Here is a 72,089-nt window from a genome sequence, read left to right as displayed (position 1 = left end):
CGGCGTCATATCCCAGAAGACAGTAATCTTCATGACCTCACATTTCAGAGACTTCTTCCCTTTAAGATCTGAGTTTCAGCGCTGTGTAGTTCGAGTGTGAAACTTGGCCTCTGACATTAAGGGAGGAGCATAGACTGAGGGTGTTTGAGAACAGGGTGTTGAGAAGAATATTTGGACCGAAGAGAGATGAAGTGACAGGAGGTTGGAGAAAACTCCATAATGAGGAGCTTCATAACTTGTACTCTTCTCCAAGTATAATTAGAATGATCAAGTCAAGGAGGATGAGGTTGGCGGGGCATGTAGTGCGAATGGGGGAGAATGCATATAAGGATATTGGTGGGAAAGCCAGAAGAGACCACTAGGAAGACCAAAGCGTAGGTGGGTGGACAATATTAAAATGGATCTTAGAGAGATAGGATGGGATGGTATGGATTGGATAAATCTGGCTCAGGATAGGGGCCAGTGGAGGTCTCTTGTGAACACGGTGATGAAACTTTGGGTTCCATAAAATGCTGGGAAATTCTTGAGTAGCTGCAGAATTGGCGGCTCAAGAAGGGCTCAGCTCCATGAGTAAGTAAGTAAGTAGTTCGGCGGTAGTTCACTGAAGTTTCGGAGGAATGTATCACCTCCATCTTCAGGGTAGAAAATCAAACAGAGAAATAAAAGAGGAAGAAGAGGGCGGTTTCCTCTGTAGGTTCTATAGACTTCTACATAATTGTACGTTTCAAACCTGAAGACTATAGTGTTCATATTCACCGCTGCTAGAACCTCAAGCACAACGCATAAGTTGATGCCTGAGAAGCGTACGCATCAAGTGATGGGACTTGAGATGATGCGAGCAATTTCAAGCGATATATCTCGTGCGTGAGCGGCAGCAAGTGACATGTCTCATCCCTCCCAAGGAGCGGACAGTGTCTCGCTGTGTGTGGACTCGAACTGGCAAGGTCGCCGAAGAGACCCAGCGAGCGCGAGAGCAACGTGCGCGGCCAGACCAATACGAGCTTCATCTGTTTAATTCAATTGTCGCGAGACAAAAGCGAAGCGACATAGCGAAGTTGCGTCTGTTCCCACGTTTCGCTTTCACGTGGAAAACTGGAAAATATAATGACACGAAGCCGTGGGATCCTTCGTGATATGGGCGTGTGAACTCGCGCGTCAAGTGAGAATCTGGGTGGTGATATATATCGATACCAACAATCGATTACTCTATCAAATTCTTTGGCTCTACAATTAATGTAAGCTCCATGTTCTTTTATACTATTTTTAGAGGTGTTGTCAACGTGTGAATTCACGATTGATCCACTGGAACAGACAGTATGGGCAAATGTGCAAATCTAGTGGATTTCCAAACAACAGTGCTGAATTCATAGCTCTGAAGGGAATGTCACTGGAAATTAAAATGGGCTGCATATCTGTAGACACTGTAAATACTGAAATAAGAGTACAGATAGTGATAGAAAGTATAGGCATAAGATGGAGAGATGCATATACAGTTGGATAGACGAAGATAGAAAGGTAAGAGGTTACAGTGGCAGATGAATGCCTAGACACATATAGAGAGATAAAGAGAGAGATAGAAGATAGGTAGGTAGAAAAGACAGACAGATAGATAGACAGACAGGCAGGCAGGCAGACAGACAGGCAGACAGACAGACAGACAGACAGATAGATAGATAGATAGATAGATAGATAGATAGATAGATAGATAGATAGATAGATAGATAGATAGATAGATAGATAGATAGATAGATAGATAGATAGATAGATAGATAGATAGATAGATAGATAGATAGATAGATAAATAGATAGATAGATAGATAGATTAGATAGACAGGCACACGGATGGATTGTAAGACAACTGAGATGGACAGTGATAGAGCGATAGATAAATAGGTATAGAGATGGAAGGAAAGAAATACATAAAATGGAGGTAGGTCGTTCTTACATTTTGCCGTAGTTGCCAATTCGCAATTCAGCCTGCCATTTAGACAACACACCTCACGTATCGAGGAGAACTGTAGAGCGACAGAAGCAGACACAGAATCTGATGAAATCGTCCAAGCAAGTGACTTGGCGTTTATTTGCAGTATGCTTCCTACACAGCGCAACTTTCTTGTCAGTTGGGTTGCCTGTCACTAAGGCGATCAAGGGAATTCACAAAACCTTCCTTAAGACATAAGATTTGAGGCTTTCACGGCGGTGGCTATGAAGAAAGCAGTCTTCTGGGATTTGGCACCGTGTATATGTGGTGTTAACCGACGTTTCGGAGGAACGTATCGCCTCCATCTTCAGGGTAGAAGGAAATATATAAGAAATCCGCAAGCGAAGAGACCGTAAGAACCGGTAAAAGCAGACTGGTGTCTGCTTTTACCGGTTCTCATTACAACACCATTACAACTCATTATGTCTGTGAGCCAACAAGAATGTATCATTCCAAGAATAAACAACGATTATTACTGTAAACGGCATTAACAGTTGATGCTTGAAATAGAGACGTATTTTTTTGAGGTAGGAACTAAATTTGTAAATATTATTTAGATAAGCTTCATGCATAAAAGGATTAAGATGATACTATGGCTTGAACTGAGCAATATAACCTCATAACCACGTAAGTATGGCATTATTTTGACACATATTTATATGTAATCCTTGCGCCGCTGTTGCTCTCAGGCGCTCTTATGTATTACAGCGCAATTGTACGATCAGTAAAGTTCGAATCAAATCCATCCGTGCGTGTCTGCCATCTGGTGAGAGGTGACTGAAACGCTAAAGCACTACAAATCGTATCTCTTGAGAACTGTTTCTCATGGGAAGAGTGGCCGGAGCCTGAAGCTAATAACTTACTTACGAGCTCCTATATTCCTTCATATAGTTGTGTTTATGAGAGATGCTTTAAATTTATTCACCTACACTCTCTCAACTGCACACGTTATTTGAGCAACAAAGAAATGATGGAGTATTTCATGAACCTGCATTTAACGACACATGCCAGTCACTATTAGCCTTAATAATCTTCTTGTTTAAAATTTAAAGAAAATTAAATTTATCAGTGTGTTGAAGCAAACACCACGCCATGATAACCTATGGGAGAGTAGAGGTATAGCTCCATGCATTCTCAAAGTCAGCACTAGAATAAGGTAAATGTCCAGTTTCACGCCTCGGTTGCTTCAACAACGGCAGCGGTACCTACAAAAATACCTCAGACCCCACTAGGAATAGAACCCCAGTTCTCCGGTAGCCCAGCTCGTAGCTACACCCCCACTAGAAAAATGTGGCTGAGGTAGTAACGCTGTAGGTTTGCATTCCGCAGGAGTCTGGTTCGAATACCAGTCAGGACACCGTTTATCCTGATTGAGGTTATTCGTGGTTTTCCTCAATCTCTCCAAGTGGTTGATGGAATATAACCCTGACATCTCCTTGTACATTCTTTTCAATTCATCATTCACTACTTACCTTCATTGGACTGAAAGCGTCAATAAGTAAAAAGTAAATAACCAAAAAATAAAATAATGGGCCAATCAGGACGTAACATTTGTTAGAAGTAAGGTTAAAAAAAATAAACTCCGTGGCTCGAGTCCGCAAGTGAATATATCGACAGAGCGACCGCCGCTTGTCGGCGAAGTTGGTGCCAAAGTTGGCAAGTAAGGTACGAAACAAGGCAAATTTGTCCTTGTATTTATTAAATCAAGCACTTCGCCAAGAAGACGTATGGGGGAGTGGATGTACAGATCCACGTATTCCTGACCTCGGCACTAGTTGGACGTGAGTGGTTAGATTCATTCCTCGGCCGCTTTATTCCCGGAGAAAGAAGCCCCGTAACCCATTGGATGAAAGGCTGGGTGGGCCCCAGAACCGGTCTAGACGCTGTGAAGAAGAGAAAAATCTTGCTCGTACCGGGACTCGAAATCCGATCCCTAGGCCGTCCAGCCCGTAGCCAGTCGCTACACTGACTCTGCTCTGATTACAACATCGCATTAAAAAGAAATAAAAGTAGCTTATTGCAGTACTGTACCGACATACATTCCGTGAATTAATCTGTAAAAAGTCTTACGTTGTGGTTGGGCTCTTGTTAGGAGATGCTATGTTGTCGGCGAGCGCTACGATCGGGCGGTTGCGGAACTAACGGCCATACTGCAGAGCCACTGCGTGTTCCCTCCCCAAATACAAGTCTGTGTTACACAAGCGACGCAGAATGGAAAACTGTTTGGTGTCCCACGGTACATTGCGGCTGCTTCTGCTGTCAAAATTCCTTGGAATTTTGCCAAACAGGATTCGTCAATGTGTCAGTGACGTGCTCCCCCCACCCTTAATACCCGCAATCGTGTACAGCACTAGACATAAATAAACGTATCTGCAACCTTGACCTCATCGACAGAGGTAGCATGACAGGAATGTCCTTCAAGCTTCTACACTGTGGCGCCGTGCAGTTCGGTATCACCGACTCTTCGGAGGACTGTACTGTCTCCATCATCAAGGTCGAAAATAAGATATGAATAAGAGGCCTCTGCAGGCCGCGCCATAGCTCAAGCGGTTAGTCGCTGGTTTCCCACCGCGGTGGCCAGGGTTCGATCCCGGCTCTGGTCAAGTGGGATTTGTGGTGGACAAAGTGGCGCTGGGGCAGGTTTTCTCCGAGTACTTCGGTTTCCCCCGCCAATCTTCATTCCACCAATTGCTCCACAATCACCCTCACATATCATCTGGGGCTGGTACATTAGGCCAGAAGTGGCCGCAGTACAAGGGACTTAGTCCCACCCAACTAGCAATAAAAAAAAGAAATCTGTGTGGTCTAATGGTCAGAGTTCCGGCTACAGATCCAGAGGTCCCGGGTTCGATTCCCTGCGCTACCAGATTTTCTGAGAAGTAGTGGGTCTGAAACGGGGTCCACTCATCCTCGTGAGGATAACTGAGGAGCTATTTCAAGGAAATAGCGGCTCCGTTCTAGAAAACCGAGATTAACGGCCGTGGGGATTCGTTGCGCTGACCACGCGACACACTCTATCCGCTAAAGTTAGCACTAACTTCGCCGACAAGCGGCAGTAGCTCGGTAGATATAGTTCGCTTGCGGACTAAAACCTCAGAGGTATTTTTTTTTGTAAGAAGCAAATTCAGCTCACATTATATTGCTCTGAAAATTTTGTGAAATTCTTCGGGAACTTTCTCCGACATACCGCGATATGTTTTGTTTATAAGGAACCGACAACACTGCATATGATAAGCGTGTTCAATGACAACCCTTTGTACTACTGACACTTGGCCCTGCGGCTGTACTACCAGAAATATGCAAAAGGTAGATTTCATTAATCACTATGCCATTAAGACATAAGAGGAAGTATAGCTCTACTTATTCCTGACTTCAACACTAGACGAAAGTGAGTGGCCAGTTTCACGCACCGGCCCCTTTACCCCTGGAAGAAGGGCTCACATTACCCGATGGATATGATGAAGAGAAAAATCTTACGAGAGATATTTGTACAAGATGAAGTTGCCTCTCTGTTTAATTCGGCACCACGCCGTGAAGGCGTAAATGGGGGAATAGAGGCAGAACTCCATGAATTCATACCCTCCCCACTAGATGCAGGCGAATAACCATGTGCTGGGCGCTTTAACATCTCGGATAAAGCGCCGGTACTTGACTGCCCCAAAAATCTATAGAGATTTCGAGGCTTTCACGTACTTCTGGGTTCTGCAGCCCTCTAAGAAGAGCCGGGATAACTTAATCGATAAAGAGATTACGCTAAGTGTTCAACGAGAGGGATTCGAGTCCCGGTAGGGGCAAGAATTTGCTTCCTATCCACCTACTCCAGACCGACTCTGCGGCCCACAGAGACTCATAACAAATAGGTTCCGATGGCTCTATTCCCGGGGAGTAAAGCGTCAGGGGGCTGAAACTAACCACTCACTTCCATCAGGTGCCGAGTTTAAGAATGTTAGAACTCTACCTCCACCCCCCATACATCTTCATGATGTAGTGCTTAATTGTATAATTAAGTACAAGAGTAACTTTACATTCGCATTACCCATTTCATAGGCTTCAGTGATTCTGCAATCAGTCTGGACTCTCTGACGAAGACAAACGGTGCCCCAGATGAGAATATTACTCTGCAGGACCCGTGGCCCGTCACAGATAGACAATTAGGCAGATGTAACTATGCCCTGCCACCGGAAGCGTGTGGCCATTCCGTTCCAACTCTCGAGTACGAAATAATGACACATTGCCATAACCTGCTGCTATGACTTCTTCACACGGATGTCGTGTCCCCTAACGCGACAACAAATCTTCTAATTACTGGTTCATGCGTCGCAGTGAGTGTCCGTGACCCTGGATAGACAGTGGCGCAGGAACTAAGGGCCCGTGAGAGAGTGACACATCGCCACACGTGTGATCTCATGAAAGATGATACTAAAAAGTGATACGAAAAGTAAATAAAAATTATTTACTTCTTATGACTGGCAAGAAACCTACATAAATTAATTCCTGTTGAACTCAATATTGACGGCTTGTGACAAATTCACTTAGATTGCAGACAAATCCTGGTGTTGAGCTTGCAGAATGTCGAGGTACGCCACTGTGTCCTTCTGATGGAGATCTTAAAGCTTATATAAAACAACATGTTTAAGGAATCCACCACATCAGAGGAAGGGCTATAATCTACACAGGAAAAGATGAAACTGATACTGTGATGCGTAGAATCTTTTGAAACTTGTGACTTGGAAAATTCGAGATAAGGACTCCAAAAGCAGAAATTTGTCGCCATGTAATTTTGAGAAGTGGTTCGTTCCCAAGACTAGGCGCATGAGATCGTGTGAGAGAGAGAAGGCCCTAAGTCCAATTTAGGATAATTCTAGTTATTTCGCATATTCATATAAAATCTTCCATATGTATTGTGTCATAACACGTATTCTCAATGCGAGAACCAGTCCGAGCCGTCAAAGTCACTCACTGCATTACCACGCGTAAAAGATAATGTGACATGTCAACGCATTGTCAGGCAAAGGCTCGACAGACACCCCGCGATACGCGCACGCAAAAATAGGACTAATATTTATAGCTCGTCGCTAGGCAACAGTCAGCCCGTCAATGAACTGGCAAGATAATTATCATGTAGCTGGTTTCCTATGGGATCTGCGCCGCTCGGTAAACAAACCTGAACAATAGAGAGAATGTTTTCTGTGTGATCCGTGCCGAGGCTGTATAAGGAGATTCCCAAGAATACCCAAGGCAGAGAGCGACAGAGTTCTGAGTTCTGAGGAATAAGAAGACGGACTGTGATGGGTGATTGAAAGGCTTCATGTGATTAAGCGAGACTTATATTTCCTGCGTCTTAGTGTGGTACCATGAGAGGATGGTGGCGGTAGCGCTGTATTTAAATCCGATAAAGAGAGATTGTAACCAGCCATCCGAAATAGAATCCGTCATTTTCGTCTCGCGTACCCCCCTACACGTGACAATAATTTTGTCCATATGCTTAATCAATTAAGCACCACACCATGAACACGTATGGGGGAGCAAATGTATAGCTCTACGTATTCTTCACGTCGGCACTAAGTGGACGTGGGTGGTTTGCTTCACAATCCGGCGGCTTTACCCCGGGGAAAGAGCCCTCGTTACCCAATGGAATGGAGGTGGGATGGGCTCCAGAGCCGGTAAGGACGCTGTGGGATAGCGAAAAATATATGCTTCTGTCGGGGATCGAACCCTGGCAGTCCAGCAATTAACCCGTCGCTGTACCGACTGAGGTATTAGCATACTAAATTTTTAATTGAAATATATGACAAAGGTAAAGTTATGGCTGTAACAGGAAGTGGAGGCCCATAGGGTTGTGAGACGTCGAGGATCCCACATTTTTCTAGACAATCGGCTCACAGATGGCAGTGAAGTTGTCAGCCTTACGCGCCGGCAGCCCTCCGTTTACTCTCACGAAGATATCTGGTACTCAATTCTGTTAGAGGTTGAGTCGACCTTAGGGCCATAGTGCGGTTAGGAGGATTAGGTCAATTAAAAAATCTAATGACCTCATTCGAAATGGAACCCGCGATGATTTTCAGAATCTAGGTCCGAGGCTTTGAGTTCATTTTCATAATACGATTATTTTTTAGAGTAAGGAGTTTTTAGCCCCACGCCCAACCCCCAATCTGGAGGACGACCCCTTGTCGGCTGTCCGCGACTGCTTATTCAATATATTCGTAGCTTCCCTCCATATCTGGATGGAGTCTCCTCCAGGAGGAAATTAAGAGGAGATTGAACTCGGGTAGTGCTTGTTACCATTCAGTCCAGAGCCTTTTGTCTTCTCGTCTGCTGTCCAAAAAACATGAAAATTAGAATATACAAAACTATAATTTTGCCTGTGGTTCTGTATGGGTGTGAAACTTCGTCTTTGACATTAAAGGAGCAACACAGACTGGGGGTCTTTGAGAACAGTACGCTGAAGAGAATATTTGGACCGAAGAGAGATGAAGCGACAGGAGGTTGGAGAAAACTGCATAATGAGGAGCTTCATAACTTGTACTCTTCTCCAAGTATAATTAGAATGGTCAAGTCAAGGAGGATGAGGTGGGCAGGACATGTAGCACGAATGTGTGAGAAGAAGAAGAATGCATATAGGATATTGTTGGGAAAGCCAGAAGGAAAGAGACCGCTAGGAAGACCAAGGCGTAGGTGGGTGTACAATATTAAAATTGATCTTAGAGAGATAGGGTGGGATGGTATGGATTGGATTGATCTGGCTTAGGATAGGGACCAGTAGAGGGCTCTTATGAACACGGTAATGAACTTTCGGTTTCCATAAAATGCTGGGAAATTCTTGAGTAGCTGCAGAATTGGTGGCTTCTCAAGAAGGGCTCAGCACCATTAGTAAGTAAGTGAGATTCTCAGAATAAACAGCGATCATTTCCTACTGAGCATTGTAATGGAAAAGAAATGTAAGAGTTCTCTCTTCTCGGGTGTGATGTCATGCAGTCCTGTAGAAACAAGATACTACTTCCATCTTCAGGGTCTACAAGTAAGTAATCTGTGTTCTGTTTGCTACATATGTCTTACTGATTACTTAATTGATTTACTCTTCAACCCTGAAGAAGGAGACAGTGCCGTCCTTCCAGACGTCGACGAATTAGTACCAAACTAAACAGCGTCACATCCCACAAAATGGTGGCTGCTGTAATAAACCCAAATCCGAAGAGACACATTGTGCTTCCTGTGAGGTAGGAACTGAATTTTTTAAGTGTATTATATAATTTAGAAGAACTTTAAACTTCAGAGGGTCAACTGCTTTATCTGTTCTCAGCGGAGCGTGACATAAGCCACTTCAGCGTTCAGGCGGTGAGATATACTAATATTGTGCATCCCAATATGGGGTCACGTGATCAGACTGACGGCACTGACCTCTGTGATGAGAAGGTTACAAGCGGGTCACGGTGAGACCCACAGTGGATATAGGTCTCCAGTACCGTCTCCATCACGAATCGAAGCTTCCAGCTTTGCGTGTAACAACGGCACATCTCCGCATATTCAATTTTAGCAAAGCAGGAAAGCTTAAAGCACATATATCGTAGCCAGCGTTAACCCTACAAGTGACAATAATTTATTCTTACTATTCCAAGGTACCAGCATACATTCGTGAGCGAATTATATATATAAATATATAGTGTCAAACGCCTCCGTGGTCTAGTGGTCAGAGTACCTGGCAGAGAACCCGGGTTCGATTTCCGGCGCTACCAGATTTTCTGAGANTTATTATTATTATTATTATTATTATTATTATTAAATATAGTGTCACGTGTATGGGGGACGCGTGACGAAAATAACGGGTTCTACTTTGGATGACCGGATTTATTAGAACCTCGGTTTGAATCTCTCTTAATTACAGCGATATCGCCGATTTACACAATTAACGTTCACCGTTGCACATACACTAGGATTCTCAATTTCCATTATTCGTTTCCTGGCAACGGACTTATAACACAGGAACTATAAAAGTCTCACTAAATTACACACTCCCAATATCGCTGTACTACAGCGCATGTAACGTCACACACTAAGTCTTCTAATTCTTCTTCCGGCCACGCTGCTGTGCCCTTGGAACTTCGGAATTCAAGTCCCGCCAATTCCTATTCCACATTCTCCCATATCTTCTCGGCACGAACAACGCACAAAAAACACAGCCCCTCTATTGTTGCAGAGCGCAGACTACACAGTAAACACGTGTAACCTGTCAGACTGCGAGTACATTGGTCCGTTATCAGCATTGGGCGTGGCGTGGACGACACAGAAAACACAACCTCATCTATTGTTGCGTCCTGGACTGTGAAGCTGTTGTCTAGAAACGGGTTGTATAATCCCACTGTTCTATTGTTGCGTGTGTGTAATGCAGCGTATTTATGGAACCGTTGCCTGGAAACGCTTTGACATGTACAATATATATATACACGTATATACAGAGTGTACCAGATGGAAAGGTCCAATTTCTAGGCCATAATATCGGTCAGTCTAAGGAAATATATATATGTATGTGTCCTATTCCGAACGGTTTCAGAGCCATTTCACTGTACAATTCCAAAGTTGTTGATAAGAAACAGATATTACGTACTCTTTCTAATACCGATATTCATTGTTCAAGTGGCAAAGTTGGTACAGTTTACCTAGCATAATGCATTTTCGAAAATTTCTCCGTCAACATCAATGCCCTTTGCAACTCGTTTGAGGACATGGCGTGTTGCTCGTCTGTACAGTGAACAGTGTACTGTACAGTGAAATAGCTCTATGTCGGAAACCGTTCGGAATAGGACACATGTACATATGTACTTTTCTGCTTAGAATGACCGACACTAAGACATCCCAGAATAGTGACCTTTCCTCCGGGGACACTCTGTATATAAAAGGGGGGAAATTGCACCTCAAATGTTCCTGGACTGTAAAGTTAAGATAAAATATCAACAGATGTCACATTCTCTCAGATATACCAATCTATGTGAAGTCGACATTTTCGACACTTAGCTCTTGTGGGGTTAAAAAAGTACTGAGTTCTTTCGGGACCTACTTCGGTCAGTCTGGATGTGCAGGATTAACATGGAATGCATAGAATGCATGTAGGGAGAAAACAAAATTTGTATATAAATTTTATTGAATTCCTCATGCAAACGAAATCACTTATGAGACTTATGAATGGAGATAAAGATAATATTAAAATGTATCTTAAAGGAATAAGCTGCGTAGTTTCTAATGAAAAATATATGTGTAGCACTCCTGACCCGTTTTCAAATCTCATTCCAGAAACCCATTATCGTGACTGAGATGTATCATGGTATTCCTCAGGCCCTGCAGGAAAACGATGTGATCTCCTCCTTCCACGTTCCATTCAATTCATTTCCATTCATCACACCATTGTCTGACACTATACAGAGTCATTCTAAATTATTGTCGGGGTGTCAGTTTACAGGCCACGGAAAACCCGACAAAAGTTTAGAATCACTCTGTATAATCTGAACTACTGAAAGTGTGGTTAAATAACTAAAAAATACGAATTCATGTTCTGTCGCTAGCTCGGACTAGGCTTGTATATAACATAGGAGGATGAATAATGAAAGAAGGCGAAGAAATTCGATCCGTGGTAAAATTGCAGGTTTCCACGGTCTCACTGTGCAAGAGAAGCCGATCCTCTCTCGTGGGGAACAGTGGCAACCTGCGGGTACCTCCACCTGTGCCAGAGAAGCCGATCCTCTCTCATGGGGAACAGTGGCAACCTGCGGGTACCTCCAACTGTGCCAGAGAAGCCGATCCTCTCGCATGGGGAAGAGTGGCAACCTGCGGGTACCTCCACCTGTGCCAGAGAAGCCGATCCTCTCTCATGGGGAACAGTGGCAACCTGCGGGTACCTCCAACTGTGCCAGAGAAGCCGATCCTCTCGCATGGGGAAGAGTGGCAACCTGCGGGTACCTCCACCTGTGCCGGAGAAGCCGATCCTCTCTCATGGGGAACAGTGGCAACCTGCGAGTACTTCCAACTGTGCCGGAGAAGCCGATCGTCTCTCATGGGGAACAGTGGCAACCTGCGGGTACCTCCAACTGTGCCACAACCGATATAGTAAGGCAACTATATTCTGTTGTGACTTTATAAAACCACGAAAGAACTCAAGTTTAGATAATGGGTTTCCTGGGCGATAGTGGAGCAGGAGTTTCCTGTATACAACTCCCAAGCGTTACCCCTTGAAGCCACCAGTTCGGTCCTAAAGTCCTGATTTTTTTTTTTCCATTTCTGGATGTGAAATATACAGACATAAAGCAGCACGGATATAGGCCCCTCTTTCATGCATATATTACGTACACTCCGACCCGTCACAGTGGGTCACGTTTGGGTGATTTTTTTTTCGTGTCACATAAGAAGCTCTGAACCAAGTAAGTGACCTTTCGAAGTCCCTGAGGTAAAATTTTGAAAACTAGTTCACATGTGGCACCTCCTCCCCCGCACTTACAAGCACCAAATCGCACGAGATTGAAATACATTATTATAACTGTAATTCGAAGCGAGAGGCAACGTCACACACACAGAACATCAAATCACGGAACAGAGGAACAGCAAGTGCTCCGTATTTGCGACCTTTCACAGCCACAGGGGTACTCGTGTATTAAAAGTTTAATGGCTTACTTTATGATGCACGACAGCGGGGATAGCTCAGTCGGTAAAACGATTGGCTAGACTATCTGGGTTCGATTTCCGACAGGGGTAAGAAATTAATCTTCTTCACAGCATCCAGACTGGTTCTAAGGCCTAACCGGCATCCTATCAGGTATGGGGGCTATTTCCCCGGGGTCAAAGCAGCCGGGGCATAAAGCTCACCACTCACCTACATCTAGTGATCAGGTCAAGTATGGTGGAGCTATACCTCCATTCCCCTACGTGTCTTCATTGCGTGACTTTATAGTTTTCAAGCCTACTTTTCTGGAGTAGGCATATGAGGTCTCCATGCTGTCTGTGTGTGTTAATCTACCGCTATCAACTTTCGAAAGTCTGAACCAATCTTTATGAAACTTTGTATGTATATCATGACACCTGAGCCCACCTCAGCGGCGTACTTCATAAATCCTACCCATCAGTCTCTCTGCATGTGTATCCTTCCTATCGTTGCTAGGCAACGGCTAGGTAGAAACTTTACCGCTGCAACCTATACACACGCAACAATAGAAGAATTGTTGGACGCGTCGCTTTCTATGCGGTTCGTATCGTACCAAAGAAAATATCACACTTGTTCTCCCCATAAATTCTTGTTTTTTACTTTGCAATGCTCTCAGTGGCTACACTATATAGCGTCGGTCGGAAGAATGATGGATGAAGTGGAACGGATCTGAAAAGAAACGGTTGTAGCATACATCAAGGCACTATCTTAGCCTTTGTCCGGAGGGACTGAGGAAAGTCACTAAAATCCTCAGACAAGACAGCCGGTGTCCTGGTCGATATTCTAACCGAAGCCCTCCTGAATAACAGTATAGAACACTACCGCTATACCACCTTCCTCGATTCTAAGTATGAAAGACTGTAAAGGTAAGGTAAAGCTATCCCTGTAACAGGCCGTGGAGGCCCATTGGATTGTGAGACGTCGAGGCTCCCACATTTTCTAGACCAGTGTTTCTCAACGGCCGGGCCGCGGCCCAGTTCAGGGCCCTGACATCAATTATACCGGGTCCTCATCTTATAGAAAAAAGAATTTACTGGGTTGCGGTCTGACAAAGTTGAAAACCACTGTTCTAGACAATCGGCTCACAGATGGCGGTGATGTCGTGAGCCTTACGCGCCGGCCGGCCGCTCTTAACCCCCAGGAAGATACCTGGTACTATGAATAACAATAATTTAGATAGGAATGATGGAATATATTCAGGAAGAATTAAATAAAGTATGGAAAGAGAGACGAAGGAGTAATTGGGGGGGGGGGAAGAAAACGACCCCTTTCATTAGGCATAAGGATCAAAAGAAATTGATGTTGCGTCTGTGGATTTTGATAACCATGAATACACAGCAGCTGGGTCCCCTAATTACAGTTATGAGGATGTCTCCCCATGGCACCGCATGGCAGAAGGCATTCTCGCAACAAATGATGCTTGAGGTAAGTATTATATAAACGATGTGGTCTAGTGGTCAGAGTTCCTGCTTACAGATCCAGAGGTCCGGGTTCGATTCCCAGTGCTACCAGATTTTCTGAGATGTAGTGGGTCTGCAACGGGGTCCAGTCAGCCTCTTGAGGATAACTGAGGAGCTATTTCAAGGAAATAGCGGCTCCGGTCTAGAAAACCGAAATTAACAGCCGTGGAGATTCATTGCGCTGACCACGCGACATCCTCTATCCGCTAAAGTTGGCACTAACTTCGCCGACAAGCGGCGGTCGCTCGGTCTGTATAGTTCGCTTGCGGACTCAAGCCACGGAGTTATTTTGTTTATTATATATACGATCACGTTGTGCTGATGTATAACCTTGTTTCTGCACGATATATATTTTCTTGTAGTTTATTTACTGGTACCGTCACACACACACACACACCATACAGGGCCGAGTTATTGGATGAGTAGTGAACGAATAAAAAACATATGGAAGGAAGAGGTCGTGGCTGAGTTTAAAGTTACTGTCCCGGCGTTTGTCTGGATGAAATGAGGAAACCAAAAAAAAATCCGTATTCTGCTTCCTTCCTGTCCGTCGTTTAACATATCTTTAACCATGATCATGGAGGCAGTACCTTCTCCCGAAACATCACTGAACCTACACTGGACTATACGGTGTTACATCGCAGAAGATGATATTCTACAAACTAAAGTAATCTTAAGTAAAAACTAAATTCATGGAGTTGAGCCGTTCTTGAGAAGCCGCCAGTCGCTCAGCTACTCAAGAATTTCCCGATATTTTATGTTCCCAAGAACCCTCTGTCCCTATCCCGAGTCAGAATAATCCAGTCCATATCAGCCCATTCTATTTCTCTAAGAGCCATTTTAATATGATCCACCCACCTACGTCTTCGTCTTCCTAGTAGTCTCTTTCCTTGTGGCTTTCCCACCAAAACCCTATATGCATATATACTCTCCTAGGTGCTACATGTCCTGTCCACCTCATCCTCCTTGACTTAATCATTCTAAATATAATTGGCGAAGACTAAAAGTTATGAAGCTCCTCATTATGCAGTTTTATCCAACCTCCTGTCACTTCATCCCTCTTCGGTCCAAATATTCTCCTCAGCACCCTGTTCTCAAACACCCTCAGTCTATGTTCCTCCCTTAATATCAGAAACCAAGTTTCACACCCATAAAAAACTACAGGCAAAATTTAGTTTCGTACATGCTTCGAAATTCTTTTCGATAAATGGTATTTATAAATCTTACAATCCGACTCTATGCAGTGTGAGCTACTAAGAACGTTGTTAAATAAGCAACAAATAGCTTGCTCGTAATATCTCTCCAGTTCAGGAAGGGAGGGTCCTGTCCCACTGCAATGCAGGACACATTGTAACAAGGCGAATCGTTCAACATCTGGTGTAGGCATAGTAGCTCGGTGCCATACCGACAGAGCGTGCAGGGATTCTACATTTACAGGGGTAGAGAAATCGTAACCCATGTTAAGTTGGTCCCTTGTCACCACGGCTTGGCGCGTCCTCAAGTTACGGATGGAGGAGATGGCCTCCAGGTGTGGAGGGAAACTGCGCATACGTGTATATTGAATAAGCAATCTGATTCAGGAGGAAATTAAGAGGCGATTGAACTCGGGTAATGCTTGCTACCATTCAGTCCAGAAGCTTTTGTCTTCTCGTTGTCTATAAACACAAAATTTAGAATTACAAAACTATAATTTTGCTTGTGGTTCTGTATGAGTATGAAACTTGGTTTCTCATATTAAGAGAGAGAAATAGACTGAGGGTGTTTGAGAACAGGGTGTTGAGGGGAATATTTGGACCGAAGAGAGATGAAGTGACAGGAGGTTGGAGAAAACTGCGTAATGAGGAGCTTCATAACTTGTACTCTTCTCCAAGTATAATTAGAATGAACAAGTCAAGGAGGATGAGGTGGGCAGGATATGTAGCACGAATGAGGAGAAGAGGAATGCATATAGGATATTTGTGGGAAACCAGATGGAAAGAGACCACTGGGAAGAGCAATTCATATGCGGATGAACAATATTAAAATGGATCTTAAAGATATAGGATGAGATGGTATGGATTGGATTATTCGAGCTCAGAATAGAGACCAGTGGAAGAATCCTGTGAACACGGTAATGAACCTTAGGGTTCCATAAATTTTAACTGCAGATGTGTCGGCTTCTCAAGAAGGGCTCAGCTCCGTGAGTGGGCGAGAGAAACCCTACCATTCGCAGGGTGACATTTTAGGTTCTGTGGTCGGTAACTATAAAGCTTACTGTCCTTCTGGCATATTACGACCTGTACTTTGGAAATTATATATCGAAGTTTAGGAGCACCTACTGTCTCTATCTTCAGGTTGGTAGGGCAGCAGGTTTGATTAAACGTTTCTGCATATCTACTGAACTACACGGCAACACCGAACAGGTTAATGCAGAGGTAGCGCTCTACACTCACATTCGGGAAGTGCCGGAACCACGGTTATAATGAGTTTTTCGCGATTTTCTTCAGTCACTCCAGATAAATTTCTGGATCCTCTATAAGGCTACTACCGTTTCCTCCCGTATATTCTCCATCTTCCTCTATTAGCCATATATTTCACACTATACGGCCCAGCATATCCTTAATTGTCCTAGTAAACTTATATATTCCCAAATAAATAATTTCACGAATATTTATAGATCCTAAAGAGTTCTATCTTATATAACGCCATATAGTATGCTGGAAGTCAACCGACGTTTCGGAGGAACATGTGACCTCCATCTTAAGGATCGAAGAATAAGCGAAACAAAAAACCAGGGTGAAAGCAGGCGTCCAGCAGAAACATTACATAACCTACAGAGCTTGACACATCCTATCAAGCTGGTTTCTTGCTTGGTTTACTCTTCTAACCTGAAGATGGAGGCAACATGTTCCTCCGAAATTCTTTTGTTTATTTCAGCGGACTACTGCTGTGAGAACCTGATGTCCTTTCATAGAAATTGACTACCAATCAAACAAGAGTAAAATAAGATAAGTTTCGCTCGGGATTCATGGCGCTCTCGCTACTCTCCTGTACTTTCATACTTCATAAATCGTTAATTCAAATTGACTGTCCTCACTGATGGGTTTCAGTCACTCCGTACATAGGCGGGGACAATACTTAGACATTGTGAAGTAGGTTTTCTACCCCTGACCATTAAGAAAGGCCAAATGTAAGACTGAGCATCTATGTTCGGTTTCGAGGGGTGTGGAGGGCGGATCTTCTTTTGTAAAGACAACCCCCAGAGCTGTTTCTTCCCACAATTCACCGCCCGTCTGTCACCCACCTGTTGAGGTGGCAGACAGGTGCGCGCCATGTGGCCAATATTGGAAACATTGAGTGGGTGCTGCACTTGTCTGGCGCCCCTAGACTGCCCCTGTTGTGTCTAATCTCACACCAGTGCCCCATCCTTCTGCTCTGAGGCACAGACGCAATTACACTAAAGTTGCATAAAATATCTTTGAGAGAGCAAACTTGACTAACTATTCCACGGAACTGAACCATTCTTGAGAAGCCAACAGTCAAGCAGTTACTCAAGAAATTTCCAAAATGTATGAAACCCACAAATTCATTACTGTGTTCGCAAGGGCCTTCCACTAGTCCCTATCCTTAGCCAGATCAGTCCAGTCCACATCACCCAATGCTATCTCTCCGAGATTCACTTTAATATTATCCTCACACCTACGAAAAGTTCCCGCTAGTGGTTTCTTTCCTTCTGCTTTCCCACCATTATCCTAAATGCATTCCTCGTCTCCCTTCATTCGTGCTATATGCCCTGCCCATTTCATCTTCCTTGACTTCATCATTGAATGGGGGAGAAGAGGAATGCATATAGAATATTGGCGGGAAATCCAGAAGGAAAGAGACAACTGGGAAGACCAAGGCGTAAGTGGGTGGACATTAAAATGGATCTTGGAGAGATAGGATGGGATGGTATGGATTGGATTGATCTGGATCAGAATAGGGACCAGTGGAGGGCTCCTGTGAACAAGGCAATGAACTTTCGGGTCCCATAAAATGCTGGGAAATTCTTGAGTAGCTGCACAATTGGCGTCATCTCAAGAAGGGCTCAGCTCCATAAGTAAGTAAGTAAGTCATAATATAAAAAGGTAACTGAACCTGATATATTGTCACGTGATTGAACGACTATAGACTGGTTTTGGATTGGTAACTAGATTTATTGAACACCTACAGAACGCAACTACAAATAACTACGACAATCTCACTGTTGTACACACTCCAAAGATCACTGTAACCACAGCATACATAAAGTCTTCTCAGTTTCCTATATCTTCATATGTCTTCATCAGTCGTTGCCTGGTGACGGATTCCAACAATGCCCTCTGCTTCCGTGCTCACGTTCTCACCGGCTGGCGACTGTCTCACAACTAACTCATCGCTCCAACTGTCGACTCTCGACTAACATCTCCTGCTTGTAACAACTCAACACGGACTGCACAGAAAACACCATTCCTCTCTTGCTGTCTCCAACTGTTGCCGTGAAAACATGCTTGTTGGCGAAGCTGTTGCTCATTAATGGCCGTTGTACATTTGTTTATTTCGCGGTCCTTGTCCAGCAACGGGTCTATCTGCCACTATACGTGTATACGTGTATGTTCGGGGATGTAACAAGGCCTAATTTGGGATGAATGTGTTGTCTCCGTGTGTTGAGGATACAAGATTAGTTGGTAAGTTGATATCTCTTTACCGAACCATATGACGTCAGGATCGCGTAAGCTGATTCAGGCGGTGACGTTTCTAATTTGAATTTGGGAGGTGTCCGATTCGAATCTCAGCCGATAAACAGACAACCTGACTTATATCCTGCATGGTTTTCCGCCAGGCAAAAAACTGCTTCTTTGCGCATTATGTTGAACTCATAATTCGCTATAATTCAATCATTCAATGCTCTGCAGCACGAGTCGATGAGAGCTGTAACATAAATTACGGATACATATACACAATGTCACGTAATTGAAGGGGAAAGTAAAGGTGAAATTATCCCTGTATCAATTAAGCACCAAGTCATGGAGACGTATGGGGTAGAGGAGGTATAACTCCATCGATCTTGATCTCAGCACTGGCTGGACATGAGTGGTCAGCTACACGCACCGGCAAATTAACCCCGAGTAATGTGTCCCTCATTCTTGAAGAACATAAACTTAATAATCACAGCCGTGGGAAGTTAAAATGCAGAAAGTCTATGGCAATTTGTATCTGTACCACAAGCTTCAATAATATTGTCACTTGTATGAGTGACTATAGACGGGGTTTGGATTGGTGACTCCATTTATTAACCACTTTTATACTCAACCTGTAAGTACAAGTAATTACAGGACCACAGCTAATTTCTACAATTCACAAATTACAGTACTGTTTAAGTTTTCCAGCCTGTTTTGTCTTCATTAGCCGTTTCCTGGTAATGGCTTCTAACATTGGAGGTTCTCCAGCTTCAGTGCTTACGCCATTCCCGGCTGGCCACCGTCTCACAACTGAACCAAGCTCCAAACTTTTCTCATTGATAACTCTTCGGTATGCATCACGTAGAAAAAAAAAACAATTATTTTCTTGTTGTAGAAGTGTGTTTACCTCACCGTTGCCTAGCAACTGTTGCGGCGAAGACTACAGAAAACACAGCTCTTATATCGATGCATGCGTATATGTTGCGGGCTATACCTAGCAACGGCCAATGTTTACAGAGACACCGCTTGGCAACGGGTCCATAAGCCACAATATTATTTGGAAGTAAGAAATTATCCTGAAAAAAGTATCCAGGTTATCATCGTCAAAACAACCCCTTCTTGAGCCACAGCCTTCCTTACAAGATTCTATGAAACTGAGTCAGTTTTCAGTTCTTTGAATTTCGCAACGACCGCCTCTGTGGTCTAGTGGACAGAGTTCCTGGCTACAGATCCAGAGGTCCGAGTTCGATCCCGGCGCTACCAGATTTTCTGAAAAGAAATGGATCTGGAACGGAGTCCACTCAGCCTCATAAGGATAACTAAGGAGCTATTTGAAGGAAATAGCGGCCCCGGTCTAGAAACCCGAGATTAACGGCCGTGGGGATCCGTTGCGCTGACCACGTGACACCTTCTATCCTCTAAAGTTGGCACTAACTTCGCCGAGAAGTGGCGGTCGTTCTGTCGGTATAGTTCGCTTGCGGACTACAGACCACGGAGTTTGTTTGGATTTCGCAACAATACTTTATTTCGCAGAGCATGGTCGTCAGCCTTGCGTCAAACCCCGAACCTGGAGGACAAAGTATTTATATTTATGTCCCCCAGTGGCAGGGTGACCCAGTTATACCCCCAGGGACCGGGTTACCTCTTCGTCGCCTTCTACGGCTCAATACTCAGGTATATAATTATTTAATACTGGTATTTCTTCTGACGTATTTTTTTAAAACACACCTTTATAAATATTTCCATGAAGTATATATCATTGTGAAATGTATACAGATCTTAAGGTCATCTAATTTGTTTATCCTTTCACTTCAATTACATGAAATTTCAGAACATTTTCTTACCCTTCAGCGGATTAGGTGGAACAGTCGAACACCCACATGTACACAGCGCGCAGAATCAGCGGTTTCTACATCATAATTTGTATTTGATTCGTTTCGAAGTAATTTACACCCGCCCGGAATATTTGTAAGCAACGGTAATCTGGTTGCCACAGAGCCTCGTGTTCTCAAGCCACGCTGTTTGCAGGGAAAGGACAAATGCAAGTTATATCCAGGTGAGAGACTGGAGAAGACACAAGATGTATAAAAAAGATATGAACAGTCATTTTGAACTACGAACCGCTAGGGTTGCCACAGATGTAACACATATTAATCATATTCAGTTCGAACGCTGTCTCAGGACAAAATCCGCTGCCGATCTCTTGTAAACACTGAATTCCTTATTTGGCTTCCATATGACGGACAAAGCCCCCATACCCAGTAATTCTGAATATTATGCACCACCGTCAGAACCTTTATAATAGACTGAGGATATTTGAGAACAGGGTACTGAGAAGAATATTCGGACCGAAGAGTGATGAAGTGACGGGAGGTTGGAGAAAACTACGTAATGAAGAGCTTCATAATTTGTACCCTTCGTCGTGTATAATTAATATGATCAAGTGAAGGAGGATGAGATGGTAATGACATGTAGAACGAATGGGGAGATGAGGACTGCATTTAGGGAATTTGTGGGATAGACATAAGGAAAAGGATCAGTAGGAAGACCAAGACATAGGTGATTGAATAATATTGATGGATCTTAGAGCGATAGGATGGGGTGGTATGGACTGGAGTGATTTGGGTCAGGATAGGGACCAGTGAAGGGCTTTTGTGAACATGATAATGAACCTTCAGGTTCCATAAAGTGTCGGAATTTCTTGAGTAGCTGCACAATTGGTCGCTTCTTGAGAAAGGCTCAATTCCATTTAGCTATCCTCTTTATATGTGCATACTTTGGATGAGCACCAGGCAGGTGTGTATAGCATTTGGGAAGAGAATACATGAATATAAGCATATATATGCATACGAACATACACGGTGTGTCCAGGGTCGTCAGGACTGATTTCTTTAAATTTTGCCCTGTAATGTCATCTGTTGGCGAGTTGTGGCGTTAAGATTATTGAAGTTTCAGCTGTGGCTGTCTATAATTTAAAAGCCAAGCATCGTTGCATCATGTGTTCTGACCTTTAATGTAACGAACGGTACTGTTCTGACGCTCGTCGGAAAATGGCGGTTGAACAGAGAGACAACGTCAAATTTTGTTTGAAGTTAGGCAAAACAGCTAGAGTAGCGTACGAAATGGTGAAAAGTGTGTAGGGTACTGATTGTTTGATTCGCTCGAACATATTTCGATGGTATGCTGTATTTCGTGACGGCAGGGAGGACACTGAAGACGTGCCACGTTCATCAAAGCCGAGAACAAGTCGCACTGAAGAAAATGTGAAAAAAGTGACCGAAATCCTTGCGTCAGACAGATGTGTTTCCGCAAGACTCATCGAGGAGCTTTTGGGAATACCAAGAAGTACTGTGCATCAAATTTTGACAGAGGATTTGGGCAAAGGGAATGTCTGTGTGCGGTTTGTACCGCACGCGCTGTCAGACGATGAAAAATATGCCAGAGTGGAACACTGTAAAGACATGTTACGGTGGGCCCAAGTGATATAAAAGTTACAATATCGATTGTTACTGGTGACGAGACATGGCGTTTTCAATATGAGCTTCTCACAAAGCGGCAGGATGCAGCATGGTTAGCCCAAAGAAAGTGCGTATGCAAAAGAGTCGAGTAAAGACACTGCAAACCATTTTCTTCGATTCCAAAGGATCATTCACAAGGAATTTCTGCCAGAAGGTCAAACAGTGAATTCTGATTATTATCTCGGAGTCCTCAATCGTTTGTGGGCGAGAATTCTTCGAATTCGACCTGAATATCGAGAGCAAGGTTCCTGGCCGCTCCTCCACGACAATTCCCCACCCCACAAATCGAAGATCGTGCGCGATTTTTTGGCCAGAAAAGGGATCACAGTCCTTGATCATCCTCCGTATCCGCCAAATTTGGCTCCAGCAGATTTCTGGTTGTTCCCAAAAGTTAAGTTCGCGATCAAAGGAGACCGTCACGACACCATCCAGGACATCCGAAGGGAATCTACAGCAGTTTTAATGCCATTCCACAAAAGGAGTACAGTGACTGTTTTCGAAAACTTTTCAAACGATTCCAGCTATGTATTGATTCAGAAAGAGACTATTTTGAATAAAAAGAGTGAAATTTTGAAAATAATTCACGTCTTGTATTTGTAATGAACACAGTCCTAGCAGAACCTGAACACACTGTGTACATATGTTTATATTTGTGATTGAATATTTGTGAATTTGAATATCTATTGTGGTGCATATACTGAATACTTACTTTCATAGTCCTTATGTAACATGCTCTCTCACGAGAGGGTGGGTATATAGTTTACCATTGCTGCTCGTCCTCGCCAGCACAGTCATTCTTAGGTCTGACTCCCACGGGTCTCATCACAACATTTTACTAGCTCAAATTTGACACTATCCCAACTTGGAGAGCCACGTACCGTTAAAACCCCAAGAAACAGGGTAGACCAGTTACACCCCATGCATTGTGTTCCAATTTCGTCGCCTCCTACCACTCGCAGGGCTACTGTGGAGGCACTGGACCCGTCCTCCACGCGAGAGTCCATGAAGTTTCTTGCTCATGTAAACAGCTTTTAAATATCAGTTCCTACCTCAAAGGGAACACAGAGCGTTTCCAGCTAAAGAGCAGTCGGTTTAATGAAAATATTCAGTATACATTGACAGTCATGAGAAATACTCGTACTTATGTACAGATGAGTTCGATCTTCTATGATATAACGATGTATAGTCCGTTAAAAATCAACCGATGTTTCAGAGTAACATGTCGCCTCCATCTTCATGGCCGAAGAACAAGCCAAGAAAGATACCAGCTCGAAACATGTAGCAATCAGTGAAAACTTCATATCGTACATGCATAAGCGCACACTCCGGGCAAAATGCAGAGTTTTCTTATGTTTCAAGTAGCTGGGACATAGAGACGTTGACGTGGTTTAAACGAGTAAACGTTTTAAGACCCATGACGTAATGACACGACAAATGTGCTTGATGTCCTGTGCTTCTAACGAGGCAATATATTTTTACTCATCCTGTACACTTTGAAATACGAAACCTTAACAGATGTGCGACGAATTAAATTTGACCTTACATTTGTATTGATGACATTTGAGGAACACAACTGGGCCTCTAGCAGGAAGTCGGTAACACTGCTAGCGGTGGTGAATGTGTTTTTTCCCACACTGTAAGCCAGGATATTATTGAGAAATATGTGGCTCTATGGAGCGGTTTCCTTTGACCGGAGGTGCTCTGATCAATATGAAGTAATTTTTCTAGACTATACGAATGTCTCCAAACAGTAAGAGGGGAATTACTCAGTTGATTTCTAGTTTTCAGAGCGGTGCCTATGGACAGAACTTCTGGGTTCTAAGGCCATGTGGTTCGAGAGAAATCCGCTGACGTTTCGGAACAAATTATCACCTCCATGTTCAAGGTTGAGGAATAAGGCAGGCAAGGAACTGCTTGTACATGGTATTGTGACGGAATAATCCATTGCTAGGCAATGGCTCGGTACTGTTTAAAAGCCTAAATAGCAGCAGAAGCGGAAGTTACTTTGCTAGGGAACGGCACTCAAGCACCTGTTCCCACGGCAACGAATATTAACAAAGACATTCTCATGACAACAAACAGAATAACAGAGGACAATTAACTGTTCTACTTGGTGACTTACATACGGGCCGCGTGGCAGTTTTAAAAGGGTGTTCAACGTGTGAGCTGTATTAATGGACTGTAACTGTAAAGAAGTGCCAATAAATCCCATCATCTAATCCAGAATCCATTGTTATTAGTCACGCCAGACCCTTATACGTGATAGCATTTTTATATAGATTTTTCTCTTCATAATCGCAGCTGTGAGAAGCTAAAATCGAAATTGATTTGTACTACCTTCTCCTATGTGACACCGTGTAGTCTGGTTTAACTACCGACATGTCAGAGTAACGTACTGCTTCCATTTTCAAGTTTGAAGATCTCTCTCCTTGCTTCTTGCTGTTTTGTTGTCTCGTCTTCCACCCTGAAGGGTGTGTTCCCAGTCTTGTGTTATCTCTATACACTGCGATTTTCAGGCCTTACCAAATATACGTGTACATACTTGGCCATTAAGTGCGGTAATGACAGGGGGAATGTGATTAATAGGGCTATAAGTACATCCAAAACAAAAACAAACTCCGTGGCCTGTAGTCCGCAAGCAAACTATACCGACCGAGCGACCGCCGCTTGTCGGCGAAGTTAGTGCCACCTTCTGCGGATAGATGCTGTGGCGTGGTCAGCGCAACGAAACCCCACGGCCGTTAATTTCGGTTTTCTAGACCGGAATCGCTATTTCCTTGAAATAGCTCCTCAATTATCCTCACGAGGCTGAGTGTACCCCGTTTCAGATCCATCGAACCCGGGACCTCTGGATCTGTAGGCAGGAACTCTGACCACTAGGTCACAGAGGCGGTTAGTGTTAGTGCGTCATCATAAATACACCCACCAAAAAATATTGAGGCAAATTGCTGCCGGGAGCCAAAGGGTACCACCACGTGATTAATGAACTGTGTCAGATTATGAAGTAAGACAGTTGTCGAGCCCGTTACAAGTCGAAACGTGGTGGGTGGGTATGGGATGTGAATTTGATGTCTACAGGCACTCCACGCTTGGAGTGAAGCTGGGGAGATGTTTCGAGTAGCAGTAAATACTATTTCAGTTTTGTATTCACAAACTGACGAATAGCAAGGAGATGAAGTAGGCATAGCTTGTAGCACGAATAGGGATGATGAGAAATTCATAAGGAGTTTGGGCCGAAAACCTTAACACAAAAAAGACTTTGAAGACAAAGGCGTAGATGGAAAGATAATATTACAATGGATCCTAAAAAATATAAGGTGTGAACTCAATTAATTGGTTTTAGGAGGGATCAGTGTCTAGCTTTTAAAAACAAGGTAATAAACTCTTGTGTTCCATAATTACAAGGAATTTACTGACTACCTCAGCGACTAACAGCTTCTCAAGAAGACTTCTTCGCCATGGACGTAGCTTCTAGTTGCTCTGGAATTTCATGATTTTCCTCAGTGTCTCTAGGTATCATCATGAGCAGCAATACGGAGCTTTTCTGGGCCACAGCCTTCCTTAGTAAATTCTACAAGATTACATCAGGTTTTGACTTCTTTGGAATTCTCAGCAATTTTGTTTTTACAGATCAAATCGTTAGCCTTGCGTCCAAACCCAACCTGGAGGACCAAGTCCCTGTATTTATGTCTCCCAGTGACAGGGTGGCCCAGTTATACTCCCAGGCATCGGGTTCCTTTTCGTTGCTTTATACGACACGCAGGGTTAAGGTGGAGGTGTACTAACCTGCCTCCACATGGGAAAGTCTCTAGGTATACTACATTCAATTATGCCATGACTGTTTCATGTCACGTGTTCATCTGTTCACTACCGATGGTCAGCCTCCTTCTGCGATTGGTGCTTCAGTTCCTCAATAAAGAGCATCTCCTGGTGTGTGCATCTGAGGTGCGCTTGGTGAACAGAAAGACAGAGGTCGATGAATAAGTGGGCAGGTGGACAGACAGACAACGGAATCTCAAATATTATCAGTTAGTATGTGTGACTATGCCGGTCACGGTAGCCGAGCTGTCTAAGGCATGCACTGTCTTCGCTCGCTCAGAAGCCGGGATCATGGGTTCGAATCCCACTCAGGGCATGGATGTTTGTGTGCGTTTCTCTGTGTTTGTGTACAGGTAGAGGCCTTGCGACGAGCTGATCACTCGCCCAAGGAGTCCTACCGTATGTGTAAGATCTAGAAAAACCGAAGTAAACGGAGTTCATGGAGGTAGGCCTAGGCTCACTGGGGCTGTAGTGCCAAGGGGAAAAAGATATGTGATTATAGACGCGAAATAAAAGTAATTACAGCTCCATCGTTAATCTTCACACATTACAATACGCTGGATCACGCAGTTACCAGACGTTTCCTGGTAACGACTCCAGCAATGGCTATTGCTTTGCCTTTGTACTCCCATACAGAAATGACTAAGCTCTGATCTTATCCCTTGTTTATAACATCTCGGCACGGACCACACACAAAACACACCTCTTCCACTGCTATAGTCCAACTGTTGTATTATTAATAATCTGTTGCATAACAATGGGAAAGTGTTTACCGAGCCGTTGCCCAGAAATGACCTTGGTACATCAGTGCATCTCGCGGTCGTTGCATAGCAACGGCTCTACTCTGTACAATATTTCGTATCTGTACACATGTCTCTTGTCCCACGGCAGCGGGTTTATGGGTGCATCTTTCCCCTTAGCCTGGTCATATTAACCAGAGATTACAGTTAAATGCACTGACTCGTCTGCTCTCATACCACCCACGCCACTCTCCCCTCAAATTCCCATGCTCATCCGTGATCAGTAACGACATAGCGTCAGAAGCCTGCAATGTATGACCGGCCCTAATTGCAGAGAAAGCATTGCGGGCTCCACTTATCCCAACACATGAAATATTGCTGTGTGTTCAGAGGAGCTGCCGATTACTGCAACCAATGGCGCTCTAAAGCAATTACAGTGCTTATACGTGACTGCCATCGAATTTGATTGATTAGCGGTAAGTTATTTAGCAATGCCTGGATGGTGGTGGTTCGATTCCTGGCAGAGATATAAGGACGTTCCATTCACAATCCCAGAAATTGCTCTGAAAACCAACCAAAGGCTACCGACTATTAAAGACAGACAGAATGTTAAGACAAAATTTTCACCTCTGTCTTTCGTAAGGTTACGAATTTGATTTATTTCTACTTTATTTCACTGTAAGAATCTCAGACTATAGAGAGTTGCATGGAAGCCCGGATCGCTCAGTCGGTACAGCGGCGAGCTACGGACTGGACGGCCTGGTTGCGATTCCCGGCAGAGTCAACATGTTTTTCTCTGCTCCATAACGTCCAGACCGGATCTGGTACGCACCCAGCCTCCTATGCAATGAGTACAGGGCGTTCCTTCCCCGGGGGTAAAACGGAAGGAACTTGAAGCTGACCACTCACCTCCATCTAGTGCCGAGGTTAAGATTGGTGGAGCTATACCTTCACTCCTCAATACGGCTTCATGGCGTGGTGCTTAAAGAATTAAGCACAGGGGCTTAACGTTGACCTTAAACAGAGTAGAATGGTAGAATGGGAAAAAATTAAGAGAAAGGAAGGACGAATGTAATAAAAAGAAAGAATGAACCAAATAAAGAAATAAAAGAATCGACGAAAGAAAGAGGGAGAAAGAAAGAAAGAAAGAAAGAAAGAAAGAAAGAAAGAAAGAAAGAAAGAAAAACGTTACCGGGGATTCCCCTCGGAGAAGAGTATATGATAATACGCCTTGGAAGTACTCGGAACTGGAAACCAAGAATGACTGTTCTCTGCAGTGCAGTGCAGTAATTTGCTGCCTGTCCTCTCCTTCATAGCTCTGCTTCGTTTGGGGCTCCGTCGGATCTCATTATTAAAGTCACCCGACCGATCTATCGGCCATCAGCCCCCGTAATTCGCAGACATATCCTAACAACGGCTGATATAACAGACTGCGAACAATAGTGGATATTTGTAGAGGGGTGTAATCATTTGTAAACCAGAAAATTCACTGTTAAACAAGAAGTTCCCTGAAGAATTAATCACCTACTTTCCTTGATACAAAAAGAATGAAATAGAAAACGACGCGTCCAACAATTTTTCTCTTGTTGCGTGTATATTCATTGCCGCTGTACCTTTTCTGACTAGTCGTTGCGTAGCAATGATAAGATACACACAGACACACAGATTGTTGGGAGTGATTTATGACGTGCGCTGTTGAGATGGGCTCAGGTGCCATGATATACATACCAAATTTCATAAAGATTGGGTTAGGAATTAAAAAGTTGATAGGAGGGGGTATACAGACCAGACAGCATGGAGATCGCATAAGCCAACTTTCATTTTTTTCCAAAATAGGAGTAAGGAACATAAGCTAAAAAATATAATTACAGTTCTATTAGTCATTAACTTTTAACAATATATCCAAGTTTCTGAGGTCACAAATTTTGAAGCTTGTTTCTAACAATTCCCGTTGAAATATCAACGGGACATATGCTAGGAAATAAATAAAATTCAGTTACGCTGCCCAAAGACACGCTCCTGCTAAGGAGTGCCAACGTAACGGTAAGAAGGACACTCAATGCTTTTTCCACGGTCCGCGCTTGAATTTTTCCCATAAAGATAAACCAGAGTAACATCGGCAACCCTCCTTACGCCAGCGCTTGAATATGCAATAAAGATAACTTGGGGGGGGGGGGCTGCAATGCGGGGCACGCACAACACTCATATGACACACTTGCGATTCGTGATTGGCTTAGACACGTGCATCGCAAATCGTGATTGGTTAATGAATCTGGCTCCAGCACTCGAGTCGAGTGGCTTGTGTTTGTATAGTAAATGTGCTCTTAATATGACATTTATGGAAACATCTGTATTAGCCGGTGACTAACAAAGCGAAGAATATGGCTGGGGCGCGCAAAATGCTACAGGCGCCACATGTACTTCCGCTCTTTCTTCTATTCCTTTTCAGTTTCATTTCATTTTCCATTTTCTCCGGCGTCTCCCCAATTTTTTAATAATTTCCGTCTTCTTGCATTTATTCTTTCCTCTTCATCCACCATTCTTTCGTTCTTTTCTGGTTCTATTTCCTTTTCGCGGTTCTTCTTTCTTATTTTCTTTTACTTTCTCCCCTTTTTTGTCTTTTCTTCCATTCTTTTCCTATTTCCTTTTTTTTTCCTTTTCTTCGTTTCTGTCTTTCTTCCCTTCTTGATTCCTTACTCCTTACTTCCGTTCTCAATTCTATCTTGAGTTCTTCCTTCTCCCTTTAACATTTTCCTTTCTTCTTCCTCCTCTATTTCGCGCCTTTTATTTTATTTCTATCTGCTTTCCGTTCCTTAATGACTGCTACATCTTTATTCCTTGCCGCCTTCCTTTCTTTTCTTCTTTCGTTTCCTTTTTCACATTTCTTCCTTATTTTCTTCCTCTTCCTTCTCATTTCTGTTTTTCTTCTCTCCTTATTTCTTTCTTTCTTAATTTTTACCTTCCCTTCTTTCCACATCCATCTCTTATTTCTTTATTTCTTCCTTTTCCCTTCTATCCAACTTCTGTTCTTTCTTCAATACTTCTGTCATGCCGGATTTGAGGTTCTAAGAGCAGTGGTTATGAAGATTTCCAATATGTTCTGGGGCACAACACCGCGCAGTCCATTGAAATTAAACAGACGTTTCGGAAAGACATATATCAAGCAAACAGCTTTGAATTACTTACTGGGTTTTGGGATTTTTTCCATCGTCCGGTATCCGTAAGAACAGAAAACACGACGTTTCGGAAACTGAGTCTGTTTCCAAAATGCTGTGTTTTCTATTCCCTAGAATACAGGACGATAGAAAAATTAAAATAAAACAGTAAATCTGTGTGTTATACACCATTTCCAGAACCCTTTAGAAAGCAGCTCTGCTCCGTGTTAGTTTCTCGCTTGACTCACTCTTCTATCCGGAAGGCGGAGGCGAGATGTTTCTCCGAAACATCGGTTGATTTTCAATGGAATGCGGCGTTATATCCCAGAAGATAGATGTCTACTTCCTATCTCACCCGAAGGAAATGAACTGCCTGACTCCCGTACAGAAGCTGCCTGCAGGGTTGCTGCCATATGCAACTGCTTCCAAGTTATGGACCACCGGACGGTAAAGCTGCGCGCTACACTTGAGGACTAGATAGCACACCGCGTGTGTCTCGTATAGAACATGCGCCATCTTCATATGACGACCAAACTTTGGCTCCCGAGCCGTATGCGGCTCTCCTTCGCGGGCAATTCTCTGATGAAGAAGACACCTGCCTATTCGGTTTGCACCTGCACCTCGACCGAACAAATCCACGCAAAATCTACCTTTTTATTGCTATTACTATCAACATCGTCTCCCCTAAGAATAAAGGAATAAAGGGCATGGGAGGAGTGGAGGTATAATTCCACGCATCCTCAGCCTCTTCGACAGATAAAGATCTGGTCGCCTTACAAGTCTCCTGTACCCACAGGTATATCCCGGCTAACGTAACAAAATAATAATAATAAAGATAGAGCTATCCCTGTAACAGGCCGTGGAGGCCGATAGGGTTGTGAGACGCTGAGGCTCCCATATTCTCTAGATAATCGGCTCATAGATGTCAGTGACGTTGTCAGCCTTGCGCGCCTGCCACTCTTTACGCACAGGAAGATTCATGGTATTTATTTCTGTTTGAGGCTGAGTAGAATTCAGGGCCATAGTGAGNCCGAAGTACTCAGAGAAAACCCGCCCCAGCGCAAAAATCCCACTTGATCAGACCTGGGATCGAACCGGAGACGCCGCGGTGGGAAGTCAGCATATTTCGGTGTATGTTTCCACAGGACTGCGCCACTAAGTGTTCAATTTTGAGCATCCCTGAAGCACGCGAACTCCTTTTCTGCTCCATGCGAGTGGGTTCGGAGGGTTACTTTCCCACGATATACCCTCTACATGCCGCGAACTGACGCAGTAAAAGCAGAAACCTCTTAAATAGTTCAGTCTCACAGTCATACTTGTGCTTCTTGAGGAAGGCAACACTAGCCTGGCTGGGAAGTGTCCGGATAGCCATGCAAGTTGGCGGGCACGTCCGTCACATCTCACTGTGACTCTGTCGTCTCACGTCAGGATCTTTGTTCGCAACACGGAAGCGCCTTCTGTAGGTTCTGCTTGAAACTTTAATATAAGGGGGAAATATGGAAAGAGAAAATTAACAACTGTTTAAAGAAGATTTAAAGTTGTTCCTGTCCTGAATTAAGCACCGTCATGAAAATGTCTGGTGGAGCGGAAGTTTAGCTCCACATTCTTAAATTCAATAAGAACTGTAGGTGAGTGGTCAGCTCCGTGCTCTATCCTCTTCACCCCCGGTGATACAGTCCGAGGTGCCGGAGGCTGGTGGGTTGCAGAGCCGGTCTGGACGCCGTGGAGAAGAGAAAAACCCTTGTCCCTGCCATGAACGCAATGCCGGAAAGAGAAAGACACCAAAAAGTTCTTGAAAGAACTAATCGTTTACTTTACTTTGATAAGATACGGACTACATAGTGATGAAAAATTTTAGAAGGGGGCAGAGAGGGCATGTTGTCTAAGAACAATAAGAGGTACACACAGAGCAAGGCGATCTCATTAGCCTCGAAAATTAGGTGGGGACACACACACACACACAGAGCAAGGTGATCTCATAATATAAGTTCTGGGAAGAATTAATCGCCTACTTTCCTTTGACACGACACGGACCGCATATAAAGGTAAAGCTATTCCTGTAACAGGCCGTGGAGGCCTATAAGGTTATGAGACGTCGAGGCTCCCACATTTTCTAGAAAATCAGCTCAAAGATAGCGGTGAAGTTGTCACCCTTACGCGCCAGTCGGCCGCCCTTTAACCCCAGGTAGATTCATGGTACTCACTTCTGTTAAAGGCTGAGTCCACCCCAGGGCCATAGTGCGGCTGGAAGGATTAGGTAAATTGAAAAAATCCAATAACACCATCGGTAACCGAAATCGTGACCTTCCGTGTTGTTGCATAGTGCCTCATCCAGCTACGTAAAGTAATTTCAAAGGCCTCAAAAAATAAAAATTTATGGGGGTACACAAAGAAGGGACACAGACGGATACACAGACAACAAAGTGATTTCATGAGTCTCCTTTTATTTATTTATTTTTTCTTGAAATAAGGAAAGTAGGCTAATAACTGGAGAAATTAATGTATGGCTTCGGGTTTCACGGAGATGAAGATGGAAAGTAGAGAGGAAGCAAGAAAGAACTGTTTTGATGGACACCGCGACGGCAAGCCGTGTCATGTGACACCCACACTTGTCGTGCAGCCCTGCAACGCCAGGGGCAACAACATTGTACGGAATATGGTCCATATGTTGCACGGGGTCACACACCTGTGTCAGCTTTCCCACAGAATAGGCAATACGGTGCCAAAACTGGGCATCAGAAAACGATGGTTACTAACTAAAATTAGCAGTTTTCATCAGGACCTAACATTTACCCATCTAACCAAGACATTCCAAACTGAACTACAAACGCCATCCACTGGTCCATACTGAGCCAAACGAATCGGTCCAGAACACTCCAATCCACTTTCTTTAAATTCCATTTTAATATTATCCTCCCATCTGTCTCAGACTTCCAGTTGGTCCTTTTTCCTTTCAGTTTATCCTACCAAAGAGAAGCGGAGTAATTCAGTCAATATAGTGATGAGCTACAAGCTGCACGACCAAGGTTCGATTACCGGCAGGGGTAAGAGATTATTCTCTCCTCCACAGCGTTCAGACCGGCTCTGGGGCCCACTCAGCCTCCTATCCAGTGGGTACCGGGGGGCTCTTTCCCTGGGGGTAAAGTTTTCCGGACGTGAAGCTGACACTTCTATCTAGTGCCGAGCTCAAGAATGATGGAGCAATACCTCCACTCCCCTATATGCCTTCGTGCCGTGGTGCTAAATTAATTAAGCACAGGAACTCTACCAAAAATTTCAAGCAAGTACATCTCTCCTCGCTTCTCTCATGTGTGCTACATGTCCTTCCCATCTTCTTTTTCATTAGTTTGCTCATCCTGATAAATATCTGAAAAGGAATAAAAATGAGGTTTCTCCTGATTTTGTTCTCTCTAGCTTCTTGTTGCCTTCTCGCTCTAACGCCCAAATATTCTCCACGTAACTTTGCTCTCGAGCAGGGTCCGTCTGGCGACGATCTGCTGTCAGCATTAGAAACGTTAAGCATCTCTTTTTCAATTCGATACTGGAGAATTCCACTAAAAGGTTTCGGAAAATTCTGATTTTCGGCCATATATATTTATCGACAACAAAACCTACTTTACAGAAGGTGAAAATTTTCTAGCTTACTTTCGTTATTTTGCAAAAATTAAAGTATGCTTATGAGAGCTCCGTGCTGTGTCTGTGTGTATCGCCCCTGTCCACTTTTGAATGGCTGAACCAATCTTTATGAAAGTCGGTATGTATATCATGGCACACGAAGCCATCTCAACGGCGTACTCCATAAATCCCTCCCATCAGTCTGTGTGTCTGTATGTGAATCATATTTTCACATGTTTGGAATACGGAACGGGTACTTCCATGGGAACGCAATAACAGACCGTTGCGTAGGAACTGACAATAGCAGTATTGTAATTCTAACAGTGATTCTCCACAGTTAAAACGAGGGTTCATTGCATAGCAGCGGCGGAGGTTATAAAAAAAAAGATTGAAGGCATGCGCCAAGTTAGTCGAAACCTAGCCGCCACACGATATAGTTGAAGACAATCGAGATCCAGTAGCAGAAGGCAATAAAACATTGAAGTAGAGGCAGTAGTTGTGATACTGCAAGTGATAGTAATTGTTTTCCTGACTGTAAGTAAGTGTGGATGAGTGAGTTCAATAAATAATCGTTGAATCCGAAGACTACGTGAAGTTGTTTGTCGCGTGACACACCCAACACGTGACAATATTATTGCTAGGCAACGGTTAGGTAAAATTTACGGCATCAAGATACATACGCAAGAACAGAAATGTTGGAAACATCATTTTCTATTAGGTGCGTGTCGTATCTAAGGAGAGTCTGAGGTTCCGTCCGTGTATCCCCTTAGCGTTGCTGGAAAGACACTGTAAACACATTCGCGCAGAAACGAGGAAGTTATTCAAATTCTGATGATATCCTACGAAAGAAGTTTATATATGGCAAGCCACCCATTTTGATGTTTAGCTAAACCGATCAATTACCAGATTTGCTCTACATTAAGCCCTAATGCATCGTAAAACACTTCACGGGGTGAACATTTGAAACTGTTGTGTGGAGCTGAAATATGGATTTTGCTCGTTATCTGATACATACCAAATTCTTTCTGAAATGCCTTTTCCGCATCTACAACAAGGAAGCTAAATGCACTTTAAACAACGCCGATGGGAATTCTGTGTACTACATTATGAAGTACACTCTTTCGAATCTTGTTCTTTCCTTTTTGCCTGAGAACTGGTGAGATAATCTGAACAAGGCAGAATCGATCTTCATGGCTGACCTAAGACATGTAGTGAAGTAAGCAATTTCCTAATGCTACAAGCTCAACTGCTCAAATAATGCACTGTAAGTCCATCTCTATGTCTGCAGAGAGGCCAATGACCTCTTCAACAAATCTCTTGGTTCGAACCTTATTTTGTAAGTGAACCCGAAAATATGTTGAGCATGAAAGACACTGAAGAAATTTTAAGCTGGTGTTTCAAGAGGTTTACTACCGGCCTAACAAGCGACGTAAAGGCTCGCCGTGCGGCCATATTAGAGCAGAGCGGGCCTGCGTTTGCTCCTCTTTCTTGCCACTTGTTCTTGTTTGGCGCTACAAATCAATGCGGTTCCTCACAGATGGAGAGGGGGAAGCGAGGCATAAAAATTGAAAAAGAAGTCATGTACCAAATATTAATACCAGAAATAAGAAAAAGTTGCTGGAGGAGCTAATCGCCTACTTTTCTTGATATGAAACGACTTCGTAGAAAACGCTGCTCACTCAATTCTTATAGTATTGGGTGTGTATTCGTTGCAGCAGTAACGGTTTTACTGAGCAGTCTCCAAGCAAGTATAAAGGGATTTCTACCGAGCCGTTACCTAGCAACGGTAGGAGGGATACACACATAAGACACACAGAGTGATGGTAAGAATTTATGAAGTACGCCGTTGAAACAGTGCCATGATAGACATACCAAGTTTCGTAAAGTTATGTTCAGCCAAACAAAAGTTGATAGGGGTGAATACACAGATACACAGACAGAAATGTGACTGCATAAGTTTGATTTTATCTTTTTTTCAAAATAAGGAAAGTGGGCTGAAAACGAATTTATTTTATTTGCATCCTGAATATTCTGCGGTGATTAGTTGTATACGGTTTAAACGTTTGTAAACAAATTTTCCTGCCTGACTGCTATCCATTCGTTGGGGGGGGGGTCCTGGCAGTACCCTTGGGAACAAGGCCTCCCGGTTTCAGAATAGGACTTCGTGGAATGGCCGCCTGCCCACAAAATCTCTGCCTACACAGTACAACCCCACCACCCCAAAGGCAGACATGAAATTCGAACAAACAACGACAACAGTCGAGCTATAGAAACTGTACACGACATACGAAGCCACCATTGTAGTCGCTGAATTTAACACTACATGGTAAGTATTCTCTGGTCTTCTGTGTCTTCACCAGCCGTTCCCCGGCAACGGCTTTTAAAATTGATATTTTTCAGCTTCACACGCTCAGGTCCTATCTTCACAGCCTCTGGTACAGAACTGAACTCAGAGTTACTTTACGACTGGCGGTTTACCGCCAATCAGTTCATCTTGGCGTCAGGCCCCTTGAGGAACACAACCAGAGATTTTTTCCAACTGAACTCATTTCAAACTCTCCTGCTCGTAACATCTCGACCCGAACCACATAGAACACACCACCGTTTCCGTTGCTGTAGTCCAACTGCTGCAGATGCCTAGCAATGGGTTGCATAACACTGTCATTTATCCACCTACTTCAAGGTCATCGCATAACAACGGTTGTCCAAGCTATACTGTGATTAAAGAAATTCTCTATAGGCTTTCAATTATGTACTACGTAATTATGTCAGTCGATCACAACAATTTTACCCTTTTAATAAATACTCGTGTATAATAGACTCTAATTCTCGATAAAATCAGTTAGTTTCATTAAGATGTTATTTTGCTATGCGTTTCGGTCATTTACGACCACCATTGGGTTTCACTTCGGTGTACTAGATCTTAGACATTCGGTAGGACTCCTTGGAAGGTCGATCAGCTCGTCGCAAGGTCTCTACCTGTAAGTAAATGCAGAAAAACACACACAAGAACACTAAACATCCATGTCTTGTGTGGAATTCGAACCCACGATCCCGGCTTCCGAGTAAGCGAATACAGTGCAAGCCTTATACCACTCGGCCACCGTGACCGGCTTTTAAATAGTTAAAGTGTTCAAATGTATTGAACTACTTGTATAAAATTATTATAGCTTGTTTAAAATTGTTATTGTTATTTTTTCTAAAGTTTCATCTTATTGCATCTTACAATAAAATGTTCATGTCATGTTTCAATCCCCCTTTGTTTATCGAGTACATATTATGATGAAGAACAGAAAAGGAAGAGAAGATGATAAAGTATATAGAAAGAAAGAAAATAAGAGAAAATTCAAACGAAAAAGGTAAGGAAGAATGGAAATGAGTAGATAAATGTTGAAGAGAAAGAAAGACTAATAATAACTAACTCCATGGAACTGAGCCCTTCTTGAAAAGCCACCAATTGTACAGCTATTTAAGAGCATCCCGACATTTTATGGAACCCGAAGGTTCATTATCGTGTTCACAAGATCCCTTCAAAGGTCCCTATCCTGAGCCAGATCGACCCAATTTACACCTCCCCATCCTATCTCTCTAAGATCCATTTTAATATTGTCTACCCACCTCACTTACTTACTCATGGAGCTTAGCCCTTCTGGAGGGGCCACCAATTCTTCAGCTACTCAAGAATTCCCCAGCATTTCATGGAACCCGAAGGTTCATCACCGTGTTCACAAGAGCCCTCCACCGGTCCCTATCCTGAGCCAGATCTATCCAATCCATATCATTGCATCCTATCTCTCTAAGATCCATTTTAATATTGTCTACTCACCTACATCTTGGTATTCCTAGTGGTCTCTTACCTTTTGACTCTTCCATCAATATCCTATATGCAATCCTCTTCTCCCCATTCGTGCTACATGTCCTGCCCATCTCATCCTCCTTGACTTAATCATTCACGAAAAATAGCATTAAATTGAAGGAAGAAGAGAAGTGGTTTTGACTGGAGGAGAAGACAATGAATCTGCTGGAACTGAGGAGGACAAAAATAAGATTCAGAGGCAGAAATGTGAGATGACGGGTACAGGACAGAGTCTGCCTGCCGCTAATTCTGCCTTCTCAATTATCCACTTCTAGAATTACACAGAAAAAATTACCTGTCATCAGGAGTGACTGGGTGTAATAAGCATTTTTAACTAATATGGTTTTATTTGTTTCACGTGCCAAGTTGCCATATTACAGTGTTTGCACCGTGGGAACTAATTCCTGCTCTCGACTCCACTCCATTGCACATAATGAGCTTTCTAAATACCGGGCTCCTCAACAGCAGAGGAACGCGGAACGCTCATATCCAAACCAATAAATTCCAGATTAGATTTGAGTCTAACGAAACGTCGCGAGGATATTGGTGAAGGGGTGGCACATCAAGACCTGAATTCAACACGTATGCAGAACCCGGGCCGTAACACAGCCCGTCCTAACTTCTGCAGTATTTCAAGATCTCACAGTACTATCTCACAGTACTGTCTCACAGAATGTGACGCCGTGTAGTCCGGTAGACTTTCACCGGTGTTGCCGCTTTGCTTCTCACCGATTATTTCCTAGGCTTGTTCATTCAGCCTAAAGATGGAGGCTGGAATTCTTTCGGAATGTAGATGAAATTATACTCGACTACACGGCGTCACTTTCCGGAAGACAGTAATCTTCACTTATCCTAACTCATGGTCTTTCTCAGGCTCTCCAGACGAAAACTGAGATACCATTTTCAAATAAACCACTACTGCCTCTTTCCATATTTTTATCTGATAGCAATTCATGATCATCTTCCAATCTCGCTTGAAACTACGTAAAATGTAAAGCTATCCCTGTAACAAGCCGTAGAGGCCCATAGGGTTATGAGACGTCGAGGCTCCCACATTTTCTAGACAATCGGATCACATATGACAGTGGGGTCGAAACTATGTAAACTGTGCTAAAAAGGAAACATAATTGTTAAATAAAATTTTAGCCACTCAATACAAGTTTTAAAGTAAGGAATTTATCTAAACAATATTAAAAAATTAAGTTTCTATCTCAGAGAAAACTTACTGCTTTTCCATTACAAATACTAAGTGCCTAATTCTCTTCATAAAAATTATAGCTGCTTATTTATTAATTATTACACGGAACGCACAAACACACTTTGTTGGCCAAACGCAGTTTCTTTAACATTAAAGTAGGTGGTTTATGCCTGTATAGTAACCAGTCTACTACACAAGGCTAAAGAGATCACAGTTAGATTATTGCCCGGAGTACTGTAAGAAGGAGTCACTAAGTTCTAAAATTTGGATAATCTGCCGTGCGGAGAATGCGCTGTATTGGTCCGGCAGATGATGCAGTTGAGGAGCCCCTTGTGAGGAGATGCAGTCAGTCAATGGATCCGCCGTTAAATCAATTCTCCACCGCGTCTCTACATCCGTGACACTGGCTAACGAGTCACAGTGGCTACAATCGATTACACATCTCACACTAATCCTCCCACCTACTTGTCTCGAGTATTTCCTCAGCCCTTCCCAGTCCAAAGAACAGTTAGGTTCAGCTGTCTTGCGACCTCGGTTCGAATTCCAGACACGTAATCTCAACTCCTGACTTCAATTTATCATTAATCGATATATATATATATCACACCACGAAGACGTATAGGGGAGTGGAGGCGTACATCCAATCATTCTTGACCACGGAACTAGATGTAGATGAATGGTTAGCTTCACGACCCTGCTGCTTTAGCCGTAGCGAAAGAGCCCCCGGTACCCATTGGATAGGAGAATTGGCCACATAAACCTAATGGAAGACGCGGAGAAAAAATCTCTTGACTCTGCCGAGAATCGAACCCACTTTCCTCGGTTGTCCAATGCGTAAAAAGGTCTCTACACTGACTCCCGTATTGTCACCTATTCGGGTTTTGCGTGACGAATAATAATGGGTTTTGAATTGGATGATTGGATTTACTGGCACTTTTTTACAGTTACAATCAGTTATGACAGCTCGCACTCAGTGACTGTCTACCACTCGCTCCATTCCTTACTGGACCACGTGCGTCTTCTCTTCCACTGTGACGAATTGAGAACGACGAATCACTGCTCGCTCATTGAACTCACTGAACTCCTTCGGAATTACGACTTTTTCATAATTCCAGGCGGCCGGAATGTAAGACACCATGTCCAGCAGTTCCTCCGTTATTCTGTTTGTTGTCACGGAAAGCTGTGTTTAACGACTTGCTAGCTAGCAACGACTCTTTCGTTACTATTTGTTGCAGGGGAAATGTGATTACCATGCCGTTGCTTAGCAATGGACGTCAGTTCTGGTTCCACTATTCCGGCTTTCAGGTGGTGTGTAGCAACGGACATATTCCTGCACAGAACACTTGGCGGGACGAGCAATATTATAGTGACGGAATATAGTGACCCTCCACTGAAGCCCCATGTTTTTTTTCTTCCAGAAAGCATAATCGCCTGGGATGTGACGCCGTGTGGTATAAGTTCACAGACGTTTTGGGGAAACGTTATGCTTCTGGGTGAAGAGTAAATAAAGGAAGCCGGTAGCAAGAAGAAGACAAGAGATCGGCTTACTACTTGGTTCCAGCCATCTTAACTTAATATTCTACCCCGAAGATTGAGGCAGCGCGTCCCTTTCAAGTTTCGGTTAACTTCTACCGGAACATGCGATGTAGTACATCCCTGGGGACACATACGTCGACACGAGAACGTAAAATCCATGTTTCTTCTTTCTGCCTTTACATTTATATCGGTTTTCATCTTTTATATTTTCCTGTCTTCTTCTTCTTCTTCCTCCTCCTCCTCCTCCTCCTCCATTTACTTAAAGGTAAGTTTGTGTTTTTCTATTTTATTTCGTTATGTTAATTTTTTAGGTGCACGCGGTAGCGTAGTTGGATGAGGCCGGAAGGATGCGGGTTCGATTTCCGTTTAGGTCATTGGATTTTTCAATTGACCTAATCCTTCCAGTCGCACTATGTCCCTGGGGTCTAGTCAGCCTCTAACACCAGGAATCTTCCTGAAGGTAAGGGGACGACGGCCGGAGCGTAAGGTTTCTTGTGTAGCTGAGTAACTGATGGCTTTCCGAAAATGACTCAGATCTATGGAGTTCATCAGTTAGTTAGTTAGTTAGTTACTTAGTTGGGATTTGAGGTTCTCACAGAGGTGGTTATGAATATTTATATCTACTGAGATATAACGCCGTGTAGTCGTTTAAAGTCAACTCACGTTTCGGATAAACATGTCACTTCCATCTTCAAGGTCGAAGAATAAGCCAAGAATGAAAGCAGCATGAAGCAAGCAGAGGCACTACGACATTCCTTCCGAAACGTCGATTTACGTCGAACGGACTGCATGGCATTATGTTTCAGAAGATGCAACTCTCTTTTCTCGGAGGGTTAACATGAAATCATGAAACGACACTTTTAAAACAGCAAGTGCCTTTCACAAGCATCGGTAGCTTTCTCAACATCTGTGAATATGCAAGGGGGGATCGAGTTGTACGGCTCATCTTCACTTTCTCCTACACAGGACCAAGTAGCAGCTTCCGGTGCAGTGAAGGGCGAAAGTGACATAAGTTGCAAGCTCTCATTACGTTAACACAGACATCCAGAAGTACCGAGTTCTATGGTGTGTTGGCAGCATTTCAGGGCGAACAGCTCATCAGACTGGGTCATCTATTCCCGTTTCTCACAGAGGTAAAGATAAAGGTAGAATTACCACTGGCAATACTTAATTAAGCAGCACGAAGAGGTGACGTGGGGCACGGGATAGCGTAATTGGTTGAGGAGCTATGCTACAAGCCGCACTATGGTCCTGGTTTCGACTCAGCCTCTAACAGAAATGAGTATCAGGAATCATCCTTGGGGGGGGGGTAAAGGGCGGCCTGCACGTAAGGTTGACAACCTTACCGCCATCTGTGAGCCGATTATTTAGAAAATGTTGGAGCCGCGACGTCTCACAACCCTATGAGCTTCGACGGCCTGTTACAGGGATAGCTTTACCTACACCCCTATGAAGACATAGGGAGGGAAAGTGGTAAAATTCGATTTTTATGAACCACCCTACAGTCCAGCAACTATGTAATTCTACAAACCGCGTCCCAAGGTTGAGAATGCATCACTCCCGCTTGGTATTCGTTAAGTCCAGGGTTTAAGTCCAGATCCGGAGACATTTTATCTATTCATTCATCAGTTCTTCGGACACAATGTAACGACTTTGCCTTAAATTAGGCCACCACCGATCCCTTCTACGTCACTTCAAATTCATTATTCATTGATCATCCTATCGAGCAGACAGATATAGCGGTAACGCTCTTGACTCGTATTCGGGAAGTGCTAGGTTCGGATCTCTGTCGGGACATCTGGTCTCCCCACGCAATTCCCGGCATAGGATTGTCATGATTCAGGGGTGTGTGGCCATAGACGGGGTATAGATTGGATACTGAATTTATTGACCGCTTGTATACACCACTCGAAACAACATTTTACAGATCACTGACACACACAGACTAGTGTCCTCTGTCTATTACAGTCTCCACTAGCCGTTTCCAGTCAACGGCTTCTACCGAGGGAGATTCTTCAGCTTCCTGCACTCAGGTCCTCTTCTCACAGCCTCCCGTGCAGAACTCTTTTCAACTGATGACTCAACTAAATCACGTAGTTCCTTTACGTATGGAAGGACTAAATTTCCCGTTGTACGTGTACATACATCATGCAGAAAATATGAAAGTCATGGCATTGCAACAAAACGGACTGTCGCTCCTTGACCTGTTTCCATGGCAACCGTATTTTTGAGTGGTTTCAAATGTTCCTTACGTGATCCCCTAGATACTCAAATCCGTCAAAATCTATTTGGAAAGCGACAGACGGAATTAAGTAGAATCAAATATAGATCCGGCTACGCAAATGTCTTTAAAGCCGTGTTTAGCTTCAATTTGTACATATCAACTCTGTGGATTTAGTCCGCAAGCGAACTATACCGACCGAGCGTAAGATTGACAACCTCACTGCCATCTGTGAGGTGAGTGTCTAGAAAATATGGGAGCCTCGACGTCTCACAACCATATGAGCCTCCCTGGCTTGTTACAGGGATAGCTGTGCCGCTTTCTCACCTTTTTAAGGATAGCCTCAAGACGTTTCGGATGATCTTAAAACAGGGTGTCACAGACAGTAATGCTCAATGTCAACAATGTTTTGTATGCTCAAAAATTTCTTCCTTAATATTTTAATTTAAATAACAACATTGTCGTGATTTAAAATGAAATTTGCTCAATAAAGAACTATATCGATTATCCACAAGATAATTGCATCTCTTTTCTTGTAGCCCATATATGAACTGAAGCGCAACAGGCTGCCGGCGACTCACAAATGAAAGCCGACTCCGAAGCGAGGAGCCTGTGAGCTGTCTTTGCAACGTAAATGAGGATTCAATTACGTGAGGAATAATAATTCGTGACTTCGATGCATAGTACCATTTCATTAGTCATAAAAATCTAATTATAACTTGGATAAAAATAACACAATTCTCACGGATGTTTACTGTTCGTAATGCATGGCCCAGAAAATGACAAAAATTTGAGTTTGGAACCGTTAGTTGATCGCCGCGCCGAAATTTCTGATTGGACAACAGCTAAAATAACACAGCTCCATTACTATACCGAGTGTCCCAGAAATTACCTGCGATTTGAAAATTAGGCTTGAGGCATGGTATCCCTGATAGGAGCATAGATTCATGAAGAAAGCTTTGCTCGTGTAATTCTGGGGTGTATTATTATTGCTGCGAATTTTTAAACAGTAAGTCCTTGTCTGTTTATAATTTATTCCCTGAAGCCCAGGCTGCACAGCGTACAATGACGTGAGAGAAAGTGATCGTGTCCTCGTCTGGAATCGAAACTGGAACCTCTCAAACACAAGTCAGAAGTGTTACCTTTGAGCCGACTTTCTTGGCAAGAGTCCTTCAGTCAAGAAATTGTCACCTTTTTGTAACCCTATATTTCATCAATGTCCATAAGAGCTCGCTAGAGGACCTGTCGTGAGCCAGATGAATTCAACCCACACCTTCATACCCAAATTACTTTATCCAATATCGACAGTTAATTATTTGTCGTTTCTTTGCATGGACTGCGTAAACCCCCAAGACATTCATTCATTGTCACTTCGCCGACAAGCGGCGGTCGCTCGGTCGGTATAGTTCCCTTGCTGACTACAGGCTATGGAGTTCGAGTTTTGTCCATGTCTCAAACTATACTGAGTCTATTAAGAGATTGTAACATCATGACATTTGAGATCCGTGGTGGATGAACTGACACTGTAGCAAGATTTACTTCGAGTTTCTTCCGTCTTCCTCTGCTAATAACGATTCCACCGCTGCTTTATATTCATTTATCACAGCCCAATGAGCTGTGCAACATCCCTGAATAAGCAGCACATTATCATGTACTCGATCTTAACGTATGGGGCTTCATCTCTGGCGGGGAACATGACCATATATAGGGTAAGGGAGTGTTTCTCAACCACAGGACCGCGGCCTGGTACCGAGCCCCGGCATCAACTATATCGGGCCCTCGTCTTATTTTTTTTATTGCTATTGGGGTGGGACTAAGTCCCTTGCACTGCGGCCACTTCTGGCCTATTGTACCAGCCCTAGATGATAGGTGAGGGTGATTGTGGAGCAATTGGTGGAATGAAGATTAGCAAGGGAAACCGAAGTACTCGGAGAAAACCTGCCCCAGCGCCACTTTGTCCACCACAAATCCTACTTTACCAGACCCGGGATCGAACACGGGCCGCCGCGATGGGAAGCCAGCGACTAACCGCTTGAACTGTGGCTCGGCCCCCTCGTCTTATAAGAAAAGTATTTACCGGACCGCAGTCTCACAAACGGTTGAAAAGCACTGGGGTAAAGAACTTAGTTCATTTGGAATGAAGAAAGGACAGCTATAAAGGAAAGAAAGCCACCGCCAATTTTCTTCTGACACAACTCAGACCGCATAGAAACGAAAAAATATGGGGACACATAGACATATAAGCCTCCTAACAAAAATTAAGGGGGATACACAGACAGCAAAGTGATTTCATAAGCCTTTTATTTTTCAAAATAAGGAAGTGAGAGTAAAAATGAACAAAAGAAAGAATGAATAAAAGAACATATGAACAAAAGAAGAAATTAATTAATGAATCAATAAATGAACATTTTTTCCCCTTTGACGCTACAGCCCAAATTTGAGCCTTGGTCTACTTTCATGAAACTCTCCGTTTCACTTCGGGTTACTAGATCTTAGACATTCAGTAGGACTCCTTGGGCGGGTGATCAGCTCGTCGCAAGGCCTTTATCTGTACACAAACACAGAAAAACGCACGCATACACACATAAACACTAGACATCTAGGTCCTGAGTGGGATTCGAAACACGATCCCGGCTCCAGAGCGAGTGAAGCAGAAATTAAGAATAATGTAATAAAAATAAAGAAAATATACCTGAAAGAAGAGGGAATGTAAACACTAAACGCGGGGAGGAATACGGACAGAGAAACTGCCAAGCAGAAGTCAAGCACACTTGAGTGTGATGCAGCCCGCAGTGCTATCTGTGCCATCTGACGCGTCATTACGTATCATGAAGTCAACGGCGGGTAGCGTAAATGTAGTTTCTGCTGCCATCAGCAGCCGACAGGACTGTTTCCCACAATTCTGTTTGTTTTAGCGTTGCCTTGCACAGCTAACCTGGTTTCAAGTGTTTCGATTCAACGTCGCCGGAAACTGCAGCTATAACGCAACTTATCTCGCTCTGAACACCCCCCTCCCCCTCCCCAGGAAATGGATCATGTTGCAGAGAAGTGACATTTGCCAGACTGTCCACTAAATTACATTGAACAAACGAAAAGAACGCTTAATATTAGATATAAAGAGCACATTTACACCATCAGAAGCAACAACAGCAATTCTGAGTATTCAAAAAACAAATTGAACGCAGGGCACACATGTGGAACCACAACGGATAATATTGTAACGTGGATGGCCAGAGCGTTTCTAGGCAACGACCTGTGAGCAACCTTCAGTCGCGTAAGCGCAATGAACAATAGGATGAATGTTTATAGTTAGTTGCTAGGTAACATTCAGTGCGCCGGTGAGCTAACGAGACGGCTATTAGGTGGGTGGCTTTCTATGAAGTCCGTGCCTCGACCGTTGCTATGCAACGTCGCGGTAAAGGCTCCTCCACAACAATAGAGGCTGTTTTCTGTGTGGTCGATGTGGAGGCTATATAACGACAGTTCCAGACAGAACAGATTTCAGTTTTAAGGTGCAGTTCCGTTCAAGTTAGTTCTCGGTGGAAAATCGTCATGGATAGTTCACTGCTGGGTGCAGGTGAGTTCCAGAGTGATTGAACAAGAAATGGCAAGAGGACTTCATAGTTGGTTGGNATCATCCGAACAAGAACCCGTCATTTTGTCACGCGTACCACCCTACACGTGATATGTTGGTGTCAGAAAGTGGTCACGACCTTAAACATGCCACGATTTAGGACGAATATTATAAAAAGAGGAAAGAAAGGCAAATATTTAAATACCTTAATAAAATGTTACATTGATAGAATTGGTAAAATAACGTATATATGAATGACACATACAACCCCACGTCCGGGATATTATAGCAGCTTTGCGCAACACAAACACCCCCAGTCATGTTATAAAAGCAGGATTAACCACATAGTGCTCATATCTACACACACACACACCCCACTACAAACAAAACAAACTCTGTGGCCTGTAGTCCTCAAGCGAACTATACCGACTGTACTACCGCCGCTTATCGAAGAAGTTAGTGAGAACTTTAGCGGATAGAGGGTGTCGTGTGGTTAGCGCAACGAATCCCCACGGCCATTAATTTCGGTCTTCTAGACCGGAGCCGCTACTTTTCCGTTCAAGTAGCTCCTCAATTATCTTCACGAGGCTGAGTGAAGCCCGTTCCAGACCCAACTACTTCTCAGGAAATTTGGTAGTGCCGGATATCTAACCAGGAACTCTGTATCTGTAACCAGGAACTCTGACCACTATACCATAGAGGCGGTCACATACACACACCACTTACTCGTAACAACATAAATATTGTTGCAGCGTGGAAATAGCCACACGCCAATGGAGCATACTTGTGTATAAGAACACGAACATAACAAACAATATAGTAATATATCCTTTACTATTGCAGACAGCAAAACTGACAACACAACCACATCGACATGCTTAAGAACTGCACAAATAACACGCATATGTACAAACATAAAAACAATCAATACTTATAAATCTAACAATAAAATAACATAACACAACACATTATTTACACTTTACAGATAATACCCAGGCCGCCAAGAAATGCTGAGCAAATAAATCCAAAATGAGAAATACTCAAGCAGATATATTTCAGACAAATGGACGACGATCACAAGGAAAAACAGTAAGATGTTAATTCTTTTTAATTAAGGCCAATCTAGTTTAATTAGGGAATATCGCATTCAGACGCGATACATATTTTTACATACAGTGCAGCAATTCATTATTGGGGACCATCAGAGTGGGTTTCTACGTAACAGATCAACTACAGATCAGATCGTTTGCATTTGTCAGATACTGGAGTAAAAATGGGAGTACAATGAGACAGTACATCAGCTATTCATAGACTTCAAGAAAGCCTATAATTCAGTTAGGGGGGAAGTATTGTACAATATTCTGATAGAGTTTGGGGTACCCATGAAACTAGTTAAGCTTTTAAACGAAACATATAGTAAAGTCCGTGTAGGTAAACATTCGTCTGATCAATTTCCTATCCAGAATGGTCTAAATCAAGAAGATGCTTTATCGCCACTCCTTTTAAACTTTCCTTTAGAATATGCAATTAGGAAGGTCCAGGGAAATCAGGCGGGACTGAAATTAAACGAGACACATCAGCTGTTGGCCTATGCCGATGATGTGAATCTACAGGGTGATAATACAGATACAATAAAGAAAAACACACAAACTTTAATTGACGCAAGTAAGGAGGTTGGTCTAGAAGTAAACGCAAAGAAAACTAAGTATATGTTGCTGTCTCGTCAACAAAATGCACGGAAAAATCATGACATAAGGATAAGAAACAGATGTTTTGAAAATGCGGCACAGTTCAGATATTTGGGAACAACGATAACAGATCGAAACCTGATTCAGAAGGAAATTAAGAGGCGATTGAACTCGGGCAATGCTTGCTACCATTCAGTCCAGAACCTTTTGTCTTCTCGTCTGCTGTCCAAAAACATAAAAATTAGAATATACAAAACTATAATTTTGCCTGTGGTTCTGTATGGGTGTGAAACTTGGTCTCTGATATTAAGGGAGAAACATAGACTGTGGGCGTTTGAGAACAGGGTGTTGAGGAGAATTTTTGGACAGAAGAGGGATGAAGTGAGAGGAGGTTGGAGAAAACTGTACAATGAGGACCTTCATAACTTGTACTCTTCTCCAAGTATAATTAGAATGATCAAGTCAAGGAGGATGAGGTGGGCAGAGCATGTAGCACGGATGGGAGAGACTAGGAATGAGTATAGGATATTGGTGGGAAATTCAAAAGGAAAGAGACCACTTTGAAGACCAAGGCGTAGGTGGGTGGACAATATTAAAATGAATCTTAGAGAGATAAGATGGGATGTTATGGATTGGATTGATCTGGCTCAGGATAGGGACCAGCGGAGGACTCTTGTGAACACGGTAATAAGCCTTCGGTTTCCATAAAATGCTGGGAAATTCTTGAGTAACTGCAGAATTGGCGGCTCCTCCAGAAGGGCTCAGCTCCATGAGTAAGTAAGTAGGTAAGCGCAAAAATTCTGCAGGATTGCTGACACCTGATGATGGCCGTATAAGGTCGAAACATGTAGTGAGAAAGAACAGTGACTAGATAACAAGTTACAGCTAAGACGGAAATATATATGTATAGAAGTTACAATGAAACAGGTTGACAATCGGTTGTTTCACTAAGGAGACTTTAATGCAAGAGAGAATACAAACCTAAAGTGGTTCTAGTCTCCTGTACTTTATAAACATATCCAATTCTAGCCTACCTTCCTTATTTCTAAAGAATGCAAATAGGCTTATGAGATCACCATGCTGTCTGTGTGTCTGTGAATCCTCCATTAATAACTCTTGAATGGCTGAACCAATATTTTGGAAACTTGGTATGTGTATCATGACATCTGAATTCGTTCAATGGCATAGTTCATAAGCACGTCTCATCAGTCTGTCTCTTGCTAGGCAACCGCTCGGTAAAAACGTTACTATGGCGAAAAATACGCATGAAACAATATAAAAATTTTGGTTACATAGTTTTCTATGCGGTCCGTGTCGTATCTAAAGCCAAAGTATATACATAAAAAAATCTATAAAAACAAACATGTAATTTTCTTTTTCAAACAAAGCAACAGACAGATGGAAATTATTGTTAGGGTTCGCGTATTCAATACCGGTCTACTGACTATGAGTCAGTTTGAAACCGGAAGGTTCTGCGACCGGCCAACTCGATTAAGGTTTTTCCGTAATTTTCCTCGGTCCTAGAGCAAATGTTGAATTAGTGACAGAATTTCAGGTTGCACTGCATGCTTCATATGTAGACCTTCCAATGGCGATACCGAAATTTCGCTCAAATGTGGCCCTCTCAGTGCAGCCCTTCCAACGTCATAAAATCTGACCACTCACCTGCAACTAGTACCGATGTCAAGAAAGTATAGATCTATACGTCCACTTCCCCATACGCCTTTATGGCCTAGTGCTTAGTTAGTTTAACATAAGAACATCTTTACCTTTACCTTCACTGCCTCAGAGATCAAGACCAAATTAAAGGTTGAGTCTTCCCGAAAAGCGAATATCCGATCTCGGAGATATGATAATAACATTTTATTAAAGGTTGGAAGAACTGGACGAAATGGGGGTTACGAGACCGAATTTTCCTCACAATTGCCGGCTGACTTGAATACAAATACATTTAACATTCACTGAAAACAAATGTACTTCAAGGTTACATTCGGCAACAGTGTGCTACATGCCCCTTTCCTTCTTTCCTCTCCTTTACTCCTTTTTCATGTCATAGCACATGATTTGTGCACGCCTTAGCAGCCAGTTCTAGTGGAAAACACTGTAATGGGTGACCACTGAATTGTTCTCGTGTATAAGAAGCAGAGAGGACAGTAGAGTTATTAATTGAGCAGCCAAACACAAGCTCAGCGGAAGAATTGGATTTGGGCTGCCTACAGAAAGACAGATCAGCTGATGATGAAACGATCCCTTAACCTAACACATGTAAGAGAAGAAGAAGAAGACGATCCATTAGCTTCTCAAAATGAGATCTAATTCATTGATCTGACTTTGCGTTCTACTTCTTGCCGTGTATGTGCAAGGTCGGTTAATATTTCCTCGTCTCTTTCTCTTCATTGTCAGTACATGTTTCTGCCTAACCGGCCATCTTCAGGTGCACAGGCTGTTGTGATGAAGGGATCTGCTGTTCACTGTAACGCTCTTCTGTTTTTCTTATGTAGTTATGTAAATTGTTATGTGGTTAATACGATGCAATTTCATAAGAAGAGCAGAACAACATTACAGCGAACAGCAGATCCCTTCATCACAGCAGCCTGTACACCTGAAGATGGCCGGTTAGGCAGAAACATGTACTGACAATAAAGAGAAAGAGAGGAGGAAATATTAACCGACGTTGCACATACACGGCAAGAAAAGCAGAACCAAAGCCAGATCTACACAGTGCAACAGGATGTTGCATTTTAATAATTAGTTCACTGATTTAATTATTAGATTATAAGCAAACTTAATTGCTTTACCATTTAAAAAATTAAGTTTTAATGCAATGATTTCGACAAAAATACCTCAAAATTCTTAAAGGAACTAATGTAGCAGCCGTTGAGAATCCCAGGAGAAATCTCATAATTTGTTATACAAGCTTTCGTACCTTTAATTTCCCCTGTTTCTCCTGTATTTCTCTCCAGTCCTACATGTTATCGAATGAAGCTTGGAGGCTGACGTTTAACGACAACTCTCACTAATAACAAGCACAAATAGTCAATCATAAACGGTCTCCCTTATACACTTGATATTACGCATCAAAATATTTTCACTTGTATGAGTGACTATAGGATTAGGAAGGGACTGGTGGAGGGCTCTTGTGAACGCGGTAAGGAACCTTCCGGTTCCATAAATTATTGGGAATTTCTTGAGTAGCTGCACAATTGGCGGCTTCTCAAAAAGGGCTCAGCTCCATGAATGAATGAATGAATGAATGGAGTGACTATAGACAGAGTTTGGATTGGTGAATAGCTATCGTAACTACAAATATCCATAACACTATCGCTATTTCCACACTTTACAGTTCACTAGAGCTGACAGTCTACTGATCTCAGTCTATTGCTAGATGTTCCCTGATAACTGCTCCAATAATGGATATTCCTCTGACTCCGGGCTCAAAGACTCTCTTCACAGACTGCTGTACAGAACTGACTGGGTCATCCACAATTATCTTCAAGATAACTCCTCGGCGCGGACCACGTTGAAACACTCCGTTTCTAGCAGTACCTCTATTGTTGGGCGTCGATTCGTTGCTGCGGGAACGTGTTTACTTAGCCGTTGCCTAGAAATATCTCTGGTATATTTGCCTATTTTACTGTCGTCGCACAGCAACGGCTCTACATGCTATAATGTTTTCAATGCTCAGAGAATTAACACTATCAAATGATGCTTCAAGCCAAGAATTTTAACACCATCTCCCACGAATAACAAGCACAAGTAATCAATCATAAATTGTCTCCTTTATGTAGTACAGTATAGTAGATTACAATATAGTATACTAAACTTCACATATGCTAAATTATAAAAGGTTATGAATTCCATCCAGTGTGACTGATAATTTTTTTTTAATCTTGCATCCTTGACATATTTCGGTCTGAGATACCATCATCAGAAGGATATATCAAGGATGAAAGAATAAAAAGGAGGAAAAAATCATTTATCAATCACACTGGATGGAGTTGATAAAGTTTTATAATATTGCCAACGTGACGGACCAAGATGACCCAGTCAAATTCACATATGCCTATAGAACTATGATAAATACTCACAGAATGGATACGACACACAGATACAAAAATAAATATTTGCTTATCCGTGATCTACCGTACAATTTACGTTTATCTAACGAGCTAGCGCTCGACAATTCATTTATCTGGCATCCTGGAACTTCGCAATGATAAAGATAAATCTCACGAATATATATATATATACACACACACACACACACACATACATAAACAGATACACACATATATTTACAACGAAATTCCAACAGGTTCCCTGAATATATTCCGAGATGTATGTGGACGCTTTCCAGAACCGCTTAGATTACCCGAATATGGGAGGGGACGACTCTTAGCCGTCAAAGTATGTCAATGGGCTAAAATCGACAAGATTTCATGGGGATGAGTACAGTCGAAGTTCAAACCCCAAAGCATAAACAATTTTGCAAGATTCACAATTCTGAAATAAAGGAAAACTTCCCATTTCTGTAATAATCCCTGTTGTATCGACTCAGGGTTCCTTGTACAACGTGAAAATGTTCATAGGGCATTTTAAAATGTAATTAAATAGGGGACACAGGATCACTGAGGTGGCAGGTATTTCGTCGTGACCTTACGGAGGTCACCTTGTGACCCACTAATTGGCCAGCTCGTGACAGTAGGGTCGCTTACGTATCCGGCCCCCTTCCCCCGCGCTCGGGAGCTCTCATCCTCCTTACTTTAAAAATACATCTCTTTTTTATTTTCTTATGGAAAGTGTAAAAATGTGCAGCACGCATGCGCCGTGACTCGGTCGTGACTTGTTAGATGACCCCGGCCAGGTTAGCAGCAGAGCAGAGACAAGAAAAGAGAAAAGATGAGCTGACTACCACCGACATGGCTGCGTCCTAATGTCACATCTCAATTTATTTATTTATTTACAACTGTAGTTTATCACGCTGTTCATAACTCCGGCTGTATAGCGTCGAAGCCGATCACAGTGGCCGCGCGGTTTGATGCATGAACTGGCTTCGCCTGCTCGAGCACTGGGAGCGTGGGTTCGAATTCCACTCAAGACAAGAATATCTGTGTCCGTTTATTCTGTGTTTGTGTTGTTCTGTGTGTGTGTGTGTATAGCGGCCTTGCGACGGCTGGTACCCCATATAAGGAGTCCTACCGACTGTATATAGATTAAAGGACGAAAAAGAAAGCTGCCAAGTTCCACAAGGGCTGTAATGCCATAGTATAGTATAGATAGATAGATAGATAGATAGATAGATAGATAGATAGAGAGAGAGAGAGACATAGAGATAGATAGCTAGATAGATAGATAGATAGATAGATGGATAGATAGCGTCGAATAATGAACTGGAAATTATGTGGAAGGTAGCGGCCTTGGCCTGATCTCGGTATCACCCTGGACTATGACTTGCTGGACTGAGGAAAACCATAAGTATATCAGCATGGTCTATGTCTCGATCGAGATTCGAACCGAGTACTTGCCGAATACAAGTGATGAGTAGTATCTTTTGAATCAACTTGTTAGGTGTCAGTCCTATATATCCAGCTTCATGATACAGGATATAATTTGTACAGTTGGTAGTTACTAAGCTGCTTTGTCGGAACAGGAGGAATTGTTACCATGTTCGCAATAACCCGCTACTGCTCCCTATCCTGAGTCAACTGAATCCGCTTCCCACAATATTTCCAAAAATGTATTCTAATATTATTATCATATCTACTTCTAAACCTCTCATGCGACTTTCTATGTGGTTTTCTAAGCAAAATTTTGCACATATTTCTTACCTATTACCCAAATTCATTACAATTTTCTCGATAATTATGTATTTCCTAAGAACATATTCAAGTCTGAGGGTTCTCTGACATTTAGAATGGTGCTACATCTTACAGTAAGGTGCTGTGAATCTCACGCCCAACCCCAGAGCTACAGGAGTACTTTCTAACGGCACTCCGATTCAATTAATTCATCATCTTAGCAAAGCCTTCTTATGGTCCTGGGGTCGACTCAGTCTCTTAACAGAAATGAGTACCAGGAATATTCTGGGAATATTCTTGAGGGTAACGGGCGGCCGGCGCGTAAGGCTGACAAACTTGCCGTCAAATATGAGCCGATTGTCTAGAAAATGTGGGAACTTCAACATCTCACAACCCTATGGGCCTCTACGGCCTGTTACAGGGATCTTTTTACTTTTACTTACTTACTTTTAGCAGACCCTTCACATCTATAGGCGTGTTCTTCATTGGTATCCTGAGTTCGCGCTTGTTGTGGTAACAGACGTATCCATCTGTCACGCCTGACACAGTACTGTGTATTCTTTCTCTGACACTTACACAGCAGTTGAACATAGTAAAATCAAATAGACGCAATTTTAAAAGTTTCATATTCAGACGCAAATAAACAGCCCGATATTTCTTTTAGTGAAAGCAGATATTCGTTCTCTCCTTAAATTTAGATAAGACTCCAACTATTTCCTCTCCACATTTTTGTCGCAAGCTTATTCATTATTTTTATTAATGAAAACCACAAGTAACTTGAAACGAAAAAAGATGGCATGTGACAAGAACTAAATGAGTTGATAATAGAAGTAACCGGTAACCTGAGCAAGGTATTAATATTACGGTCTTCTAGAATGTCACACTATTTACTTCTGTAGTCAATAACTTTTCGGAGATACATTATGCCTCCATTTTAAGGGTAGAAAAGTTGACCAAGCAGTAAAAATGGTAAGTGGTATAGGGAAGGGATACCGAGACAGCTGCTACACGATGTGCCCAGGATCCGTTAGGACTTTTTTTTTCTCCCTGTAATGCCATCTGTTGGCGAGTTGTGGCGTTAAGATTATTGAAGTTTCAGCTGTGGCTGTCTATAATTTAAAAGCCAAGCATCGTTGCATCATGTGCTCTGACCTTTAATGTAACGAACGGTACTGTTCTGACGCTCGTCGGAAAATGGCGGTTGAACAGAGAGACAACGTCAAATTTTGTTTGAAGTTAGGCAAAACAGCTAGAGTAGCGTACGAAATGGTGAAAAGTGTGTAGGGTACTGATTGTTTGATTCGCTCGAACATATTTCGATGGTATGCTGTATTTCGTGACGGCAGGGAGGACACTGAAGACGTGCCACGTTCATCAAAGCCGAGAACAAGTCGCACTGAAGAAAATGTGAAAAAAGTGACCGAAATCCTTGCGTCAGACAGATGTGTTTCCGCAAGACTCATCGAGGAGCTTTTGGGAACACCAAGAAGTACTGTGCATCAAATTTTGACAGAGGATTTGGGCAAAGGGAATGTCTGTGTGCGGTTTGTACCGCACGCGCTGTCAGACGATGAAAAATATGCCAGATTGGAACACTGCAAAGACATGTTACCGTCGGCCCAAGTGATATAAAAGTTACAATATCGATTGTTACTGGTGACGAGACATGGTGTTTTCAATATGAGCTTCTCACAAAGCGGCAGGATGCAGCATGGTTAGCCCAAAGAAAGTGCGTATGCAAAAGAGTCGAGTAAAGACACTGCAAACCGTTTTCTTCGATTCCAAAGGATCATTCACAAGGAATTTCTGCCAGAAGGTCAAACAGTGAATTCTGATTATTATCTCGGAGTCCTCAATCGTTTGTGGGCGAGAATTCTTCGAATTCGACCTGAAAATCGAGAGCAACGTTCCTGGTCGCTCCTCCACGACAATTCCCCACCCCACAAATCGAAGATCGTGCGCGATTTTTTGGCCGGAAAAGGGATCACAGTCCTTGATCATCCTCCGTATCCGCCAAATTTGGCTCCAGCAGATTTCTGGTTGTTCCCAAAAGTTAAGTTCGCGATCAAAGGAGACCGTCACGACACCATCCAGGACATCCGAAGGGAATCTACAGCAGTTTTAATGCCATTCCACAAAAGGAGTACAGTGACTGTTTTCGAAAACTTTTCGAACGATTCCAGCTATGTACTGATTCAGAAGGAGACTGTTTTGAATAAAAAGAGTGAAATTTTTAACACAATTCACGCCTTGTATTTTTAATTAACACAGTCCTAACAGAACCTGGACACACTTTGTGTGAGCAAACTGATGAGAACATCGACGACTTTTACCATATTTCCTCCTCGGCTCTGTCTTTTGCTCTGAGAATGGGGGCAGAACGGTTCTATCTACAAGACTACACGGCGTCACACTCCAGAAAACAGTGAATCTCCAGATTCATCATTGTCAGAACGTCAAGTCTTATATTGTGATGCATGAAAATCGTTTTTGTTAAGCGTTCATTTAGACAGGGCCCAGCTGAAAGAGAGACAGGCAGACAGACAGACAGACAGACAGCGAGAGAAGCTCATCTCCTCACGAGAGACGTGAGAGTAGAACAAGAGGACCCGACTGCCAAACAGACAGGTACACTCAACTAAGGCGAAGAGTGGCACAAGTCAGAACACTTACTGTACTTTCTTACGGTTTCCCTGGCACAATATAACTTTCATTGTGTACAGTAATCACTCTAACGCCATTTTATCAATTACTCGTGTGACTGTACAGAAATGCAAGAAGTTCTGGGAACGATTGGTCACCTACATTCCTTGATACGACACGAATCGAACAGAAGACAACGTGTCCAATAATTCTTCTATTCTTGCGCGTGCATTCATTGCAGCGGTAACGTTTTCAACTAGCTATTGCCTAGCAACAATAGGGGCTAAGTAAAGTAAAGTTGTCCCCGTGCTTAACTAATTAAGCACTACAGCATTAAGACGTATGAGGAAGTGGATGTATACATCCACGTTTTCTTGACCTTGGCACTAGTTGGAGGTGATTGGTTAGCTTCACGCCACTGCCGCTTTACCCCCGGGGAAGGAACACCCGATACCCATTGGATCTCAGGCTAGATGGACCCCAGAGCCGGTCTGGGCGACGTGGAGAAGTGAAAATTCTTGACCCTACCGGGACTCGAACTCCAACCCCTCGGTCGTTCAACCGACATCCAATCACTTTACTGATTGCGCTAACACACAGAAACAGAGAATGCTATGAATTATGCCGTTGAGATGGGCTCGTGTGCCATGATATAGATACCAGCATTCAAAAGTTGATAGGGGGATACACATACACGCAGACAGCTAGGTGATCATATAACCGTTCGCTTATTTTTTTCAAAATAAGAAAAGCAGTGTAAAAATGTACAGTTGATTGCTTCGGATCTTGTTTACCGACGATTTATCAACTATAAAACGATGCAGGCTGGTAAAGCGCTAACGCTCTAAATTTGTATTCGGGAGGTGCCGAGTTCAGCTCTTGGACAAGATATAAATTTCTTAAGGAAGACTTAACGCGTGCAGATAACATCGTAGTGAGCAGCCAGGTTTTATAAAAGCCGGAATTTTCTCCATCATCTGAATAAATACAAACTGTTCAAGGTAGATTTTTATACAAGGATCAAAAATAGAACTTTGGTGACTATATTTGATTTAGTTCCTACAACATGTTTCGGCCCGTATGCTGTTAGAGGATGGCCCATGGATATCCACCTTCGGATTTCGCATCCTATCGGGGCAATCAGGCTTAAAACAAATATTCTGTTCCTTCAGAAGAATATTTTTACAATTATGCAACTGCCGCTGTGGTCTGGTGGTCAGAGTTCCTGGCTACAGACCCAGAGATCCGGGTTTAATTCTCGGCCCTACCACATTTTCTGAGAAGTAGTGGGTCCACTCAGCCTCGTGAGGATAACTCAGGAGTTATTTCAAGGAAATGGCGGCTCCAGTCTAGAAAACCGAGATTAACCATCGTGGGGATCCGTTGCCCTGACCATGCAACACCCTCTAGCCGCAAACGTTTGCACTAACTTCGTCGACAAGCGGCGGTAGCTCGGTCGGTATAGTTCGCTTGCGGACTAAAAGCCACAGAGTTTAGTTTTAGTTCTTCATGTAAAAGGTTATGTTGTCATTGTGCTTGAATAATTAAACACAATGTCATGAAGACGTCTGGGGGGGGGGGTGCAGGTGTACCACCAACATATTTGACCTCAGCACTAGACGGGCGTAACTGGTTAGCTTCAAACCCCGGCAGCTTTACCCCGAGTACCCATTGGAGAGAAGGCTGGGTGGGCCCCAGAACCGATCTGTAAGCTTACAATTATGCACAATTTAATATTATACCATTCTGTCGGAACAACTAAGTTTATAGAGTGAACATAATGTTTTTTCAATACAATTAGAGCTTGAGACAGGCATCACAGGACCTGGAAGGAATTGAGGAAAGGGGAGGAGGTACGGAAAGAGAAATTACATGATAAATGTAGCAACGTGGAAATTGGGTTTTCAGCGAATGTGGAATTTTTGCAGCCTATTTCTCTTATTTTCAAAAAATGACCGTACATTTATATGCTCACTAATGTCTCTGTAACCGTGTATCCCCCTTATCAACTTTTGAATGGCTCGACAAATCTGTAATCTGGGCTTGGTATGTATTTCACGGTATCTGAGCCCATCTTAAAGGCGTATTTCAGAAATCCCTCCCATCAGTCTGTGTATCTATGTGTCCCACTTATTGTTGCTAGGCAACGGCTCTGTAATGACGTTACCGCCGCAACGAATAACAATAGAACAACCGCTGAATGCGTCGATTTTTATGAGGTCCGTATCGTATCACAGGAAAGTAGGAGATTAATTCTTCCCAGAATTTCTTGCTTTCAAATGTATTTGCACTCAATGCGGCAGCCGCTCCGATTGCAAAACACTATAGGCTACAAGCCAGACGAACGAAAATATCGTGCTTCGATCTCTGGTAGGAGTAGGGTCTTTTCTCTTCAGCATTGAGTCCTGACAGGGCAACACCAGTTCCTATATAGTGAGAACTGGGAACCATTTGCCCGGATATAAAACGGACGAGGCGTGAAGCAGAGCACTCACCTCCATGAGGTGCTAGAGTCAAGAATGTGTGGTGCCAAAACTCCACTGCTAAACACACCTTCAGGCCGTGTTGCTTAATGAATTATTTTGCAACAATATTCGCCATCGTCACTGGCAAAACAACCCCTTTTTGAGCCACAGCCCTAGAGTTGAAGATTCTGTATGATTTCGTCCAGTTTTCACTAATTTCATTTCGCAACCAATAATTTTCTTTTTTTTTTTTTTTTTACAGAGCGAGGTCGTCAGCCTCTTTCTAACACCCAACCTCGAGGACCACGTCCCTGTATTTATGTGGCCCAGTTATACCCCCAGACACCACGTTCCGTCTCTTCGCCTTCTACGGCTCGCAGGACTACAATGGAGGTATTCTAACCCGCCTCCACATATGTATAATATTAGTTATTAATGAAACTTATTATTTTCGAGAACTTCGATCCCACTCAGCCAACCGTGGGGCGCGTCCTACAAGTTGAGTAATGCGGATTTGGTGCATGCTACTCACGCATGCCTATAGCAGAGTTATTGGAACACCCACTGGAAGCTGAGCATATCGATTTATAGGAGGCAAGGAACAAAAAAGAACTTCCATCGGTTTAGTCGGCCTTGTGATACATTACAAGTGAGATCCCAGAATGAAGATTTGGGTGATGTCAGGTACTTGGAATCCGGCGTGCTAACTCACTGGCAACGTGTCTAAAAGGATATCAAACCTAAATATACACTGGTTGCTGTATATACCACCTGCTTCACCATGAGCGATATTTGTGTTTAATTCACAGATTTTATCTGTGCTTATTATTATTATTATTATTATTATTATTATTATTGTTATAATTATCAGTTATTTGTTTGTTTACTTTTACTTTTATTCATTATTAATTCCTCCAAGTACTTACCTGTAATTTGTATTTTACTTTTAACAAGTTTGTCTATAGTGTAATTCATTCATCTGCACTGTGCTGTGTCTGTAATTGGCCTTGCGGCTGTTGACTTGGCATATTAAAAGAATTGAATTATTATTATTATTATTATTATTATTATTATTATTGTTGTTGTTGTTGTTGTTGTTGTTGTTGTTACTGGCACTATGCTACAAGCCGGAAGGCCTCAGGTTCCAGTCCGATGATGTTATTGGATTTTTTTTAATGACCTAATACTTCCGGCTGCACAATGGCCCTGTGGTCGACTCAGCCTCTAACAGAAATGAGTACCAGGAATCTTCCTGGGGTAAAGGGCAGCGGGCCGGCACGTAAGGCCGACAACCTTACCGCCATCTATGAGCCGATTGTCTAGAAAATGTGAGAACCTCAATATCTCACAACCCTATGGGCCTCCACGGCCCGTTACACGGATACCTTTAGTTTCACCTTAATTATTATTATTATTATTATTATATTTAAATTTCAAATGGGTTGTGGCCAGGTGGCAGCGATTCAATAAGACACAACACACAAATAACACACATCGCACAAAAGAACACACCACACACAAACAAAACACAGACCACAAATCTACACTAGCAATAAAGAACACACCACACACAAACAAAACACAGACCACAAATCTACACTAGCAATAAAGAACACACCACACACAAACAAAACACAGACCACAAATCTACACTAGCAATAAAGAACACACCACACACAAACAAAACACAGACCACAAATCTACACTAGCAATAAAGAACACACCACACACAAACAAAACACAGACCACAAATCTACACTAGCAATAAAGAACACACCACACACAAACAAAACACAGACCACAAATCTACACTAGCAATAAAGAACACACCACACACAAACAAAACACAGACCACAAATCTACACTAGCAATAAAGAACACACCACACACAAACAAAACACAGACCACAAATCTACACTAGCAATAAAGAACACACCACACACAAACAAAACACAGACCACAAATCTACACTAGCAATAAAGAACACACCACACACAAACAAAACACAGACCACAAATCTACACTAGCAATAAAGGACACACCACACAAAATGAATACAATGCAAATACGATTAAAACTACAACGAATACAATTTTCGTACGGTTATCATGATAAACAGCAGTCACATTTCTTTACAGCAATACCCCACTTATCTAATTAATGGAAATGTAAACTATTTTCTTTGTGGAAGGAACAGACTTTTAACCCCTTAAAGCCCAGTTTATCACCCAATTTAACACCTGAGACTCTACATTCTGCCCACGCAGTGTATCTGTGTGTTCCATATGGCTCTTACAGCAAACAGCGACTGTATATGTAGNAATACAAATTCCGTCGTAAATGCAACAATTTATTTGGTTCTAATTCTGTGTCTTTTCTTCCTCCACACTATATGTTTCGGCCGTAACTGGCCATCTTCAGGTGTATTTTTCACTACGTAGCTGTCACACTGCACACAATCCAAAATCTAAAATACCAGCCTGACAGTTTTTTTTCAAATCTCGCCAGCATACGCTCGTCAATTTGATTTTAGAATTCCAGTTTAAAATTAGAAACTTTTTAAATTTAAAATTCAAAATTTAAAGTTTTAATATTTTCTCTGTGTCTACATGTGGAAAAGTATTAGAGATGAGCAGCGACACACACACAGGGAGCCTGCACAGGACAATACATGAACGGTGTTGGAAACAAGAAATAGCCGCTGCAGCACATGTAGACACAGAGCAGGTATTCCTGTGATTTAAAACTTAAAACTTTAAATTTTGAATTTCAAATTTTAAAAATTTTAAATTTTAAACTGGAATTCTAAAATCAAATTGACGAGCGTATATTGGCGAGATTTTAAACAAAACTGACCGGCTTGTGTTTTAGATTTTGGATTGTGTGCAGTGTGACAGCTACGTAGTGAAAAATACACCTGAAGATGGCCAGTTACGGCCGAAACATATAGTGTGGAGGAAGAAAAGACACAGAATTAGAACCAAATAAATTGTTGCATTTACGACGGAATTTGTATTATTACATATAGAAGTGTATAGTGCAACAGGATACTTAAATATAATACAGTGACTGTATCCCCAAACAGCATCTACCGGTTGAGCTTTGTAGCAGAGATGTAACGTGTTTCCTGTGAGGTACGAACTGAGTTTATATATATGTGTGTTCCATATGGTTCTCACAGCAAACAGTGGCTGTATCCCCAAACAGCATTAACCGGTTGGGCTTTGTAGCGGACACGTAACGTGCTTTCCGTGAGGTATGAACTGAATTCTTATGTATTATTTAGAAGAAATTCCTTCTTTAAAGAGAAAAATGCTAATAATTACAATTGCCAGTGGTTTGAAAATTAACAGACAAACATGAAAAGGATAAAATCAGAAACAAAGAAGCACAAAGTACAGAGAGACGATTATAAAAAGCTGAGTAATGGAGAAATAATGGGAAGCAATAAAAAATGAAATATGAAAAACGTAAAGAAAAAAACCACTGTATGTCTACCTTCGAATAACTTAAGTAGAAAGGTTCATAATATAAGTATTTGCAATAAATCACACGGTCGTTTGAAACATGTGCCGTTGTTGCTCTATGAAGCCGATGTGGAACAAATGAGAAAGAGAGAGAGAGAGAGATGTGAATATGGCATGTAGCAGCCAAACTTATTTTACAAATAGTCCTCTGACACGAAGAAGAAGACCGGCATTTTCTTCATTCCATCGAGTTGAGACGAAGTGGAGGGGGGGGTCTAACTTCTCCCACTCATCAGACAAGTGTTCAGATGTACCAGGATTGAATAGGATGTAGGATCAACCTATCTCCGGCTCTACATATTTCTAGGATAATTCAATAACCGTCACAGCAACCGTCCCGACATGAGGACAGCAATTGGGTTTGAATCCTCACGATCTCCCTGCCTGCGTCCTGATGGAGCGGACAGCCGTGCTTCACGTTACGGCCGTACTTATTCACAAGTTAGGAAGAGCAACAATTATAGTGTGTTCGCCTCGTTACCTTCAATTATTTTAGAACTCTTAAAACTTAAAAAAGAAAGAGATTTTCGGACATGAAATGAGTGTTTACCTTTGATCTGAAAGTTCTGCTGTGATGAATACTTAGCTAGACACATGCGAGAAAACCTCTAGATCTCAGGTACAGACGCTCTTGTGTGCCTGTCAAGTCTTCCAGATACTGACTAAACTAAGAAGTGTCGACACGTTTCAGTGAACTAATTCCATGGAGCTGATTCCTTATTGAGAAGACGTCGGTCTCTCAGCAACTCAAGAATTTCTAAATATTGTATGCCCCCATTCGTGCTACATGCCCTGCCTGTATCATACTCTTTGACCTGATCAATCTAATTATACTTAGCGAAGAGTACAAGTTACGGAGCTCCTTATCATGCAGTTTTCTCATACCTCCTGTCACTACATCTCTCTTAGGTTCAAATATTCCCCTCAGCACCCTGTTCTAAAACACCCTCAGTCTAAGTTCTCCCTTGATGTCAGAGACCACTTTCATACCCATACAGAACTACAAATTTCAGTGAAACGTCAGCAAAATAAGATCTTATTAAAATCTGTTCAGTTGATCTCCAGAAGTGGAGCCATGTTGACTTTAATTGGCGTTCCAAGGACTTCTCAACGCCCTGATCCCCGTGCCAATCACAAAAGACTAAACACTATGGTGTAACTGTTGCAATTTATGTGACGTGTTTGAGAGATACCTGGACCAAACCTTGGCCTAAAGATATGCATATCTGAGCGAATTATTCAGCGGTGTTTCCGAGTCTCTGAAAGGAATGTGGCGATGGTGCTTAATAATACAAGAGAGTTAGTAAGTAAGACACAAATGGAAGTAAAGCATGTGTAATGGACGTAATACGTGTTCTATGTGTATCACTGGCTAGAAACATAGTCCAGTTTCATGACAGTCTAGGTAGCAGGCGCATGTTCAGAGGCTAGTTTCAGTAGTCAAAATGACGACCGTGCTTGAGAAGTGTACTCTGCTTTTTTGTGGGTAAAGATACTCGATGCGAAGGATATTCATAAAGAAATATTTTCTGTTTACGGTGGGAAGTGTTTGTCGCATAAAGCGATTCACAACTGAGTCGACAAATTCTCTCAAGGACGTTCGAAAGTCGCAGGTGATGCCCGAACAGGTGCGGAAGTGGCTGAGACAACACTCAAAAGACTTCTCTGCTCCGGGCTTCCAAGCATTGCTTAAATCGATGGGACAAACGTAACAATGTTGGTGAAGGTACTGAGAAATAAATGTCTTTCCAGGTTTAAATGTCGCATGTTTTGCGTCTTATGTCCATTTGTGACTTATTAACTGACTCTCCCACGCGAATCAAGGTGGTATCATGTAAGTTATTTAACAGTTAGACTTATGAAACTGAAATACTGAATGCTTATTAAATTGCTTCAGTTTAATTTCTATACAAATAAAATATAGTAAAATATAAATTAATCATATGTAGGTTGGAGTGCTGCACACTTATGAAACGTCGTGCATAATTCACAAAATGGCCAATGCCCCAAATGTGAGATCTGAGCCTCCAACAACGGTTACTGTAACTGTCTTCAAGGAATCCTGAAAGAGACATCATGTTCCACCGAAACGTCAGTAACTATCCAACAGTTACACAGATTCACATTCGAGAGGACGGTAATCATCAGTATTCAACATGTGTGTGTGTGTGTACACGCGTGTTCATAAGTGCACCTCCAATTTTTGTTTCATTTATCTAAGGTTTAACATTTAATTTCAATAATTTCAGCATTAAATTGCCTACAGTTGAGATTTCCCTGATACAGAAGCACACAAACTCCAATCCGAATGAATTTAGTATGCATGGCGTCTAACAGTTGTCTCTTCCTCCATCTACAGCTGGCCGCCATTTCCTTGAAACCAATCACTCATTTTCGTCATATTCACAACGGTGAAAATGGAAACCGGAATCCCTTGTAACCTAAACTTGTACGCTACCCACTGCACGAATATAGCGTTGTTGTCAGTGGCTAGAATTACCAGTCAGTGTGACGGAAACTAATCACTTGAAAGCATGATCGGAATTATATAACATACCTACCGCAGAACATCTTCAAGGGATCTTGCAGTGAGTTGCACAGAGGTTACTAAGCAAAAATACTCAGGCTGTAACATTTTTTACTTGCTTCCGGTTCGAATCTCGGCTGGGATATCGACTGTGCTGACAGATTTCATATGGTTCTCCTTCTTCCCCCCAGGAAAATTCGGGGACGATACATACAAATTAAGCCACAAACGCTTCTTTCCATTTCATTTTTTAATTCACTATTTTTTTTTAATTCGCTTAAGGGGGGGGGGGGTGGAGTCAAACTGGATCCACNGCACGGCGGCCACTGATTGGCGTATTGCAGCCTGCCGCAAAAATTTGGATAAATGAAGATTGGCAAGGGAAACAGAAGTTCTCGGAGAAGACTCGCCCCAGCGCCACTTTGTCCACCACAAATCCTACTTGACCAGACCCGGGATCTAACCCGGGCCGTCGCTGTGGGAAGCCAGCGACTAACCGCTTGACCTATGGCGCGGCCTTTAATTCACTATTCTTTAATCACCCTTGTGGAACGCAGTAACGTAGTTGAGGCACAATGCTACAAGCCGGAAGGTCTTGGGTTCGATTCCTGTTGAAGTCATTGGATATTTCAATTGACCTAATCCTTCCAGCTGCACTATGGCCCTGGCGTCGACTGAGCCTATAACAGAAATGAACACCAGGAAACTTCCTGGGGATAAAAGGCGGGTGGCCGACGAGTGAGGCTGACAACCTTACCGCCATCTGTGAGCCGATTGTCTAGAAAATGTGGGAGCCTCGACGTCTCACAACCCTAAGGTCCTCAAAGGTCTGTTACAGGGAGAGCTTTACCTTTTTTTAATAACACCACTTTCTGACGTTACATAATCTGAGTTACTGAGACTGGTTTAAAATAAACTACAAATAAATAAATAAATACATGTCACAATTCTTTATTCTCAATGAAATATCCATTTTTCTAGCCACTCCTTTGACACGCCCACTCTGATTTCAAACAAGGGCGTCAACACACAGTACCATACACCGTCTGACCTTACGTAATAATAAGCCAGGCATCCTCAGAAAGGAATCTTGTAGCGGAGAGATAAAGAATTTGCTTATATTTAAATTCTGCTTGCTATTATCGACTGATCGATACGAAATACTGGCTGGCCTTTCAGTCTCTATTTCCCTTTGTCATCATCTTAAACCCGCTCCTATAGAAACGATTGCTATAACAATACAGTAACAAAACAACAACAACCTTTAGCATTACCATGCAACGTGATGTTGAATCAACAATCATTTATTATCAAAGGACAAGTATGAATCTGCAATGTCGTTCTTTAGATGAAAACCCGGAAATTGCTCAAAATGCATGTCAAATTCACATATGGGCGAAGGAAGAACTGAAACGACATTGATGAAATGTTTCGTTATTCAACAGTGAGCATTCAGTGATCCTTAACATCCGGTATCAGGACTCTGATTCTGCCAAAGTAAACACTGAACAGACATAATAAATTAGTTTGAAACCGCTCTAACTGAGTTTGATATGGGAGAAAGACCTGAGTATCGGCAGGATGATTTTCAGTTCCTTGAAGACACCGACAAATAATTTTCCTCTTTGATACGTCCAAAATGACTTCGAAAATCACCGTACATCCTGTCTAATGGCTAAATTTACCTATGACCCTATCCCGAGGAGAAAATAGGATAAGCCAGTCTGTACGGGTTGGGCAATTGAGAAAAAAACTAACTGCGTGACCTGTAGTCCGCAAGCGAACTATACCGACCCAGCGACGGCTACTTGTGGGCGAAGTTATTGCCAACATTTTGCGGATAGAGGGTGTCGCGTGGTCAGCTCAAAAGGATCCGCACGGCCGTTAATCTCGGTTTTCTAGACCTGAGCCGCTATTTCCTCACAAGGCTGAGTGGACCCTGTTCCAGACCCACTCTTTCTCAGGAAAACATTTGGCAGCGGCGAGAATTGAACCCGGGACCTCTAGATCTGTAGCCAGGAACTCTGACTACTAGACCACAGAGGCGGTCGGACAATCGAGTAATACGGATTAAATATCTGACCGAAGCAAATATTTTGTTGTTCTTCATACCGTCCAGGGCAATATCAGAGACCACTTAGCCTCCCGTCCAATGAGACGGTAAAACGACGGCAGTTGAACCCTCATTTTTCTAATGTAAGTTTGAGAATACTTTGGGACACACTCAGATCCAACCTACATAGTCTTTAATCTGTAACTAATTACTCACAATGACAAATATACATTTACCTTTCATCACCCAGGAGTAAAGTTGCCGGAACGTGAAGTTAATAAATCATGTTTTATAGTCCTGTATTTAAATAATTAAGGAGTACGCCATGAAGACCTATGGAGGAGTGGAAGTGTATCGTCATTCTTCTAGACTTCGGCCCTAGATGGAAGTGAGGGGTCAGCTCCATGACAACAAACCTAAAAACATGACAGTTTTCCTGGCAAGGCTTTTACACGCTTTATTAATTTCGTAATATCTTCCACTACCTTGTTCATATGTATTACACTTTTTTTATTGCTAGTGGGGTGGGACTAAGTCCCTTGTACTGTAGCCACTTCTGGCCTATTGTACCAGCCCCAGATGATAGGTGAGGGTGATTGTGGAGCAATTGGTGGAATGAAGATTGGCAGGGGAAACCGAAATACTTCGAGGAAACCTGCCCCGGCGCCACTTCGTCCACCACAAATCCCACTTGACCAGACCCGGGATTGAACACGGGCCGCCGCGGTGGGAAGCCAGCGACTATCCTCTTGAGCTGTGGTGCGGCCCTATTTATTACGTTTACTACCATCTATCTTATTAACTAACTAATGATGGGGGCATGCAGAAGCGTGATTGAGGCACTATGCTACAATCCGGTAGGTCGCGGGTTCGATTTCTGATGTTAGTGGATTTTTCAATTGACGTAATCCTTCCAGCCACACTATGGCCCTGAGGTCTACTCAATCACTAACAGAAATGAATATCAGGAATTTTTCTGGGGGTAAATGGAGGCAAGAGCTTAAGACTGACAATCTCACCGTCACCTGTGAGCCGATTACCTAGAAAATGTTGGAGCTTCAGCGTCTCACAATCCTATGGACCTCCACGACCTTTTACGGGGATACCTTTACCTCCTTCATTTTACTAATTGCGCGCGATATATCTGTGATAAGTTATCACTGATAACAAAAGTATCATTATTATAGCACAGAACTTCGAGATCAGGGAGTAGTATTCCTGCTTCTTATTCTCGAATTCCAGATTTCGTATCTCGGCCTAGAGACCGGATATCCTCTCAGAGATATCCCACGATTTTCCTAAGTAGCTCCAGGAAAATTCCGGAATCGATTCCTTCTGTGTTTTTCTCCAGTTAACTACCGGTAACTGTGCCTATAATTCGATGTTGTATTACCTGAGATGCTGATTGCATTGTTGAATAAACCATAAATGAATTATTGATCACGTTCGTGGATTAGGCTTATGTATTCCCCGTGCCGTTCTCTTGAAAATTGCATTGATCTCGCTATCTCAATGTTTAACTGAAGACATTCTCTCCTTGGGACCCAAGGGTTAGTTGTCTTCGAGAAAATAACAGATCCTTCGACTGACATTTCAATTCACGTCAACCTTACAGCCTATTCCATAGAAGTCAATTTTAATATTATCGTTCAATTCTTTCTGTCGCCTTGTTGGTCTGCTTCCATCAGGTGTAACAGTTCTGCGTGCATTTGTATTGAATCCACAAACACTTTAAATTCCTGATAATATTATTTACCAAAAAAACACATTGTCACTTTCACAAACAAAGAAAACAAATATCACCATGCACGAAGAAGAAACTTGCAATGGTACAGGACGACACTAGTTGAAAAAAATATCACAAGATATAAAGTTTCCTTAAAAAAAATTGGAAGTCAGTTGAGTAAGGAAAACCGCAAAACCACAGTCGGGTTAGACGACATTAGATTATGTGGTTCAGCATCGTTCTGCCACTGAATTAAATCATTTCGTTGCCGTTAATAACCACAGAGAATGTAACTGCAAGGTAGAAAATTATGTATTTCTTGAACTTATGTTCGATTTTACTTAAAATGAATATAAATATTGTCTACATAATTACGAATTTATCGCCTTGAAATAGATTCAATTTCTATTTTAATGTCAATGTTGAAGTATGAAATACGCCTGGGAGAAAGTTTGCTACCATATGGAGACTTCAACAGCAGAATAAGACAGTAACCTTTGCAAGAGACCTCAACAAACCCAGCTACACCCAAAGCTAAGAGAGACAGTCCCTTCACGAATAAAATTTTGACAAATGACAGTCGAACAAAAGAAATTGTTCTTAAATGTTGTTCTTTTATTCGCTACCAGACACTATAGGATTCATTTAATATTCAACGAATATTTTGTGACGAAATTACAAACGAGCACACAAAGAACGCAGTACAAACGATGTCATGGTAACAATTTCACGTGTATGCCAATGACCAATAAATGTCTGAAATTCCATTGTAACTAAAGAATACTAGACATGCAGAACATAACTAATGCTTTCAACCGGAATAGCTCAGTAGACTTCGGGCCTCATTAGACGGGAAATTCGATTCCATGCAAAACAAAGACATTTTCCTCCGTTCTGCAGCATCCAGACCTGTTCTGGCACCCATCCAGCCTTTCATACCAAGGATATCGTGGGCTCTTCCCCAAAGGTAAAGCGGCCTGGGCGTGAAGCTCAGAACTTACCTTCTCAAGTACTTCCAAAACATCTATACTGTGTTGTTCATAATTTAGTGCAGCATAAAATTTACATTTAGCCGAGTAAAGAAAAATTTATCACACTGTTTNGGCCTTTCAGTCTCTATTTCCCTTTGTCATCATCTTAAACCCGCTCCTATAGAAACGATTGCTATAACAATACAGTAACAAAACAACAACAACCTTTAGCATTACCATGCAACGTGATGTTGAATCAACAATCATTTATTATCAAAGGACAAGTATGAATCTGCAATGTCGTTCTTTAGATGAAAACCCGGAAATTGCTCAAAATGCATGTCAAATTCACATATGGGCGAAGGAAGAACTGAAACGACATTGATGAAATGTTTCGTTATTCAACAGTGAGCATTCAGTGATCCTTAACATCCGGTATCAGGACTCTGATTCTGCCAAAGTAAACACTGAACAGACATAATAAATTAGTTTGAAACCGCTCTAACTGAGTTTGATATGGGAGAAAGACCTGAGTATCGGCAGGATGATTTTCAGTTCCTTGAAGACACCGACAAATAATTTTCCTCTTTGATACGTCCAAAATGACTTCGAAAATCACCGTACATCCTGTCTAATGGCTAAATTTACCTATGACCCTATCCCGAGGAGAAAATAGGATAAGCCAGTCTGTACGGGTTGGGCAATTGAGAAAAAAACTAACTGCGTGACCTGTAGTCCGCAAGCGAACTATACCGACCCAGCGACGGCTACTTGTGGGCGAAGTTATTGCCAACATTTTGCGGATAGAGGGTGTCGCGTGGTCAGCTCAAAAGGATCCGCACGGCCGTTAATCTCGGTTTTCTAGACCTGAGCCGCTATTTCCTCACAAGGCTGAGTGGACCCTGTTCCAGACCCACTCTTTCTCAGGAAAACATTTGGCAGCGGCGAGAATTGAACCCGGGACCTCTAGATCTGTAGCCAGGAACTCTGACTACTAGACCACAGAGGCGGTCGGACAATCGAGTAATACGGATTAAATATCTGACCGAAGCAAATATTTTGTTGTTCTTCATACCGTCCAGGGCAATATCAGAGACCACTTAGCCTCCCGTCCAATGAGACGGTAAAACGACGGCAGTTGAACCCTCATTTTTCTAATGTAAGTTTGAGAATACTTTGGGACACACTCAGATCCAACCTACATAGTCTTTAATCTGTAACTAATTACTCACAATGACAAATATACATTTACCTTTCATCACCCAGGAGTAAAGTTGCCGGAACGTGAAGTTAATAAATCATGTTTTATAGTCCTGTATTTAAATAATTAAGGAGTACGCCATGAAGACCTATGGAGGAGTGGAAGTGTATCGTCATTCTTCTAGACTTCGGCCCTAGATGGAAGTGAGGGGTCAGCTCCATGACAACAAACCTAAAAACATGACAGTTTTCCTGGCAAGGCTTTTACACGCTTTATTAATTTCGTAATATCTTCCACTACCTTGTTCATATGTATTACACTTTTTTTATTGCTAGTGGGGTGGGACTAAGTCCCTTGTACTGTAGCCACTTCTGGCCTATTGTACCAGCCCCAGATGATAGGTGAGGGTGATTGTGGAGCAATTGGTGGAATGAAGATTGGCAGGGGAAACCGAAATACTTCGAGGAAACCTGCCCCGGCGCCACTTCGTCCACCACAAATCCCACTTGACCAGACCCGGGATTGAACACGGGCCGCCGCGGTGGGAAGCCAGCGACTATCCTCTTGAGCTGTGGTGCGGCCCTATTTATTACGTTTACTACCATCTATCTTATTAACTAACTAATGATGGGGGCATGCAGAAGCGTGATTGAGGCACTATGCTACAATCCGGTAGGTCGCGGGTTCGATTTCTGATGTTAGTGGATTTTTCAATTGACGTAATCCTTCCAGCCACACTATGGCCCTGAGGTCTACTCAATCACTAACAGAAATGAATATCAGGAATTTTTCTGGGGGTAAATGGAGGCAAGAGCTTAAGACTGACAATCTCACCGTCACCTGTGAGCCGATTACCTAGAAAATGTTGGAGCTTCAGCGTCTCACAATCCTATGGACCTCCACGACCTTTTACGGGGATACCTTTACCTCCTTCATTTTACTAATTGCGCGCGATATATCTGTGATAAGTTATCACTGATAACAAAAGTATCATTATTATAGCACAGAACTTCGAGATCAGGGAGTAGTATTCCTGCTTCTTATTCTCGAATTCCAGATTTCGTATCTCGGCCTAGAGACCGGATATCCTCTCAGAGATATCCCACGATTTTCCTAAGTAGCTCCAGGAAAATTCCGGAATCGATTCCTTCTGTGTTTTTCTCCAGTTAACTACCGGTAACTGTGCCTATAATTCGATGTTGTATTACCTGAGATGCTGATTGCATTGTTGAATAAACCATAAATGAATTATTGATCACGTTCGTGGATTAGGCTTATGTATTCCCCGTGCCGTTCTCTTGAAAATTGCATTGATCTCGCTATCTCAATGTTTAACTGAAGACATTCTCTCCTTGGGACCCAAGGGTTAGTTGTCTTCGAGAAAATAACAGATCCTTCGACTGACATTTCAATTCACGTCAACCTTACAGCCTATTCCATAGAAGTCAATTTTA

Source organism: Cryptotermes secundus, unplaced genomic scaffold, assembly GCF_002891405.2.
Source record: "Cryptotermes secundus unplaced genomic scaffold, Csec_1.0 scaffold635, whole genome shotgun sequence".
NCBI lineage: Eukaryota > Metazoa > Arthropoda > Insecta > Blattodea > Kalotermitidae > Cryptotermes > Cryptotermes secundus.
This window is presented reverse-complemented; position numbering follows the sequence as displayed.